Here is a 54,239-nt window from a genome sequence, read left to right on the forward strand (position 1 = left end):
AAAAACTATGGTTGTCGAAATGTTGTAGGAAAGACAGTGTAAATGTTGCGCATGTACGAATATGTTCTCGCCATTTCGCAGAAACAGATTACTTAAGGGATTTGCAGTCTGAATTGCTTAATTTGCCCCGAAAACGAATGCTCAAGCCAGATGCAGTTCCTTCGTGCAATTTGCCGTGCAATAGTGCGACTGTCAATGTGTCACCCGCAACAGAAACAGAACCAAACGGTATAAGAAACGAGAACTACATAAGAAATCTCTGGAAACTCTGGAAAAGCTGTCACCAAATAAGAAACATCATAATAAGAGCACATGTACAGATGACAGTTTTTTTTTTCAGACACAGATAAAGTTACTTTGATGAATACTATAGCGGCTTTAGAAAGAAGGAATGCTATTCTTATAAACAAGTGTGTGCAACTTCGAGCTCTTAAGTAAATTCATTTCAATGCGGTTCAATGAATAGTTTCTGATATATTTGAGCCGAGGTTTCGAATTTCAAGTGTGTGACAGTGTGGTTGTGATCTGATATTTTTCCGATGTGTGAGGCATAAGCTGAGAAAGAATATAACTCATCAGTTTTAACTGTAATATTTTAGCAGCAGAAAAGCAGTTTAGACATCTCAATTCTGGTTTAAACAAAATCTTCCGCCAAAAACTTGACGTCAACGCGCATGCCGTGTCGTCTGCTTGTGAGCGCTTGCTTCCACGCTGACGTCACTAGGCCAGCCAATGGCAGAGCAGAGCGCTTACTGCCCAACCTTATTATTTAGTAACCTTATTATTTAGTAACCTTGAGAGTTAATATACATGCTGAATGTATGCTGCATTTTTTCCCCCCCACACTATTGTTTTTTACGCAAAATTTTATTTCATTTCGCACCCGGTTTAAGGTTTTTAAGCCGTTATTCAGTGAGTTCTATACAAGTAATCGCTGGACAGTGGCTTAAGAAGACGAAATCTGGTGTGAAACCAAAGTATACGTTAAATAAATAACGACTCAATGGTAAAACAAAGTCTCTCATTCATATTCTGTTGGGCTACATCGTCAAGCGATATTTTCGATTAGAAATGGATCGCGCTAATTTGATGTACCTTTTTTCCTGCATCTTTGGTACTAACCGTTGCAGTTGTGTTCCTTCGGTTATTTAGGTTCATATATTTTAGTCTTTTCTTGATTTTGTGGTTGTTTAAGAGGTCAATTTTTCTCCGCCAATAACTTCCAATTTCCCGCGGTTTCGTTCTAGGTTCAATATTTATTATTTAAAATTGTACGAATTTATAATTGATTTTTATGCTCTTGTACCCTGGGAATGGGTGGTTATGATGTCCTGAGCGTCATTTTTAAATCAAATTTGTGCTGCATTTTGGGCATCGTGTTTATGTCTTTGGTCAAAGCGGACGCATGTCCGTCGAATCCACTCCGTTTATCCGAATCATCCACCGTGGTTCAGACACCCTGCTGTACATCACTCCAGAGAGTGCAAGCATATGTGGCACTAGGGGTTCCATTAATACATTAGAAAGGTAAATGTAGGCCTATACCAGTGTAGTCAACGAAACCCATTAAAAGTTTTTCAATATAAGAATAGTTATTCAATATAAGAATAAATAAACTCAAGAGTCTTACTTTTTATAAATGTCCATACGAGGTAGTTTATCAGCATAAGACATAGTGTCATTTGAGGTGGAGAAAAAAGAAAGAAAGAAAGAAAGAAAAAGTATCTAACAGATCAGAGAAAGTCTGTGTTCTGCAATAGATGATTTTGCTATCGCATAATTCTGGAATAAAGTATTCCCATTTGGCATATCCTAAGCACAGCGTAGCCATGAATATTTTGAAAGCTACTTACAAAAATATATTCAATGCAGTTCCCACTAGAATTCCAGTGTCATGTTTGAAAATTCTTACCGCACTTTAGGAAGAAGAATTAATGTGTTGCTGCTTATATTTTTTCTGTACTTGTAAAATATCAGCTGAAGTACTGAATCACCTAATAATTATACGTTTTACCTCGTAATTCTCGTGCTGTGGGTTGTAGGATGGCAGTTATTAACCGCCATTTAGATTCTTTACGATTCCTTCTACCTACTCTGTCAACATATTGCTTTATACATTAAGTGTAACTGAGCTCAAACAGTTTTCATCTGTATGATAAAGCATAAGTGAGGCAGCAACTGAGGAGAAATGGCTGAAATTATTAGCTGTATTACCTGATATCGTCCTATTTTCTATGCAACGTAGCTCCACTTTACCATATTTTCTTATTTAATGTCTGCGATATCATTTCACATTAAGTCCTTCGGTATACACAAAGTAAGTTATCTGTCACAATAACTTAACGCAGTAGCTTAAAGTAGCCGAATTAACGTTTTTCTTATTTTATTTTTGGGACATAATTCCCTCTTTAAATTTTTACGGGTGGTAATTGCTTGTACAGTCACGCACGTTACGGAATAGTACGGAAAGCGACAAAATGTTAACCTGATAAGATGATCCAGATACGTATGCTACGCGATGACTATTTCGTTTACTTCTTTGGGGTTGTGACGGGATTCTAATCAATCGCTATTCGGACAATGGAGTTCTATGAAATGGGGCATCATTTTGAGTACACAAAGAAAGGTTTAATTTATGTTTCCTACGCGCAAAGACACTCGTCAAGCTTCTATAAAGACCAGTTGCTGTGTATATCAACATACCTAATATTTCACATCCAAATAGTTTTCTATTTACGAGTAAAGGTAGTCACCAATGAGTAAAGACTAACCAAGTGCGGTGAACATGTATGCAGAGGGCATCAGATGTTAATTTCGGTTTAGTTTCTGCAAACTTTAGGGCTATGATACATGTGGCTCACTGAGGTTTATACGAACTAGTTTTCTGTCCCTAGATGGAGTGATTTCTCAGCCACACTACTCTTTTAAGTGTTATCGCTAGTGTCAGTGATTTTGCGGTCAAAATATCATATTTTAAAAAGTTAGTGGCGTGACCTCTGAATGCTTGTTTCGTATATCATTGGCACGTATTTTCCTGTTTTTCAATATTGCTCAAAACACTTTCTTACTCAAGTTAAAAACAAAGAAGTCCAAATATTCGTATCTAACGACAAATCGACGTTTATGTAATGACAGACGAAGCTCGTATTGGAGAAGGAGGAAATCGCAAGATGATACTCTGAAGGAACCATTAATCCGTTTGCCTTAATGTATTTAGAGCAACCACCGAAAACCTATAGGTCTATCTTGATGGTCGACAGCAGTTCTGAATTACCGACAGTCCGAATGGGAGTTCCGTGTGTTACCACAACGCCACATTGCTCGAACTAAAATAAAAAACGAGACTATGGTATCACAGTAATCCGATTTTTTTATTGAATCGGTAGATGCGGCTTCAAGTGGAACTGGCCGCAGTGACACAGTCGCACAGTCTGGCAGCCTGGCGGTCTTCCACAGGCGCCGAGTTGACGGCGACGCCCTCTCATACGCAGCGTCTGACGCGGCGGCTCTGAAGCGCTGCGGGGTGTGAAGTGCGCAGCCTCCGTGGTGGGCGCGGAGGTGGCTGGTGTGACCTGCGACAAATTTAAATTTATAAATATGGTGGGCTGATAGCACACACGTAGATATGAATTTAAACGTGAAAACTACAAGTAGTGACGATTTGCCTCCATCCTGCTCTGTTGAAATAGACTATAAAATCATTGTGTCATGGTGGCAGATAGTTGCAATAAGTATCAGAATAAATCGGATATAGTAGAAACCTCACAGAAAATTATGCTCTATCCCGAATTAAGTTCTATGCACGATGAAACCGAGACAGCTGTGAGTAATGGTATGCATACCCGTAACAGAATCATAGAATATCTAAAAATACAGTTCACAAATGTTCAGTTAAAGTTCGAAGGGCTTCACTGACAATCGTATGTCAGAAAAATAAACGTTGACCCAGCATAAAAGAACGGAACCAGAAGACAAAGTAAAAGGTGGGACACGGAAGGTGAAACTATACTGAAACATCGATAACAGTTTTATTGGAAGGAGGACGTACGGCAGAATAGTTTCTGATTAACCCTCGTTATTGTAAAAGTGTAGGTAACCATGGTGAACCTTTGATTATTGAGTTTGAATAGATTCTACCAAGGTATCACTGAAATAACTGTATTGTTGCAAAAGGACTTAGTATCTACTCTCATATTCACAACTATTATAGAAGAAGAGTAGAATATGTATTTCGACAGTGCTCTCCTATCGGTACGTTCCATTCCAGTGTCCGCCGATTGAGGTTTGTATTCATCCGAACTCAGTACTATATTGCATGTATTTGAAATATTAAATGATACTGTAAATACGGTAAGGACTAAATTGCAAGTAAACACTTTGTGACGTATCTTGGCCATAACTTTACTGTTCCAATACCCCTTAAGCATTAAGACATTACGTCACTACCAAAGGCTAGCAAAATAAAAAGCACCACTAGAAATACAAGATGTGTTACGTTTTCACAAATTAAAAGTATGCCACACTATAGAAAGAATAAATATGGTTTTAAGCTAACCGAATGCTTAATGTCATTCCTGTAACTAATTGCAAACGTACAAGAACAGACATATAGCATCTAGTCAACATTCCTTCATAAGAGAATAGCGCAAACTAGCTTCAAGGATCAAGGTTGATACTAAGTGCAATATATTGAGGCATTTGTTTGTAAACAAGAATACGTGCTTAACCTATTACATCGCTAACTAATTTCATCCGAAAGGAATACATGAAATGTATAATGTAGTTTACAAGAAGTTTTCTTAAAACGCGTGTCGTGGAATACATTAATTATATCGAAGATCGGGTGGCGCTTATGTACAGCTATATGTGCTATTAAGAGTAAAATTTCATAACAGGGAACAAATGAATGAGCGCTATAAAGGAAAGGAACGAATCAAACTAAAATTGTTCTCCAAGACGTAAACTTTGAAAATGACATACTATAGTTAACCAATAATAAAATAGCAACAACCCAGATTACCCTGCATAAAACTGTTGCGAAATTAACAAACAACAATAACGGCACAGTCATATTTATACAATCTGTCGTAACTGGTTTACATTTCAAAGTTACATTTTTTGAAATTCATGGAATACAGGCGAATTCTTGAAGACTAAAATCAACATATAATGAAACATAGCTTGGATTCATAGGCATTGTATCCTTAAGTGTGATAAAAGAAGTCGGGGTTGCTGGGGAAGGGACGAAGGAGAGGGGAGTGAAATAAGAGGCGAAAGGGGAAATATATCAACAGGCCTAAGGTTGGCATATGCTTCAAGTAACCTTTTTTTATAAAACTGGCTGTAGCTCTTTGCCTACAAAAATCTTTATTTTTATTATAAAAACAACGCTGTTTATCATGATTAAATTATATCTTGAAAGCACTTAAAAGTGCATTTAATTGTAAATAAGAGCTTTCAACTTATTCCATACAGCAAAACAAGCGCTAAGTAGTATCTTACAAGTATTTATCAGTTGATGACTACGATGGGTGTGAAACGGAAGAAAAGTAACGACATAATTAAACAATAATTTTGGTTTGTGACATTTCTTACCAGAATAAATGTTATTCATTTTCACCCCAGCATTTTAGTAGCTGATATTGTGTTTCATAAGCGCCACCTGTACTTTAGTATAACCTTATTTTAAAAATACTTCAGACAATTATTTATGGGATGTAATGGGTTAAACACTTCTTGTTCACAAACAGTTCTCTCCGTACATCACTACTTTGCCTCACTTAGCGATTTATTCAACTTTGTATTCATCTTGATCCGTGAATTCATTCTGTACTTACTTGCTGTGAAGGATACCAGTTTTCTCTTTTCTTACATAGATAACGATAGAACGTTGAAACACGTAAGGCGTATTGGATTAATAAAAGTGAGTATAAGACATTTCACAGTGCTTTTAACGGGCGATTTGTCTCACAGAGTTTTAAGCACTTAAGTTTGTTAAGATAGTCGACGTATCCAAACTTGTAGCGTTTTAGTAACATCCGGAGGCAGAATATTAACTAGTTTCACGTCCTCAGTTGAGTAATGATGTGTTCACGAAACGAAAAATACACTTTGAAACACAAATGTATTGCTCCCGATACTGATGGAATCTCCACTCACCTATAGCAGTACGGTTTTCTTCTTAGACCTGCAGTCGTTTCTGCAGTCACTCCATAAGCACGCGCCAAAGGTGAACGGACACTCCTGTTGGAAAATAACTTATTAGTATTACTACAAATAACATGTGGAGTATTTTAGGAAATATTCTGGTCCTACCATGTACAAATTTTGCAATGTGTTTCATTTATCGATTATTTTGCAGGCTATGATTACCGACCTTATGTATACACTGACTGATTTTCATATTTAAACAGTATCACTGATCAGTCAGTGCCTCAGTAACTAGCGATACTAACAAATAACTAATATCCCTTGATCTCTGATGTTTCCTCAGTGTGACTGGTTAATGTTTTGCTTCTGTGGGTCAAGCCAGTTGTTGTACCTATCTCAGGCATAATATTTCAACGAGCTTCTGAGCCAACTTCTTCAGGAAGTGCGCCGTTCGCTGACTGGTTAGTGTCCAGGCAGAGAATACACATCTCAGCAAAACTCATGGGACCTGAAGAAGATGGCTGGGACGCTGGTCGAAGTACTGTGCACAAACTGGTAACATCGACTCCGCAAAACAACCGGACGCATAACGTTAACTAGTATCACATTCTGAAGTGTATGTGATGTGATCATGAAACTTGTAATACACATTGAAAAGAAAATCTGTTGTTCTCAATAACGATCGAGAGTACACTTACCGTAACATAATCGCTTTATTCCTCTTCCTGCAGACGTTTCTGCAGCAACTCCACGAAACACCCGTCGAGGGTGAACTGACGCTCCTGTTGGAAAAAACCTTATTAGTTTTATGGAGTAATTCAGAACATTAGCTAGTTCCTAACATGTACAATTGTTACGTATTGTTACATTTATTACGAATTTTGCAGGCTACAGTTGTCGATTTGAAATATAGAATGACCAATTTACTATTCAAGTGACATCACTGCCAAGTCCATTTCCCAGCAAACGTTAATGCTAAAAAGAACTAATATTCTGTGAACTCGTAAGTTTTCTCGAAGCGATTGGTTGATGGGGTGCTTTCGGGATTTAGGACGAGTTGTAGTTACTGTTTTATTCGCAGTATTTTAATGACAAACAGAGCCACCTTCTTCGGGTTTGGCGACGTTTGATGAGTGGTTGGAGTTTAGGCAGTAATGTACTTAACTGCAAAACTCGCAACGCCTTGGAAGTATTGTGCACAAAATGAGAAGATCATCTGGGAAAAGTATCCGGAAGTAGAGCATTATCTAGTATCACGTTATGAACTGAATGGCGATGTGTTCACGAAATAACAAATACCTTTTGAAACCAAATCTGTTGTTTCCTATATTGATCGAATTTAAACTCACCATAGCAGCACGGCTCTCTTGCTCCCCTTGAAGCCGTTTCTGCAGTACCTCCATGAAGAACGCGTCAAGCGTGAACTGACGCTCCTGTTGGAAACGAACTTATTAATTTTGAGACTTTCAACATGTGGAGTAATTCAGAAATTTTGCTAGTTCTTAACATGTACAGGTGTTAAGAATTATCACGAATTTTGCATGCTACAGTCGTCGATTTGAAGAATACGATGACTGATTTACTATCCAAGACCATCAATGCCAAATACATTTCTCAGCAAACATTAATATTAAAAACAACTAATAGCCTGTGATCTCTAAGTTACGAATTTTTACGTTTATCATAAATTTTCATGACTGCAATTAACGATAATAAGAGTGAATTGGTTGACTCGAGTATCCAATTTACACCAATCTTCTGGCCATGTTCGAGAGTTGGAGAGTGGTTCTAGGTGTACGAACGCCCAAACTTATTTCCATTAACTATTAACATTTTATTGTTGTAACACTCTGTAATTTACTGCCACGATCGGCAGAAGGAAGCGTTTACCTTGAAGGGCAGAGGGTCACATCGAAATACTTGAGGGACAGCGACTCTGCTATCTCTTCAATCGTTTTCCTGCGTGTTTTTACTCCTCAAGGCAAAGTAACAGGGACTGTAACACGTTTTACTAACAGTTGCAGTTCCTCTATTTTCTATTTTCTAACTCCTCGAATGACACAACTAGTATATCTCCGACACCCAGAATCATGGTTGTTAAGTCTCAAATCAAAGTCTACATTTTCTTTGGTCATAAGATATTCACCCAAAGCAGCTGGTAATTGGTATATCAACCAGATGATCAACAATGCCGTCACCAACCAGTCTCTCGTATTGCCGAAAATTAAGTGAATCTTATTTCTTGCAAGACGTTTCAGCATAAATCCCTACTACTTAACAGGGACACTTCCATTCTCAAGTCTAATTCGTATGATCATTATAGTTCGCGCACTCTAAACTAATGACACACAAAAACTAGTAGCATGATAACGCATTTGGTTAGTCTAAACTCTCTAAGTCCTCTGTCAGTGATAAATGTAATGTCGCTCAGTGGAGTTCACACAACCATTTCATCGGCACTAGGGCAAGACTATCAAACGATGTGAAAAGATCGGATACAATGTGCTAATAACATGAGGGAGGGAAAATAGGGCATATCGGATCTGGAGAGAGGAGCTGACAATTTTTGCGGCCAAGGAGGCCTGTAGGTAACACACCGTGACAAAACGAGCCATTAATCTGCGAATCAGAGAGACAAACTTCTGTGAGAGAAGGTGTGACTAGCCCATCATCCGGACAAGTCCCACCTCATACCAATTATTTCGATGCGGTGAAGTCGACCTGACTTCCCCGCAAAAAGGAGTAAGTCCCAACTAAAGGGTTCACAGTCTCAGGAGAGGGCCACTAAATTTGTGATGCCGGTGGCATAAAAATTCCTCTACGGCACAATTTAAGCTTACGTTGTCTTTTGATCAAAAGGATAGAAGGCCTGCTTAAATTTTAGCTAAAGTCGGAAAGAGCAAGGGAAAGTTTGAAAATTTTGTACTGGACGTGAACATTAGTCTAAGTTTTAGATTTTAGGCTCTTGTGTTCTACTGAGCTTCCGGCACATCCCGTTTTCCTCCAGTATTTAATAAATCGATCCACGCACCAGCGACATTCACCTGTTGTGGTATTTTGGATACTTCCAAAGAACTAATGAATCGCTATCAATTTTATCATCAGTTTTAGGAATGGTTTTGAATATGATTTTGGTAGTTCTGTGTGTCTGTATATGTGTGTGTATATGTGTGTGTTTTGTGTGTGTGTGAACAAGGTTTCACAGAAATTTTAATTTTTATTTTGTTTAGTATTTTTACTGTTTTACCACTTTCAACCAACCTCGTTTCAAACGCCCTGGGTTTCTTGCGCCGAATCCAACGTATAACCCTCGAAACTGACACTCGTTGGGAGATGCGTGTCTATGGCGTATTATTTGTAATGTCTCCCCACATAGTATGTTTAACAATAAATGTATTTACAGTAAATCGTGGTACTCTGAAATAGCTATTGGCTATGCTATGGGCAAGGAGATAGGTCTCAAACGTCACTGCTTGTATATAACGTTATCAGTAATGCAGAATGACATGGCTCACCTCCAAAGTACCTCGAACAGCAACTAAGTTCCTCTGCAGTCGCGGAACTTCGGCTCTCTCCCCTCCTACGCACCGGGAGAAAAACCTCCTTATGCGCCGGAACATCGCTGCAATCATAACGGGCAGCATCTTAGATATGGGCAGATCGTCTCCATGAGTAAATCTTATAGCACTGTTTCACAAACTGATCGCAATAAAAACTTGGGACTCTGACAGCACGTCTGTACATTTAGCTTTTGTAATAAAATAGGTGTCAGTGTCACAAACGGCCTCCAGATCGATGAAATATTGTTTTATTTGAATATGCTTATCCATTTGTGACTAGTCAACTGTTTATTACTTTAATCCGTTCTTAGTAATTACTAATGGATGAACCTCATTAACAGTATTTCTAGGAAGACAGGCGAAGGTGTTCTCAAAATGTGATACATTTATTCATCAAAGAATAATTTTGTTTTTGTAGCCGTTATCTGAAACCTTCCCTGGTAGACTGACTGTGCTAGTAGTATAGCTGAGCTGGCCAGACGTTACAGCGTGATTTACTGACTACATTACGTTCGCGTTCACTCACTATCGCGCTGTGAGGCAGGATCCGCACTTTCATTTGTATGTGCGAATGGCAATATGTTAGTGGTACGCAATTTCCAACATGAGGTGGCTTAAATCCTAAATCTCTCCGCAGTGTCTGACGAGATTAAGATTTGCACTAGACCCATTCGGCTTAGTCAGTTTGTTCTCCCGGGGATTAGCTCTTACTACCAGATGTCATAGTTATCTACATCTACATCTACATTTATACTCCGCAAGCCACCCAACGGTGTGTGGCGAAGGACACTTTACGTGCCACTGTCATTACCTCCCTTTTCTGTTCCAGTCGCGTATGGTTCGCGGGAAGAACGACTGTCTGAAAGCCTCCGTGCGCGCTCTAATCTCTCTAATTTTACATTCGTGATCTCCTCGGGAGGTATAAGTAGGGGGAAGCAATATATTTGATACCTCATCCAGAAACGCACCCACGACGTAAGTGCGATCCTGAACCTAAAAGTACTCTTTACCGCCATGAAAGCTAAGCAATTACATGTACGACGCAATTGCCATAATTGCGATTAAAATATACCCAGCGGTATCTAAATGAACAAAATCCCCGATATCTTACAAATATCCAATGCATTTAACAGCTAACGTTGCTTCGACATATTAATTCAATTGCGTTAAACAACAGCAAGAGAAAGCACTTTCTCTCAGTGGCGGATACAGAAAAGCCTCACGGAGGGGGAACTCCAGATATTCTGAGCGACCTTCACTTTTACCACAATTAAAAAAATAGTCTATTAAGTCATATGCAAAGTCTAAGAAAGTTTTGTTTAAACTGATTATATACATATGCAAGATAATGCCATCTTATTATATAAAAAAGTTACAATTGTGGTTCTCTTCCTTAAATGATGAATTCTATGCACCTATTGTTCCTGGCAGATTGATAATTACATCCATAGGGCAATCAATGTCAGGGTGAGTGTTCATCAGAACTAAGCCATTACTTTCTAATACCTTTGACAGAAAGCGCCTATATAGTAACCATACGGTTTTAAGAATCTTCTCGAAAGTCACTCTTACCGGTGATATACGCATCAATGGTTTTCCATAGCTAATTCGCATACAAATTAGGTATGTGAAACTATTGTTACGTTATTAGTAAAAATATTGTTACGAGTCTCGTAACAATACTTTTACAGAGAAATTACTAAGAATTACTATCCGGCCGCGGTGGTCTAGCGGTTCTGGCGCTGCAGTCCGGAACCGCGGGACTGCTGCGGTCACAGGTTCGAATCCTGCCTCGGGCATGGGTGTGTGTGATGTCCTTAGGTTAGTTAGGTTCAAGTAGTTCAAAGTTCTAGGGGACTTATGACCTAAGATGTTGAGTCCCATAGTGCGCAGAGCCATTTGAACCATTTTGAACTAAGAATTACTATTATTAATACTACACAGTCAACTGATCACTCTCACTCTTGACTAATCTTCACACTAGCAGTTGCTGCAACTAGGACTTTTTACTTATTCATTTTTCAGTCTTAATATTTCTGCTTCGGAATGCAAACTAGCTTCGTATTTGGTGAACAGTCTGTATTTATAACGCTACATATCTCAGGTCCTATGACACAAGAAAACAGCAGAATATTCGCAACTTTTCTCGAACAAATGCCAGACAGATTAACGTATCGAGATCACTAGAATGGCCGCGACTTTTCTCATGGGCATGTGTTAACTACTGTATCTATGTGCCAGACAGAAACGTATAAAATACGATGACGGGAGCGCGCGTTCTACACGGGAAAGTACAACTACTCGATAACTCGATTCAGCCGAGTCGACTGACAAAAGAAACGAACGAATATCGTGCAGGCTGATTGGCGGGGGCGGTGCGGTAGCCAATGCATGCGGCCCCGCAAGGGGGGCGGCGGGGGGGGGGGGTGGGGGGGAGTGGATGGGAGGCCAACAAGTGTCTTTCTTCACAGACGGCATAAAATAACAACTATACGGACCTGCAATGTTCACAGACAATATGTATGTTTAATTAAGAGAGAAAGATCGGTGGCACCGTTGTAACTGTGAAACGAAGCAATCAATTTGATAATACGCGATGGAAGCACATGAATAGCGTCAAAACCTACATAAACATATGTGCCTCTACAAGTGAAGCTCATAATCATTGAAATCATATGGGAAGAGAAAACGATGCACGTGGCATCCTGTAACTAACTACATGTCTCCAAAATTACATCACGCTCTGTCGCAACGCTTATACGTGCCAGTCATTTAAAATCTTGTAACCACGTGTGATTCGTTATGGTAAATGAATTAGTGAAAGTTTAGGCAGCGTGGTTCATGCCTGTTTCGGGTACGTTGCACTTCGCCTTGAAACTGGGTGTTAGCTTCTTTCAAAGCTTTTAAAGCTCCCCAAGAACTTTAGAATGTTTCGTTAGTTGTAGAAAAATACAAAATCCAACACTGCGATACTTCGATCAAAAGTGAACTTCCTTTTACTCAGAATGTATTCGTAACGATACTTCAAGAGCACGAGAGAATTCGGAAGTAATTGCTAGGCAACAAAGCACAAGGCGACATGGCATTGTTGTTAGCGTTGCTGGAAATCGACATTAAACAGCAACGCGAATAATTGTTGCGTCCCTAACTATTTAACACGACGATAGTAAAGCTTAACTGAGCACTGAAGTAAAATTTAAATAATTGAAATGTTTGTACGACGAAATATACATGTTTCGTGACTGAAAGATGTGGAGCAGTATCTAAATGACGAAAACAATCGAGTACCCAATAAAACCGACTATTTTTAACAGCTGACGGTACTACAGGATATTAATTCAATTCACTTAAGCAATAGGATAGAAACAATTTCTTTATTACGGTGCCAGCGCTGCTAAACATGATTCTACGCAGATTGCACCAATTTTCAAAGTGTTTTCTCTTTCACAGACGGAAGATGAACCAGCCGTAGGACTTCACTGTGGTGTCGTACAGTATCTATACCACACCAGGCAGAACGCATCCTAAGGTTGGCAGTGGGCCATGTGACAGCCTCGACAGTCTATGGCCGTCTTGAAGCTCCACCTGCGGCTGTAGGCGCACGTGGCTTACGAAGACTCCGCAACGAGGCCATCCAGTCTACTAGCGGTCTGCGAACGAAGTTAGCCGAAGCTTCAGCAATTTATAGTAGTGTTTCTGTGTCGCGTTCCGTTACAACGACTAAGCTCCAATTAACGGACTCTCTCTCGAATCTGCAGTTCAAGTCATGTGCCATTCAAATTACATGTGCTGCTAATGATTTTTGCATTCTCTCTAAGCATCCACATATTTGTCGTTTCACACTTCTGGAGGAGCTAACACTACAATGATCGCAGATAGTATGTAACTTTAGTCGACAAGCGAGATAGGTCGGGTGACATCGCAGACAATGTAATTGTGAAACTAAGCAATTAAATCAGAATATACTACGAAAGGATGTGATCATCGTCAAAAACTAAGTAAAGAGGTCTGCCTCTACAAGTCAAGCAGCTAACTTTGGAAACTATACGAAAAATGAAGACAATGCCCTGTTTCACGTGTCATGCTGTTACTAAGTACATCTTCCAAAATTGCGTCACACGTATCAGTTTGAAAATACTTCTCCACTAAACACGAAGTCACTTAAAATGCTCTACGATATCCTTAATGCAGATTAATCTATATGGTAAATGAATGTAGCTCGTACTTCTTGCAGGTATGATGTACCTCGTTGTGTAGCTCCGTGTCCGTTTCGTTCAAAGATTTTAAAGCTCCGCAAGAACATTTGAATGTCCCGTTAGCTGTACTCTAAGCACAAAATCCAATAATACAAAACCTGAATGAAAACTGAAGTTTCTCTTAGTCTACGACACAAAGAAAGTATTCGTATCGATACTTCGAGCAGTCTAGAGAATGCAGAAGTAATTGTGAGCCAACGGAGCAGAAGAATTTAGACGAAGTACATTGTCGTTAGCATGGCCTGGGATCTACGATAAACAGCAACAACAGTAACAACACTCTTTCACAGTTTAGCAACGTCGACAGCAATGTTTAAACCAGAACTTCAACAAAATAAATGTATGTACGACGATATAGTCTTGTTCTCAAATGAAAGATATGCACCAGTATCTAAATGTCAAAAACACAGGAGCGGTTAGTACAGTACCAATGGATTTAACAGCTAACGATGCTCCAATATATTAATTTAATTTCATTAACCATCAGGAGAGGAAAATTGTTTTGTTACGGTGCCTCCTCGACTCAACAAGACTCTATTGAGTTGGCTCTAGTTTCCAAAGAGTCTTCTCCTTCACAGACGAAAGAAAATTCGAAAAGCACAACCCTACAATGATTACAGACAATATTTGTGTGTAATCGACATGCAAGGAAGGTCGTTGACTCCGTTGTCGCCGTGAGACTAAGTAATTAATCTCAGAATACACGCTAAAAGCACCCTAACATCTTCAATAATTAAGTAAAGGAGTGCGCCTCTGCAAGTCAACCATGTAATCTTTGAAGCTACACGAAAAATTAAAGCAGACTATTCTTTCACGCGGCATGTTGTTACTAACTACATGTTCTAAATTCACGTCACAATCCACCACACGCATTGTTTTGGAAATACTCACCACTAAATGTACAGTCATTTAAAATCTTATACGATATTATAGCTGCATATGATGCTACATGGTAAATAAATAAATAAATGACAGTTAAGTCAATGGCTCGTACCTCGAGCGGGTACAACGCACTCCCCTGTGAAGTCGGATGACCGCTTCTTTCAAAGCTTAAGGAAGCTAAGGTCTTTAGAATGTCTCGTAAGTTGTACCGGAAATACAAAACAAGCACTACAATAATTGAACCAAAACTGAAGTTTCTTTTACTCAATAACACAAAGCACGTATTCGTATGGATACTTCAAGTACTCGAGAGAATACAGAAGTAATTGCTAAGCAACGGAGAACGGTGCTTTACGTGATGTAGCATTGTTGGCAACGTTGCGTTAGATAAATGTTCTGTAGCATCGCCTGCAACTATAGAGTCAATCACAGTTTAGCAACGTCGTTTAACCACTTAATGAAATCCACCCATGTAATCGAGTCGATATTCGTATATATTATTGTGTATATGTATATTTCTATATTCCACATCTCCTTCTAACGCACTGGAACGACTTCAACCAAACTTGGTAAACATGTTACTCGTTTGGAAAGAATTACTGTGGGGATAAGAACCACGAACCATCTACATGCCAAAGGTATGTGGATAGAAGTGAAGAAGTACACCAACTCAAGAAGCGAAAATAGCCAGATTACATCCATCAATTATTTCAGACTCATTGCACCTAGTGAACTGCAGCAAACATTCTCACTTCGAACACTTCGGAAACTTTTTCTCGCTGACAACCACACAAAATTATCAAACGAAAAAAATTTAATGTTTACTAAATTATTGCTGTTCATTTAGTAAAAACCTGCATCATGAAGCATGACGTTTTATTACTTCGTTACTACTAGTTTTGTTCCCGAGACGTTTGTCGATAGTATTCACATATACGATTAAGGTTACCAAAAAATTATATCATTGGATCGTACATATCGCAGGGGATATGATGCCATAAACACTAAGATGCGTGATAAACTGCCGCATCAGGTATGACATATTAATTTATTTCTTCAGCTCTTATGACTCTATCCGCGACACATTTCGCTGATAGTGTCCACGTATGTCGCTAATTGTAGCTGAAAAAAAATATCGTTGTATGATACATAGGTTATGAAACATGACGTCAAACACTGAGATGCACGAAAAGCAGCGGCATCTTGCATGACGTTTAATTCAGTACCTCTATACTTATAACTTTATTCACAATACTTTTCGCTTACAGTTACCACATATACCACTGGATGGTCCTGAAAAATTATATCATTCTGCAGCACATAGTTCAGGACATACGTCGTGATAGACATAGCTCTGCATGGTGTAATTCGATAGAGATATAAGTGAAAATACAGTTCATTTAGGTATTCCGGTCGTCCTTCTCTTTTGGTGGATGATTTCATGGATTTCAATAATCGCGCGATATTGTGTGTGTGCACGGACATATACTCAAAAGACACGAATTCGACAGCATGGTTTACAGACTCCTAGTGAAGTGCCTCTTACTTCGTAGTGTATGGCGATTTCCATCCATCTGTAATGACTTTGGAGCCGTGCAAGATGAAGTTCTTAATAAGAGACGCTTTTGTTTCTTTAGTCCTGGAATACACCTTCGCAAAGAAACATTCTCTTGGGTCCCTTACTGTGCCTCCGAATACTCAAATCCGTTCAGTTTCGTTCTTGAGTAGTCGTCGTTTCTCATATTTTCGAGTGGTTACGTACGACCCGTGTATTAACACAACCTTATTGACACATTGGTCGAGCATCATTTGTCACAATTATGTAACACACTTCTCTATGGAAACCGTAGTAGTCACAAACAGTCCACTTTCCAACGCTGTGTTTTCCAATACGTAATCTCTAATCCAGCAGGAAATGAAGAATATGTTCTGCTGTATTGTCTGTATAGAATTATCAAACCGTGTGTTTTTCATCATATTTGTTCTTTACCGGCATTTACTACAATATCGCTGAATGGAAACTCACAATCTTTACTTTTTTAATCAAGTTTGACGCAGTTCTCTCCATAACAATTCACGCAGTTTCTAGAATCGTGACTCGGCAGCTGATGGTACTTCCAACAGAAGTCTATAAACAATTTTTAACGGCAATCAACCAGGGGTTATTTCCAAGGATGATTGCTTATCAAAGTCGCGGGGTCAAAACGATACATAATGAACGTGCGATCATAAATCGAGCATGCGACTGTGGTGGCGGGTGTTATGAATATGTTTACGGGATCACTATAGCAATGACAAAAGAAGAGCGTTGCAAAAATACTTGCAATTGCAAAGGAGACGACTTACCTTACTCGTCGTCGGTGTTGTCGTCCTGTTATTCCATTACGGTGGTCTGGATGGATAGTTTGGAAGAATCGAACCATGTATTCTTCCTGATACTCGTTCGTTTTCCACACTGTCCGCAATGAAACTGTAACGGTATTTCAGCATCGAAACTGTTCTTACGAAGTTTTACACACTTCGCACAACCACAGTCTGCACAGTCCCTTCTTCCCTCGACCGGTAGTACTCCATATTTGCGACAAAAAGTCAAACAATCTTCTACGCTGGATAAACATGGAATCAGATTTCTCCATGTGAGGTAATCCGCCCGAAAAAACATCAAAAACACCAGACACCCCACTCACTACCGACACAAATCGTCTGGATTTCCCTAGCATCTCACAAATAATTCGCGGAGGTATGTAATTTAGAGCAACTACGGGAACAACGAGAAACAGATAGAAATGACGATCACAACTAATTGATCACAACGCTCACCACCGGATTCGCATGATTGATTTAAGGTCGCACGTTCGATATGTATCGTTTGGACCCCGCATCGTCGATAGGCAATCATTCTTGCAAATTACCCAACCCGGGACTCAAATCACGCCACGTGAGACTAACACTACAGGTAACTGTAGCTGCTTCGGTCATCTCTACCAGACTACTGAAAACAAAGTTCTTTAACACTTGTTATGTGTCAATGATATGGCTCGAAGTGAGATTCTCCGCCGCAGATTACGTGTCATCGCTGTAAACGCAGTTGATGTATTGCTCCGTGTCAGTTGCGCATTTGATACATATCGCTTGCAACCATTCTAGTAAATTACCTAAATTTGAGAAACACGATGAAGGTGCATGAACATCGTCAAAAACTAATTACGGTAGTCTACCTCTACAACTCAGGCACCTAACCACTGATACTGCGCGAAAAACGAAAACAATGCCCTATTTCATAGAGGATGCTGTTACTAATTACATGAGCTACACCACGCCACACTCCACCATACGTATCAATATGAACAAAAATTCTCCACTACACACCCAATTATTTAAAATTTTACACGTCATTTTAACTACAGATGATTCTCTATGGTAAATAAACAGATGACAGTCAATGTGGCTCATACCTCTTGAGGTTGCGATGCACCTACTCTGAAGCTGGGTGTCCGCTTCTTTCAAAGTTTTTAAATCTCACCAAGAGCTTTAGATTGTTTCGCTGGTTGTGCTCGAGACACAAAATCCAACAAAAAATACTTAAAGCAGAACTGAAGCTTCTTTCAACTGTAACACAGAGAGCGTATTCGTAACGATACTTCAAGTAATCGAGAGAATACGGAAGTAATTGCTGGGCAACGGAGCACGACACTTCAGTCGATTGTTGTAAGTGCGGCCAGAGATCGTCATTAAACAAAACAGCAACGCCATTAACTGCAGAGCTGTACGCTGTTTTGCTACTACGTAATTTCTCCGCTGGGGCACCCCTTCTAATATCGAAGCCTTTCCGTTTCCCAAAATTTTTACTCCCACGTGATCGCCTCTAACTGGAAGAGATAACGGACACTCTATTAAATGTAGGAAAATACGGTGTAGAAAGTAATGTAAACTGAAGAAAGGTTCAAAGAGTCAGTATGAGCGGTCGTCCACACGGCAGGAGCAGAGAAGGAAGTCTCCGTGTCGCGGTGCTCTGCCCTCCCCGTCGCCTTCCCAGGGCACCAGTTTCAAATGGAGCGCTACAACACAGCCGGAGCCTGTTGCAGCAGCTTACGTCATATCAAGAGCGGAAAGACTGCATTTTTGCGCTGGTATTCCTCACGTATCATGATTCCCATACGAGATGGATAGTTGGGTTACTAGGATGAAGTGTTCTGAAACGTGTGCACTGTGGCCTAAGCTAAGAATTTTTACATGTTTCTTGAGGGAATCCTGAATTCACGTAGCAGCCATTCAGTGAGAGTGCAGTTTTACGAAAGTGAAAAGTCTGTCACTTCGAAGACCACGGTGTCTTCAACATCCTTTTTACTGACATTTGTACAAGTAAATGCAAGTTTACAGTGCCTTACGACGCTTTTGGATTGGATAGCTGACTTAAAAATCAGATATTGAGAAATGTCAGACCTATAAGAATATTTTTGGGGGTTACATTAGTCTTGTCAAGTAAGTGAGTGCTTCTCTGGCAGTTTACTACTCTACGTACGATATCCTTTGAATAGGAGACGCAACGGGCAGTACGATCTTCCGTCGGTGCCAGGTATATGAAGAACAGCCAAGCCTGGCGCCGACACGCCATAGAGGTATTGTTGCGTCTTTTCCAGTTTCTCGATGACACAGCATCATTGTGCCCAAAAATCTTAACAGCGGTGTCTAAATTGGCGAGGACATCAGAGAAATATCTACGTCAACTGCTGCAGCAAATTCTATGCAACCGATAAATGTAGATAATATTTATATAGACGTATTGAGATTTCAATAGCACGGAGACGCCTGGAAAAGACAACGACAGGACTCTAGAAAAATGAACTAAAAAAAGAGCAGTGAATACTTTGTAACGCCCCATTAGAAATTTTAATGAAGTACTGTGCTGATAAACCTCTTACATTATTTGATTTGCAAACAGCTGAGGAAAACTGAAAGTACTCAGACATTACTCTCTTTACTTATTCTGATCAACACTAAACTGACACACAATATTTTTTAGCGCAACGCAATCTGACTATCAACAATCCCTACAAAAGAATGGCCCTGACTAACATTAACCTATACCTTTCACAAATCACTTACCTCACAAAACTCTTCGTTACTCGAACTACTGCAATACAGCGTGCGCCACTACTGCCAGCTAAATAAAAAGATTCAAACTACTGAAGGCACTAACTACTGATAGGCATAGTTAGCAAATGAAAGATTTTGATAGAGAACAAACAATGTATTTACCTTAATAGTGTTCAAAAGTCATTATACATATATATATATATATATATATATATATATATATATATATATATGTATATATATATATATATATATAAATAATCAGTTCATGACATCCAGTCTTAAAAATTTACTGTCTCTGATGGACACACGTCCAGATCATCCGCTGTCAAAACTCCGCCATTTCTCTCCCCACCTCCACCACTGCTGGCGGCTCACCTCCAACTGCGCAACGCTACGCGCTGCTAACAGCTAACTCCTCAACACTACAATAGCATATACTCCGACAATGCAAACCAACCACAGCCTTCACACAGCACAGTCAGTGATTTTCATATAGAGCGCTACGTGGCGTTACCAACAAAAAACCTAACCAGCCTACTTAGAACTTTTTCATGTGGAATACTCTATACAGTGATTATAATTCCAAAGCGAAGGCAGTTGTGTAAGGAAAATTAGGAGTAACTTAACGTAAGTCTGCTCTTTATAGGGCCGATGATAAAGGCTTCTTTATAAATGACATCGAAATTGCGAAAAACAAATCATTACCCATATTGATCCAATGTCTCTGGAAATATAGCTGCACTACGGAACTCCTAAAATAAGACGACGAATTGTGAACCTTTCTTCCTAAGACATTACTAAAAACACGGGTTGTTAAGCCCTAATTTTCCTACTCCATTGCCACCTTACGCCTATTATCCTGTCAGCAGCTTACACTTTCAACGGGGACATTCTGCGATTAGGTGTCGTAAAGCGAAGTGCTTCACTGCCATTGTAAAAGCACCAACAATATTTAATCTTATAATTGTGTATAAGTGTTAACACCACAGAAAGTTAATAAAGTTATTTGTGAAAGACGGTCTGTTTCACGAATTAATAGAAGTGTAAATTTATTATTATTTCACAGTGATCGTCGGTTCAATGGGTAAGTGTCAGACAACATACACAAAGGTCCAAGCTTCAATCTGGTATTGGTGGAAAGAGTTTTTCTTTACTTATCGCTGCCGGCCGGAGTGGCCGTGTGGTTCCAGGCGCTACAGTCTGGAACCGCTTGACCGCTACGGTCGCAGGTTCGAATCCTGCCTCAGGCATGGATGTGTGTGATGTCCTTAGGTTAGTTAGGTTTAAGTAGTTCTAAGTTCTAGGGGACTGATGACCACAGCAGTTAAGTCCCATAGTGCTCAGAGCCATTTGAACCATTTTACGTATCGCTTTTACTTCCGGTAATAATTCGTTAATGTGAGCAATGCGAAGTCAAGGCATGGCTCGTATTCCTTGTTAATCGGACTAATAAATCAGTTAAAATGTTGGGGTAAGCAGTAGGAAAATGCCTACTAAACTACCAAGGTACTCGGACCAGCTTCCGGAGTGATGACTCCTTTTTCGTTACAGCTACGGACACTTCCCCTGTATCCTCAAGTAATATTTTTAAATAATTTCTAATATAGCTCTCGTTAATGTTAACAAGATTCTCGTGGAATGTTAATTGTTCTGCTGTAGAGGGAGGGAAGTGAAGCTTTTTAATTTTGAATTAAACATGTTTTGAACAAAATTCCCACTACAACTGACATTATGATGTTACCGTTTTTTGGTCCTATTCTGAATAATTTTGACTCACATATCGTTGTTCGATAGTGATAAATTGGGCGATGAGTGACTGTGTGAAAATGTAGCACGAAATATGTCCCTGTACAGGGCATGTATAATTGGACTTGGTATTTGAAACAAATACGACTGAAAGTTCTAAAACACATGATGTCATTAAGCAAGTGGTACGACGCAGATGGCGCGCAATCATCACATCACGTCACTGAACTTATGTTACACAGCGGAAATAAATAGGTGAAACATAGAAAGTACTTATACAGATAATTAACGATACATGATGGTTCAAATGGTTCAAATGGCTCTGAGCACTATGGGACTTAACATCTGAGGTCATCAGTCCCCTAGACCTTAGAACTACTTAAACCTAACTAACCTAAGGACATGACACACATCTATGCCCGAGGCAGGATTCGAACCTGTGACCGTAGCAGTCCCGCCCATCCGGACTGAAGCACCTACAACCGCTCGGCCACAGCAGTCTGCAACAATACATGACGGGTATACACTGATCAGCCAGAACAGTATGACAACCGACCTGCTATCGATATAAACTAGTCCAGTCGATAGCAGCGTCACCTGACGAGGAATGACTGCTAGTCAGACCCACGCACGGTGTATGTAGTGTCAGTGAGCGTGATGTCCGTGTGTAGAATGCGGCAGGCGCGCGTTCTTTCTGCGTTTGACCGAGGGCAGACTGTGTGGCAGCGAGGCTCGACACGAGCATTTCGGGAACTGCACAACTCGTCGGATGCTCGAGGAGTGCTGTGGTGAGGGTTCAGTATGTGTCGAAACCAAGGTGAAACCATGTCCAGACGTCGTGGGGATGGGCAGACACTCCTCTTCACAGATGTCAATATGTAGGCTGGGCAGATTGGTAAAACAGGACAGGTGGCGACCTGTAGCGCAGCTAACTTCAGATTTGCCCGCCCAGCCAGCCACGCGGTCTAACGCGCTGATTCCCGAGCGGGAGGGCGTGCCCCTCCACGGCACGAATCCGCCCGGTGGATTAGTGGCGAGGTCCGGTGTGCCGGCCAGCCTGTGGATGGTTTTTAAGGCGGCTTTCCATGTGCCTCGGCGAATGCGGACTGATTCCCCTTATTCCGCCTCTGTTACACTATGTCGGCAATTGCTGTGCAAACACTGACTACACGCACACGTACACCATCATTACTCTACCTCGCACACATTGGGGTTACACTCGTCTGGTATGAGAAGTTCCCAGGGGGTCCAATGGGGACCGAACTGCACAATAACACTGGGTTCCAGAACGAAGCCTCTCCGTCTTTTCTAGGTCCCCGGTTCAATACACACACAATACACAACTTCAGATTTTAACGCCGCGAAGAGTACAAGTGTGTCTGAACACACAGTGCACCGTACTCTCTTAACAATGGGCCTCCACATATGACGACCCATGCATGTGCCAATGCTAACATCACATCGGCAACTACGACGGAAATGGGCACGTGACCATCGGCAGTGGCATAGCGTTGCATGGTCTGATGAATCCCGATACCTCCTTCGTCATGCCGATTGGGGGGCGCGAATCTGTTGTCTTTCAGAGGAACAGCTCCATGACACCTGTGCTGCGACACGGAAACAAGCTATCGGCGGCTGCATTATGCTCGGGGAACGTTAACGTGGACATCCGTGTGTCACGTGGAGCTCGTGCAAGGGAACATGGGGGCCAAGAAGTGCCGTACACTGGTTGCATACCTTGTATATTCATTCATAACGATCATGTTCATAGTGGCACAAGATAATGCTCCATATCATCAAGCCAGGAGTTGATGGAGTGGTTCTACGAACGTGGTTGCGAATTCCAATTGATGTGTTCGCTCTCTAATCGTCGTGTCTGAACCCAATCGAACACATTTTCAACGTTATTTAACGTGGCATCAGAGCTCTCATCCCCCCCCCCCCCCCCGGAAATGCAAGGGAATCAGGTGATTTGTGTGTGCAGATGTGGTGCCAACTCCCTCCAGCCACTTACCAATTCGTCACTGCGTCCGTGCCACGAAGCGTCGCAGAGAGGTGGGCCTACTATAAAGTAGGTGGTCATACGGTTCTGGCTGAACTGTCTATGTAATGAATGTTAACTCATTGTATCTCAAAGTATGATAGTTATTAACGATTAGCGGAAGAGTTCCAATACGGGCGTCTTACTCTTACGAAAGAAGATGAGAAAAAGTGTGCAAAGGACCCGAAAGAAGTCCGTTTGCTTTGTATAAAAGACGAACGAAAATATGATGTTCATATTATTACATCGAGATCAGATATGGTTCTTCATAATACTCAATTGAATCGATTAAAGGTAATATGTTACAAGTTCTGCGTGATAAACTGAATAGATACTCCTTCTAACACGTCCTTAAATCACACAGCAAATGAATAAGATTGCAGTGAATAAATCTTTTTTATTGTTATGGAAAGTAGAATAAACTATTAGCACGTTATTGTGAACTGAATAATACTCGAGAAAGGTAAGGAAACATTGATCCGTATATTGTTTTTCCGGAAACTAGTAAATCTGACATTTAACATACGTTCTTGTTTTTGTTGTCTCTGGACCTAAGACGGAATCGCTGCATAACGACTGCAGCCTACATCCAGAAGACCCAGTTTACTGTGGTCAAGTCTCTGTTTTCGTCTAAGCGTTCCTGCCTCCCCTTCTCCCTCCCAGTTGTTTCCACGGCCAATCTGACGATTTCTTGACATCTCAGAATGGGTTGTACCAGCCAATGCAAGAAATATTCCAGAACAAGAATGGCAATAGAAAATCCAATTGTATCACTTAAACACACAATAATGATGTCGATGTCTGATGTTTCTTGGTTGTTGTTGGGTCTATTAGCCCGACAGTCAATAGGTGCAGCAGTTAATTCTCATAAAAAAATTACGGTATTGCTCTCGTTAATAGCCAAAGAGAGCCAGAGATCTTGTAACAAATCTTTTGAATCAAGAATGTTTGGTTGGAGCCAGCTGCCGGCCGAGTGGCCGTGCGGTTAAAGGCGTTGCAGTCTGGAACCGCAAGACCGTTACGGTCGCAGGTTCGAATCCTGCCTCGGGCATGGATGTTTGTGATGTCCTTAGGTTTAACTAGTTCTAAGTTCTAGGGGACTAATGACCTCAGAAGTTGAGTCCCATAGTGCTCAGAGCCATTTGAACCATTTTTTGGAGCCAGCTACGAATCTCGGAAAATAGATGCGATTCAATGCATTCCATTCGGCTTGTTTTCACTCGTATCATACAATTTGAGCATGTCATCGTTGTGTATATGGAATACATGCTATCTGAGGACTTATTAGTGGACACTGGTATGGCGTGTGTCCACCTCTCACTTTTTTGACGAACTCTTCTGGGGACGCTTCCAGTGAGGAGTCTAAATTTTTGTGGTGGAATGGGTGCCCATCCTTCGTCAAGAGCAGAGACCAGATGTCGACGCTGGGATCTGGATCGACGTCGACGTTCTTAGCCATACCTACGGTGTTCCATTGGGCATGCCAGTTGATTTCTGAGACGTTATTCCCTCTACACTTATTTTTACATATATAATCCACGAGCCACCGTACGATGTATGGCGGAGGTACCACGTAGTACCACTACCAGTAATTTCCTTTCCATTGCGCTCGCAGGTGGAGTGAGGGACACAAGTCTGTTTAGGTACCTTCACAAGAACTCTAATTTCCCTTGTCTCTGCGATATTTACGCAAAATGTACTATCATGCTCAAAAGTATCCGTACGACCTGAATTACGTTTTGCCTGATTTGCAAACAGTCCACATAATGTAAGTGTTTTACAGTTGCTCTAATCTTGTTTGGTCCAGTTATTTAACTATACAGTATGGTTACCGCGAGTGACCACTAGAAAACACTGCTCTGTATCATGATAACTCTAGATATAAATTAATACCACGATACTAGAAATACCAGGGAACACCTGAGACATTGATCACGCCTGTGAACTCAAAATTATTACAAGAAGTGTCATTTTCAAAGCCTTATCACTCTCATTGGCGACAGGTGCCGGGTTCGAGTCCCAGGAAGGCAAAAAGTGACTGTAACCGTAACACATCAAGCATTCTTAAATTCTTGTTCTATAAAAGATTTCACAACCATCTATTAATCATCGTCCACTTGGTGAGAGCGTTACATGAACTGATTATTGAACTAACCACATACAAAACCAATGATTAACAGCGGCAAGCGCTCTGTCGAAACATCATCGTTTACAACACGTCACAAGTAATTTCACTGTATTCATGATGGCGCATTGATCTATATGCAGTTCGAAAACCACCTATCGTCCTTGTTATATAACACAAACTGACACGCCAGGAACCACCATCCCACTCCACAGACAAGTGCGGTAATGTTCCTTTGTTGCGTGATTCGTTGTGTGATGTCGTGTGAAGGATGTTATTTCAGGGACTAGAAACTGGAAATACAATGTCAACTACATGTATATTGTTTTGTTTTATAACTTCCAGCCTTCCTTTTTTATATGTAGATGTTCATGTTAAAGATATCCTGGTTCCTGTCATCATGTCATTTTGGAACAAGGTTTTTTATGTGATGCACACTATGTCACATAATCTTCGATCGCACAGGTATACTCACAAAATTTCTGTCTTTTTTGTGTACATTACATCTCCCTATCTCACTTATTGTTGATGCCTGTCAATTGTCACTACGTGTACAAATTTCTTGTGTATGTGTCAATAGTTACAAAATATTATACACAATAATATGCTATAGTCACACGAGAGTATTTTTGTTTGTGTATGTGAGCGGGATATCTGCAGTTACAATTCTGGTTAATGGTGAATGGAACATCAGTCAATCCATCACTGTAAAAAAAATGATTATCATACTTTCTGTTCAGGGAAACGGCATGAGTGTGGTTAAATGTTTCAACCATGAAGCATAGAAATATTGTTTGTCTTTTTGGCTGCATGCAGAAGTATGTGTGTGTTTGAGTTGGGCACCAGTAGATAATTCGTAAATGCTACCTTAATGAGAAGCTTTTAGATCCAATAGGTCAAATGTGTTCAACATTTGTATGACTGTGTGAGTGTGTCCATGAATGACAGTGGGCTCCCTGAGGGTGAATCTGTGTTGAGTGTGACTTATTCGTTAATGTAAGATGTCGGCAAAGTCATAAGAAAATTTGCACCTTTCATTTTATCATCAATTTCCAATTTAATCTGCCAATTTGTTGTGACATTTTGGAAACTGTTTGGACTAATTCTTTTTGAGTGATTGACACACTACCTTTGTCAAGTGAGTCAGCCACTACCAAAAATAATCAAAAGTGACTGAAGGGTAACGAGAGGTTCGATGCCCTCTTTTGCACATCACCTCTCATTTTCATCAATTTTATTAATGTTCTATGTCGTTGCACGGTGGTAACAGACCGATTACGGTTATTGTAATAAGAGTATTTGCACTGAGAGCTCAAAAATACTTTTCATTTGGTTCCTATGTATGTTCGGTTACTTCCCTGGGTGGCATCTGCGAGGTGAGCATCGGAGAACGCTGCACGCTGCACACTGCATTTCCGGTTAGGGGCTGCACTTCCCCAAATTCTGAGGGGTTCGTACAATGGGCTTAAGTGCCTGGCGGAACGACTGACGGCGGTCGAGCTTCGCCTATTGTATGCAGGGCGAACGAACTGCGAGACGTCCGAGTGTCGGCGCAGTTTATGTGTTTTTTCCGTTCCGGCGCGTCTGGAATGAAGACTCCTGGCCTGGCGCTGACTGGCTGCTTTGTGGTCTTGATTCTGAGAGTACTTGTGGACCGTGCCCTGCTGGGTTTGATTGTCTGGCGCCGGAATGCCGGTGGTCTAGGCAGGTTGTTTTTGTAGCCAGTCAAACGGCACGTTCAGTGCCCTCAGCTGAATGGCAGAGGCATGATTGGTCAACTTAAATTGAGGGTAGTTGACGTCATAATGCCCTGCTCGAAATTGGAGTGAACAGTCGCTTTTGGCACAAGTGATGTTCTGAGACAATGTGGGGGAATTCTGGAATCAGCATTGAATGCTGATTCGTGGTTTTCGAGAAGAGTAGGGAGTTGAGCAATGTTGGCTTCGCTCTTGCATTGTGCGGGCAGTGGGGATTCAGGATCTGATCTTCGTCGGAGTTGGATGGTCTTGCGACTTAGTCGCACCTTTTTTCGGCAAAACGTAGAATTCTTGGACAGTCTTTGAGGCCAGGGGTTGAAACAGAGTTGCTGCACACCAGAGGTCGGCGCCTACATCATCAGAAAGCCGCCTACCGACGACCGGCTGCAAATTTCAGGATTGGTAAAGAATTTTGCCTTCTCCAGCATTGTAGGGGGCTATTAATTTTATACTGAAGTTCTCAGCAGCACGCGCGCTCGCTTTGCTACAAGTCTCACTACTAATCACGATACTGCATTACAGTCGAGAGAGTAGTATTTGATTGATTAGGACCTCCAGTCATTATCGTCAAGCTATTGCATCACAGAGAGTAGGAGCCCTTGTTATAGAGCCAACTCTAAATCGCGTAATAGTTCAGAACACCCTATCCTTTAATTTACTGTTTGTGTCGATAATCATGTGCCTTTATGTTTTGATGTATATTAAATATCATTGTAATATTTAAGCCGCATATCATTTCGTAGATATATGGAGAATCCCATTCCCTGTTGTTTATTATGCTAAAGTTGTTTTTTCTTCTCTGAGTAAATTACGATTTTTATTAAATTATTGTGAGTGTGTAATCCCTATTTTACCAGCTAGCAGGGTCCACCATCATTTCCCTTCGTTACCGTTGTGCGCATAATTAATTAGGTGATGGTTAAGGAGGGGGTCGGGTGCATGTCTCGTTCTCATGCAAAACCCGTCAGAATAATGAGAGGTACAAACTCTTCTCCACCCCAGCACGTCGCAACCTAGCAAATATATTTCCGAAATTCCATTACTGTACATTAAATATTTATTTGTGTTGCAGTCTCTTTCTGTCGATGTATTTCCTACTTCGGCGAACATCGATTGGAGCCAATCATACATGGGGTGTCACTACTCGAGGCAATCACTAAGGCTTGCGCTCTATCTCCAGAGCTCAGTACCCGCACAGCGAGCAGCCCCGGATAAGACTTCGCCAGGACACCACTCGCTACAACGCGAAAGCCTCTCCACTCTGGACGTCACCGAGCTGGGTCGTGCTGGGAGGCTGGGAGACCTTGGTATACTCTGCTTCACTACTTCTTCACCTCTTTGATGGTATCGGACTTAGTGCTGATAGTATCTGCATAAACTTACATGATTTTTCTGGTTCTTTCGTAGGGTCTTCATCAGCGAAGAGCGACCCCTTGAAATTCCAAGTATTGTAATTCCGTTACAACTTTTGTACGTTAACGTCTGCTCAATACTCCGCACTTACCGTTTGGTTTCTATTTCAGAACTCAACATGTTCAAGTAATTCCGGAACTTTATGTAACACTTCGGCCTCTTATTTGCTCAGACTTTATAAGCTTTAACTTTGTTAAACTCCGAAACTATTTTTGTTGTTGGTCACTCACCCAAGTTCGTTTCCTTGGAAGTTATCGATTGTGTTATAATGTAGTCAGTGGGTTACGTGTGTGACACGTACTGGCACTTCGTTTACAATAAAACATTTTAATGGTGCGTATGATGTATTTTGGCGCGATATGTCCGTTGGAACAGTATATATCACATCTAAAAGGTTCTGGCGCTGATTTTATTCCTGGCATATAATCGACGTCAGAGTAATACGTACAGTAGCAACTAACAACAGAAAACAGAGATATGTATCAAACCAGTCAGTTGCGAGCAGGTAGCATTAAGTAGTGGACGTGCGGCCTTGTTGTGCCACAAATTGTAATCGAACAGAGAACTGAACGTCTCTCAATCAAGTACTCAAGAAATTATACACAATGTTTTCAAGATGAGAAAACCTTGCGCAAACCTTTTCCCGCACACTTTGACTCCTGAACAAATCCCATTAACGCTTGGACGCATGCACCAATACGGACATTTCCTTTCTGTAAAACATCATGACGGGTGAGGAGACTTTGTGTCATCAATATGAACGTGCCAAAGAACGGAAATGTACAAAAGAGGTCTCTGATGGTGTTCCAAGCACGATGAAGGCACGAGTGTGACGCACGAGCTGAGCGACATCCCAACTAAGGGCATTTCTGACAGTTTCACTTGATTATATGAGCATTCTGAGCGATCTACTCAAATGTGTGGGTGGGGGGAGGGGGGGGGGGAGAATATGTTGAACATACACTATGTGATCAAAAGTATCTGGACACGAACATACACTATGTGATCAAAAGTATCTGGACACCCGCAAAAACAACCATTTTTCTTGTTAGGTGCATTGTGCTGCCACCTACTGCCAGGTACTCCATATCAGCGACCTCAGCAGTCTTTGGACATCGTGAGAGAGCAGAATGGGTTGCTCAGCGGAAATCACGGACTTCGAGCATGGTCAAGTGATTGGGTGTCACTTGTGTCATACGTCCGTACGCGAGATTTCCACACTCCTAAACATCCCTAGGTCCACTGTTTCCGATGTGGTAGTTAAGTGGAAACGTGAAGGGACACGTACAGCACAAAAACGTAAAGGCTGACCTAGTCTGTTGACTGGCAGAGACCGCCGACAGTTGAAGTGGGTCGTAATTGGTAACAGGCAGACATCTATCCAGACCATCACACAGTAAGACCAAACTGCATCAGAATCCACTGCCAATACTATGACAGTTAGGTGGGAGGGGGGAGGGTGATAAACCTTGGATGTCATGGTCGAGAGGCTGCTCATAAATAACACATCCCGCCGGTAAATGGCAAGCGACGCCTGGCTTGGTGCAACGAGCGTAAACATTGGACGATTAAATAGTGGATAAACGTGGTGTGGAGTGACGAATCACGGTACACAATGTGGATATCTGATAGCAGTGTGTGGGTATGGCGAATGTCCGGTGAACGTCATCTGACAGCGTGTGTAGTGCCAACAGTAAAATTCGGAGGCAGTGGTGTTATGGTGTAGTAGTGTTCTTCACGGAGGCGTCTTGCACTCCTTGTTGTTTTGCGAGGCACTATCACAGCACAGGCGTACATTGATGTCTTAAGCACCTTCTTGTTGAAGAGCAATTCGGGGAGGGCGATTGCATCTTTCAACACGATCGAGTATCTGTTAATAATGCACGGTCTGTGGCGGAGTGGCTACAACGACAATAACATCCCTGTAATGGACTGGCCTGCACAGAGTCCTGACCTGAATCCTTCAGAACGCCTTTAGGATGTTTTGGAACGCCGTCTTCGTGCCAGGCCTCACCGACCAACATCGATATCTCTCCTCAGGGCAACACTCCGTGGAGAGTGGGCTGTCACTCACCAAGAAATCTTCCAGCAACTGGCTGAACGCATGCCTGCGAGAATGGATGCTATCATCAAGGATTAAGGTGTGCCACCACCATACTGAATACCAGCATTACCAATGGAGGGTGCTACGAACATGTAAGTCATTTTAGTGTGGCGTTCGCTGTTTTATTCAGTGGTTTGGTGTTTAACTAATTTGTAAATGAAAATGATAATCTTATTTTATTATATTGAGTGATTACTAAATAAATTTTCTCCCAGCTAAACATTTGGTCAAGTTCCTAAAGAACTCCAAGTAAACGTTGTGTTAAATTGTTGTCTGTAAGTTGTGTAAGTGTCACTAAATCACAGTTCATACAACAGCTTCTATACAACTATTATGATGGAAAGTTATCTTCAGCAAAATGATCATTAAAACCACCGAATATCAGCCGCGCACAACACTGACGTATGTTACCTGAAACAATATTCTTCGCAACTGGTGCGTAATTAATTTCGGCTCCATACATCAGCTAGAAAAGTTTGTTATAAGGATCGTGCTACGAGCACTGTTTTTAAAGAACAAATCTGATTCAAATTATTTTCATTAAAATGAGTTCGGAATCACCGGTGCACATTTATTTTTACACATTTGTATTACTTTCGGCATTTATGTCTGCAGAGTTGCGTAATTTGAATTTGCCGCTGAGATAATTGTTAAGATGGCGGCAGACAATTGATAGAGACTTTCTATTGTTAGAGCAAATAAGATAAGTATTTGAAATGCTTATAAAACTCTATTGTGCACTATTTAGACTTCATCAAGTAAACATTTGATATTTTTCTAAGGAAAACACAGACAAAAACTTGATACAAATCGCTATCATCAATGGCTGCGCTCCTTGAAGCGGAAAGAAATAATTAACACAGATAATGCTTACTGAGAGAGGAATTAAAGTTACAAATAATTATTCACTCATATTTACAATAATAATGAACTCTATTCTCAAGTAATAAGTAACAAATAATTACAATCTCTTAACAGACCTCAGTTTGATATGCGTCCGCAATCTACAAAAGCCAACCAACCAAAGGAAAAACAAAGGAAGACAAACGCAGATTATAAAAGGAATTTACAATTATCATTGTCTTTGTATGATACACATCTATATGTCCAATTACATCAGATAATATTATATAAATAATGAATATTTATCATCGTTTTCACTTTTTTTTCATATGATAATGTTTATAAATGTTACAGGCATAATTTCCTCTCGTCGCACTGTAGCTAAAATTTATCTCGTGGATGTTCCAATGCCCCTTGGGCTGAGAAAAAAAAAATAGTTTATCTGTTGTTTATTTTTGTTATCAGTCCACGTAATCCACGTAGATTTGCTACTCTCCAGATGAAAATGTTTAGTTTCAATGTTGTTTTAGACATGATAAAATTATAGTTGAATCGAGTACTTTAAATGACTTCAGTGACTGTATTATCTCGGAAATTGCTGCGGATACTTCCCGGATTAACTTATCCTCCCCCCCCCCCTTATTTGGGTTCACTGGACTCGGAAAACCGGGAATAAAACCGTCCAAGGGGCTTCAAGAAAATACAGACACCTACTTTTAACAGTCAGGCTTGACAGGAATGTAATAAAATATGCTGGAAAATGTAAATTTATGACTCTGTTGTAAGCATCTGAGATAATGAATGTTTTTTCATGGTGGTATATCATAACAATTTCGAAAGTTAATGCCAGAACCATTTGCCGCTGACGTCGAGTCGAGCCGTTGGAACGCGGGCAGGTAGTGGCTGCTGCTGCTGGACCGCCCCCGACCGAGTCGGTGGGGCGTCGGCTGCCGTCGGCTGTATCTTGGTTTGGATCTGCTGCTGGCTAGAAGTCGCGCTGCAGCAGGTCTTGTTTCTCCTTCCTCACGTCCCTCAGTTTAAGGCGGGTACATGAAATGTCAAAATATAAGCATCAGTGACAAGATAATTACTATTCTCATCCTGTGGAAAAGTTTATTAGTGTCCGTTTCACTCACATTCACACGGATGGAATTAGACTGTTTTTGGAGTATGTTCTGTATTTTGACACTGTTCAACACACTGTAGTGATTCACATGTAAGTTTATCACAATATACACATTTTGAACACTGCACCGTTAATCATACAAGTGTCCGTAGTGTGCTTCGTTTACTTAAGCGGAATGTAAATATTTTCGCCACGCGCTGCGTAGCCAACGTTGCATTATTGTTTTGCCCCGCGGCTGGCTGTACAGTTGTCACATTAAATTTGGCACGCGAAGACGCTTCGTATCAAACTACTAAAGGTCATCAGTTCAAGTTAATTATTAATACAGTCAACAGTACTCAACGTTCATAGCGTTGCTGCTAACTTTGACACTCCAAGAGCGTTCATAAGATTACGTGATCACAGTTTTTATCACTGATCATCATTATTCACAATATAAATCACAGTTCTTCACGCGTCCACTAGTTCCTGCGAAACACGTTTCACTGTTCTGATTGCTGTCAGTAGTTTTCCACAGTACTTAACAGAAATCTACATGCAAATGACACTTTTCAAGTAATGAGGTCTGGTACACTTGCACATAAGTTCATATTACCATGACTGAATAACAAAATTTAAAATTTTACACTGTCACATGAACATGAGACAATATAAAACTTTCAGAATCTGCTACATTATCTTGACCATGAGATCATTAATGAACTGTCCAGATAATAGTACATTTCCATTTTTATTACAGATACAATATTTATATATTTCTATTTTTTAATTTTTTTTATTGGGATTGTTATTTACCATGTTTTTGGGACAGATGTCCATGTTCGGTTTATCTAACTGGAATGTTGCTCATAAGAGCATTTTAAATGACATCGTAACGAAACCGCGTACGTAAATCAGTACACATTCAGATTTCGCTTCACTAGTGGAGAAAGCAGTTTTTTTTTTTTTTTTTTTTTTTTTTTTTTTTTTTTTTTTTTTTTCGCAGTCACACAGCTCACACAGCACCAACACTCGCTACGTGTGTGGGACTACATGACTTAATCTTATGAAAATATTTTTATTATATCCATTCTTACACACGAACAAATATATTGTTTAAGCACTTTAATCATTTCTATGCTACGTATAGAAAGGTAAAATTCCTCACATTTAATGCAACAACACTCAAGTGTTTATCAAGTTATTGATATCTTTTAGAGTAAAAAATATTTTTTATTATGAAGTTTCTCTACTCCTTGCTCAAATAATTCAAGAACATTACAGTGTAATACTTGACATAAAACCTTATATACTAATACATACATAATATTATCACATTATTACTGCTAATTATTTTAGCATAAACACTATATTTATAGTTATGGGGTAGTGCACTTGCACTTCTGATTGGTCCTTGTATATTCACTTCGTTTTTCTTAGTCCAGGAGACCGAGTAAGAAGCTCTGCAATAGGTCTTGTGCGGATATACTTTCATATTATACTGACAATCTTTTATGATTCCAGGGCGTTTAGTAGTGAATACTTCGAGGTATCCGGATAATAATTCTGTTAATTGTCTATCCTCTGAAGCATTAATGCAAGTTGCCTCCTGTGCTTTCTCTTCTATTGTTGTAACGATGTTACTCACGTTGCTGGGTGCATCGTTATTTCGATTTTTGTGACACATCTGTGGGTGCTTATGATCCAACACTAAAAGCTTCTGTTTGCTGACAGAAAGATTCATTTTTCTCATCAGCGGAAGGTTTGCACCGAAATCCCGATTCAGCATTAATGTTATGGGTCGCTGTTGGTAATTAAGTGCACAAGTCCCACGGGCGAGATCAATTACAGCTTCCCTTTCCCGAAGGAACTTAAGACCCAGAAGCACCGGTACTGACTAGTTATCCATTAGTAGGAACGTGCGTAATAAGCGATCATTTCCCAAGGAAACTTCCACCTGTGTCTGTTATTTTATACTCTGTGCCTTTTTTCCCAATGCCCCGTATAACCTTAGAATTTGCAACCGGCAAAATCGGCAATCTTCTTATCTCCGATACCTTCTTGAAAAACTGCGTGTTCATAACTGATACATTCGCACCTGTGTCAAGCAGAATAGTAGTTGTTACACCATTTACAGCTCCGGTGACACTTGCTTGGATATTTTCCCTTTGTGGCTTATCAGAGACAGCAAGTTCCTGATATAGCTCATCTTCGATCCTGTTGCCATCCTGATACCGTATCATGTTTATTTTTTTGTACCGTCGACCTATTGCCTTCATTTTTGGCCTCGGTCACTTGGCTAAGGCCTACAGGGACCGAAATTATTTTGTTGGCTTCTGAGTGTTTTGTTTTGCTTCTGAAGGTACCTCCACTATTCTAACATTTTGTGAGTTTTCAGTCGGAGGAGGCCTGCTTGGATCCCACAACGGTGGATATTGATTGCTTGGTATAGGTATAGCCTGTACATAATTTATTGGCTGGCCTGAATTGATAGAATTTTGCTGCGGCTGCCAATGACTTGGCCCTGGCTGTCGCCATTACTCACTGTCACCCCGCATATTTTTAGGCTTGTCTTTATATGGACTGTCTGACCTGTTGTCATTTCGTCGCTTTCGGTTGCTATTGTTATTGTTTGGGTTTGCATTGTGGTACTGCCTATGATTACCATTCGGTTGTTGGTGTTCTTCCGCCTTTTGATAATTACTGTAATTATTATTAGGATAACCAAAATTTTGGTTGTATGGATTCCTACTACTATTATTATTATTGTATTTTCCGTTACTATAAGCTTTATTTTTATATTTCTTTGAACTACCTTCGCCCCTATTTCCATTATTTCCATTCCATGATTTTTTTCTATTAGTACTATTATTATTGCTGATCACATCAGAATTTTTTCTGGCGTCTTCTTGCACTAGATCCAGAGAATCAATTACAGACAGAAATTCTTTCAGATCAGTGTCTGTAACATTAAATGATTTTTCTCTAATATGTATGGGTAATCTAGCTTTTAACACTCGCAATAAGACTCTGGTGGTTACTGGCTCATCCCAGTACCGTGTCATGTTAATATATTTTTCAAAGTACTTTCTTAAGGAACCTGACTTCGGATTGTACATTTCTGCATTGTAAACAACTTTACAGAGTCGCTCTTGAGTAGACGCTGACCAGAATTGATCAAGGAACGCCTTCTCAAAGTCGTGGAAAGTCTTGCAAGTTTCTGCTGCATTTAATGCCCAGAGCGACGCATCACCAGAAATATATGAAACCACAAACTGTAGTTTCTGTTCTTCCGACCATGTTTTTGGAAGAACACTTTTGAAGTTTCGAATGAAAACTATTGGATGTATGTTTTTCTTGCTTTCTTCGTTAAATATTTGAAACTGTCTATGCTTAATCAGGCTTTCTTCATCCATCAAAGTAGTTAAGTGCGTGGAATTGCTGTCATTCGCAGGTGGTGTGGTTATTTTATTACAAGTACATTCTATTCCACTATTATTGTTCCTTGGTGTCACATATTGCTCTGGTAATATCGGTTGATTACCAAAATTTGGTCTTCCTCGTGGTGCATTAAAATTCGCCGTTAGATTACCTGCGATCTTTTGCCTGTCAGTACCAGTGTTGTCATTACTGCATGCTGTCAGATTTTGAAAGTTTTGATTTACGGAGCTCAGCACCCTGGCTACTTCTGTTCGGACTTGCTTTCGGATTTCCGAGGGAATGTCCTCCTGCATTGTTTCCACAGCGGTAGCCAAGGCTTTGAATTGGTTCTCTAGTCTATCTACTTCAGTTTGAAGACTATTGACCTGAAATGGAATGTTTGTTAACGGTTGAATAGTGGTTTTTACTGCATCGATCTCCTGCTTAAAATGGGTAGTAATAGCATTACCACGATCGACCAACACTTCATTTATCCTACGGACAATCTCTTTATCTCTTTCCAGAAAAAATATTGTTTATATTTTCCATAAATTTCTTTTCCTTTTCTTGGTCCCTGAGCTCCTGTTGCCGTTTTTCTATAAGCTTTTCCTGTCTACGTTTTTCCTTTTCCTGCTGACGTTGTCTTTCACGCTCCTGCTCTTTAAGCTCGCATTGTTTTCCACGCTCCTGCTCTTTAAGCTCACGTTGTTTTTCACGCTCCTGCTCTTTAATAGTAAACTTTTCAAAAAATACTGTTAGCCTATCCCGTTTGGACATAGCTTGAGCACTGCTAACTTCTGCCCCTTGCCCAGAAGAAATATTGTCATTAATTCCTAACTGGTTAAATGCAGGAGTGTCAGTTTGTTTTGGCAACTCCTGTTTTACTATCACTCGGGACATCAGTTAATAAATTATCATTCATAATTAAATTTTCTAATAATTCGACAGAAATATGGGTAGATCGTTCTACCTGAGACTCTGATGTCATCTCTGCATCAGTATGCTCATTCGCTTTAATCGGTTTCTTTTGTTTAACCATTCTATCACCAATATAGCACAACAAATATATAAATCACTGACAAGCACCAATCGACACAACATAATTTTATAACTAACACATATACACAAATAACACTTAAAAACATTATTCTCGCAGCCAGAATATTCAATTATTACTACTTATGGCTGGAGGTACCCAAAATTCACACACAGGTTAATTGTTAATTGTGTATTGCTATGTAAGTACTGAGCAATAACATCTATTCCTACCTGAGTTGGTTGAGAGTTTTGGCCTGCACTGCATATAGGAAGTTACTCGTGTGTGTTGCACCAGCCCAGATACAGATTCGTACATGTGGTACCCCGTACCTGTAATAGATCACAATTTCAATTATTAAAATGAATAAATGTGCATTGGTGGCCCCACGTTGGGCGCCAGTGTGGCGTTCGCTGTTTTATTCAGTGGTTTGGTATTTAACTAATTTGTAAATGAAAATGATAATCTTATTTTATTACATTGAGTGATTACTAAATAAATTTTCTCCCGGCTAAACATTTGGTCAAGTTGCTAAAGAACTCCAAGTTAAAGATGTGTTAAAGTGTTGTCTGTAAGTTGTGTAAGTGTCACTAAATCACAGTTCATACAACAGCTTCTATACAACTATTGATTATGATGGAAAGTTATCTTCAGCAAAATGATCATTAAAACCACCGAATATCAGCCGCGCACAGCACTGACGTATGTTACCTGAAACAATATTCTTCGCAACTGGTGCGTAATTAATTTCGGCTCCATACATCAGCTATAAAAGATTGTAATAAGGATCGTGCTATGAGCACTGTTTTTAAAGAACGAATCTGATTCGAATTATTTTCATTAAAATGATTTCGGAACCATCGGTGCACATTTATTTTTACACATTTGTATTACTTTCGGCATTTATGTCTGCAGAGTTACGTAATTTGAATTTGCCGCTGAGATATTGTTAGAGCAATTTTCTATTGTTAGAGCAAATAAGATAAGTATTTGAAATGCTCATAAAACTCTACTTTCGTATTGTGCCTTTTAATGAATCAGACCATCTTCTTGTATATTGACAAACGTCAGTATTAGCGTCTTTGACTCAGAAAATAATAGTGAAAAGAACTAAAAAAATTTACCTAGATAAACGCATCTTAAGTGATGGCTGCTACAGAAGCTGCATATCTAATGGCTATTTCCTTTGTTGTTATTGTTTACGTCTCGCCTGAAAAGCGTACTCCTTCAACAAGTATCTCAGTAGCATGGACTCCACTACATACCTGTGATGCCAAAGACATAAAAGGAGAAAAGAAAAGTAAGCGAAAGCTTTCTTTCTTACATCTATAAATCCCTAGTCGCCCGGAGAGAGATCTGCAGTAAGTTTATTTCATGGTTCACATGACGATTTGTAATATAAGTAATTTTCGCCTCACAGACATCAATATACGCTCAATAGTAAACGCCTGATGGCCTAAAGTTATCGAACTGTAAAGTAAAAGAAATGAACCATCGCATAGCAGCGACAGAGTCTATTATTCTTTATCTTTGCCGTTCTTGCGCGGTGCCTGTAAATCTCTATGTACATGTATCGATTAATGATATAAAAAAGAATTCTGTTGTTTCAAGACAAATGAGGCAATTGGCGCCTCACCTTTTACTGTCTGTATTCCATGAAAGGTGGACGCGGACTTGCTGCATTCTGCAACTGTATTTTATATTTTATGTGATATTATTGAGTGAATATGCTAACTGTTATTTTTCCACTCAGAAAGCATGTAGTTTCTTGTAACTGATTACAAACAGACAGCATCAAGAGGACATTTTGACTGTTATGTACAAAGTATTTAACCACAATGGTCATCTATTGTAATTTAATATGGAAAGGTACATAGCATTAAAAAAAGTGTGTTAAAGATAAGTGTGCTTATTTTAGTAAATTAACATTGATGGTTTCCATCTCCTCATTTACTCAACTGATAATTATTTTGTGTTAGTTCATCACCAGAAATTACGATCACGCTGATGGGCCGAACGCAGCATGAGGCAGAAGCAACATTATCGTTTTCCTATTATTTCTGAACCAATTTGTTTTTAATTGTGTAGTGTTGCATTTCTTTTAAAGTCTATAAATCTTCTGGTCCCTTAGTGTTATTCCGGGTATGACTACATCGCGAATATAAAAATGCACAGAAATGATAATGTTTCTCTTATTCAGGTATTTAATGCTCATCGTATGTTATTATAATAGTGTAATCAATCCCTGATTCTGTTGCCAAGTGGCCCACCAAAATATTCACTTTTTCGACATTTTTCCAAAAAAAAAATTAAATAAAAAAGAAAGAGCAACGCTACAGGTCCCCAAGACGGCGTTGATGACAGACAGGTTGCCTGCCAGCCATTGAGCTTTATACTTATCCACTACATCGTTTATATGTTTTCTACATATTAAAGATCATGTACAGCTCCCTTGGGAACTCCCGAAATACCCTCTACGTGTGTCAATTTGGTCCCATGAAGTTGCATGTTTTTTTTGAAAACAGCCATTACGTCCGGTACTAGGTAAGCTAATTTTTTCACTAAACGTCAGCTTTGGACTGCATTGTAGTCAAGGAATATACCATAAACCAAGGCGCCGTTGTCTAAGGTGCTTCAGATCTCTTGGATGTTCACAGTGAGGTGAGCGTTGCAACATCTCTGTTTATGGAAACCGTATTGATTTTTATAGAAGACGTTCTTCATTTTCAAGAAGGTCATAATGTGTGAATATGAAACACGTTCCATAATTCTACAGCCGAATAACGCCAGGGTTATAGGTCTATAACCTTGAAACCAAGGTTCACTTGCTCCTTTTCCAATTACTCAGTAGGATTCGTTGCTTTAGGGACCTACGATTAACTGCCATTAGAGGAGGAGCAGTTATCCATACATTACTCGTAGCCTGAAAGTGTTCCTGTGTGTGAGTTCTGTTCTAGAAGTATTCGAAATTTACATGCTGTAAAGACAAGAAGATAATGGAAGCTTTTGAAATGTGGTGCCACGGAATAATGCCGAAGATTAGAAGGGTATATCACGTAACACATGAGGAAGTACTGAATAGAAACGAGGAAAAAACAAATTTGTGGTACAAGCCGACTAGAAGAACTGGTCGTTTGACAGAATATATTCAGACGTCAAAGATTCACCAATTTAGTACTGGAAGCAAGTATGGGGGTAAAAATCGTGGAATGAGACCAAGTATAAAATAAGCAGATTCAGAAAGATGTAGGTTGCAGAAGTTATTCGGAGATGATAGGGCTTGAAAAGGATAGAGTATCGGGGAGACATGTATCAAAACAACCTTCGGACTGAAGATCACAGCAGCAACAACAACAAAGATATTCCATTGCTCTCATAAGGAAGTTCAGCATTCATGTTGGACAGGAAAAGTTAATTTGGGTTACCGCTTCTTCAGTTCTTCTCTTGTTGGTAAATTGGTAACACCAGGAATAGTTTGAAAACAGCAGCATGCTCAACAGAAGCCACAAAAATTCGGAGTTAGGCGTTCTACGGTGACTCCAGAGACAAGATTATTCATATAGAGCCTTGGGACAACATGTAGACCACAGCCACAAATATGGAAGTGGCAAAATTGCATGAGCTAGCGTAGGAGTTTCGGCGAAACACAAATTCTCGTCGTATGCCTCCCGTACTCTTGAAACAATTAAAAGCATGGAGATATCAATCACCAGCAAGCTGAAATGGAAAACTGCATGAACTGCAAAGAATGTTTGTTGTTTTGCGAAAGATTCCGCCGGCACTAGATGGATGTCAGAAGTCATTACAATCTTGAACTAAAGATTTGTAGCGTTAGCTTGGCCACTAAAATATATTGGTGTGGAAAAGACAGGAGGCACGTAGTATGGCAGCACAGTAGTTAGCTCAACTTGAGAGTTCGATATCGCCTGTCGTGTCTGAGCTCTGACGTGCCAGTGGCATCACTGATGACGTCAGTTTGGGTGTGTTTCTTGGGTAAAAAATTTGATTAGGGCCAGTGATCTACTTATCTGTTTCGTTCACCGTTCACGAATGTTTTCAGTGCTTGCCTTTAGATATGATGGGAACAAAAGGTGTGCGAGCAATTTGTGTTACACAGCCAATGAGAGAGGTCGAGGTAGATGACTTGTTTCGGAAGCGATACATTTGGAACAAAGGGTGGGACATTGCTGAAAAGCAGGGTTGTAAACGTAATTGTTCCTTGTCTGAGTCGCAGCTGTTTTTATAGTATCTAAAAAGGAAGGACAGCGTCACAGTACATGATATATTCGAAGAAGCAGAGCATATTTCTGTGTTCTGCGTTGCTACGCAGTCGATCTGCGCGAGCACACTGAGTAAGTAGATCAATGCTTTTTTAATTGAATCATGGGAGAAGGTTGGGGGATCAATGTTTATTAACATATCGAACGTGTAACTCTCATTAATAAACTACGATCCACCTACCATCTCTCATAATTCAATTACAAAACATTGATTCACTTAGCCAAAGTGACAGCTTTTGCTGCCCTTCCAGATGATTCCATCTCCAAAAACATTTGATTCTATAAGAGTCATTTCAGCAGCCATTTGATATATTTTTGTGTCTCTGCAACTAAGCCATGAGACATGCCCCAACGGACGACTTGGCCGTACAGAACTAAATCACTTCACTCTAAATCTACATGTCTACATATACATACAAACCTTACTTATGTGCCTTTCGGAGGGTTCATCGAGCCACCTTTACAATAATTCACTGTTATTCCAATCACGAACAGCACGCGGGAAAAATGAACACATGTATACGTATTTCCGTGCGAGCTTTTATTTCCCTTATTTGATTATGATGATCGTTTTTGCCTATGCAGGCCGGAATGAAGAAAATATTTTCGCATTCTGAGGAGAAAGTTTGTGACTGAAATTTTGTGAGATCCGTCGCTACTAAAAACGCCTTAGTTTTAATGATGTCCACTTTAAATCTTCTATCATGTCAGTGACACACTCTCCGCTATTTCACGATAATACAAGACGTGCTTACCCTCTTCGGACTTACACGATGAACACCGTTAACCCTTTTGCTAAGGATCCCACACCGCGCGGTAGTATTACAAAATCCGACTGACAAGCGTAGTGTAGGCAGCCTCTGTAATATATCAGCTACATTTTCTAGGTGTTTTGCCAGTCAAACATAGTCTTTGTTTTGTCTTTCCCACAACAGTTTCTGTGTTTTCTTTCCAATTTACTTTGTTCGCAAATATAATTCTTAGGTATTTAGATGAATTTATGAACTTTATATTGGATTGATTTATCGTGTAACTGAAGTTTATCGAATTTCTTTTAACACTCATGTGGATGACCTCACACATTTTATAATTTGGGGTCAATTTCCAATTTTCGCACCATACAGATATCTTTTCTGTATAGTTTTGCAATTTGTTTTGATCTAAATCAACCCACTTTGTAGTACTCGCTGGCATAATCACAAAATATTTCTCTCTATTCTCACTAATACACCGAAAATCAGCGAACAAGACAATGCCTTCACCTCTGGCGCTTTGGTTATGTCAATGAATCATGTCACTGGCTCCGCGAAACTGAGATGTTGCCAACCTATTAGCAGCAAATAAGCACTGCTGTTGGCACGGATCAAGACTAGCCGTACTTTGTGTTAAGTTTGTAGAGGGCGCTGCTAGGTTTGAAACTGCGAACATGTTATTGATTCCACAAGTTTAGCTACTTAACAGAAAATAACGAGCGTATGCTGGACTCTGCTTACCCTCATAATCAGGCAAAGCTTAAAAATTATCCTTGGTTGTCTTAGTAACGAGAGTAACCATAGATTACAACATGTGTGACTTCGAATTTCTTGTAATTTCTTTCGACGCATATTTTTCTCAAAGGTGAGCCAACATGCAATAAAACGATAATAATTTTGTGAATAATAATATCAATGAAATAAGAAAAGCTAACACTTCGACCAACGTGAATTATGTAAGTCTGCAAAGGTTTAACTGTAAATGAGGACTGGATGTTTTAACATAAAGTGTAGAGAATGCGATGTTGATAATTGGAAGTAATGTACATACGTGTACCACAATCACCTTAGTTGAACAGCGGATAATACGTTCCAGAGCGATGAAATAAAGTAATTCACAGTCGTCAGATTCAGAATAGTGAGCACCAACTCATGCCTCAATAATACCATACATACTTAGCTCCAGTGATTTTGTAATTTTCAGCTGAGCTGTATAAGTAGAAGCCATGGGTAAAATTTCACTTACAGCAGCTGCGGTGTCGTGTGTTGATGTAGTCAAGGACCGGGGATGAAGTGAGTAATTAATGCTGTTCGTGCTCTGCGGTTGACATGTTCTTGTATGTACCCCTGTCCGCTCAATAAGTTAATTTCATAACAAAATGTTTGCGTTGGTATAAGCGTCACATAATTCCGAGCATTCAACAGTCGTTGTCAACATGAGGACACTACGCCGCCGCTGTCGTGAATGAAATTTAACCAAGCCGTGTTTTAGATACCGCATTTCTTGTTGTTGTTGTTGTGGTCTTCAGTCCTGAGACTGGTTTGATGCAGCTCTCCATGCTACTCTATCCTGTGCAAGCTTCTTCATCTCCCAGTACCTACTGCAACCTACATCCTTCTGAATCTGCTTGGTGTATTCATCTCTTGGTCTCCCTCTACGATTTCTACCCTCCACGCTGCCCTCCAATACTAATTTGGTGATCCCTTGATGCCTCAGAACATGTCCTACCAACCGATCCCTTCTTCTAGTCAAGTTGTGCCACAAACTTCTCCCCAGTCCTATTCAACACCTCCTCGTTAGTTATGTGATCCACCCATCTAATCTTCAACATTCTTCTGTAGCACCACGTTTCGAAAGCTTCTATTCTCTTCTTGTCTAAACTGTTTATCGTCCACGTTTCACTTCCATACATGGCTACACTCCATACAAATACTTTCAGAAACGACTTCCTAGTTGGCATCGCAATATTCAGTTTAGCTCTATAGCGCTTGTTACCGTGTTCCGGTAATTGTAGTGACTTTTCGTGACTTTTGAGTATCTGTATTGGTATCGCTTTTGGCTTTCCGATTTATTGCTCTCTGTGTTGCTGTTGGTTTTAAGTTATTTTTTCCACTGACTATTCAGTTGAACCACTTATTCTTGAGGGTAGCAGAGTTATAGACATATTTAATGTACAATGGCAGTTTTCTCCAACAGAATTGTTAATTACCCAAAATTTTCTTTCATTTTACGACCGGTTTAAGGTTTTTAAGCGATTATTCAGTGGTTTCTATACAGGTAACTGGTGGACAGTGGCTTAAGAAGACGAAACCTGCAGTGAAACTAAAGAATACGTTAAATAAATGACGACTCAGTGGTAAAACAAAGTCTCTCATGGATATTCTATTGGGCTACATACGTCAAGCGATATTTTCCGTTACAGTTGGATTACGCTAATTGGATGTACGTTTTTCCTGCATCTTTGGTACCAACCGCTGCAGTTGCGCTCTTCCGATTATTTAGGTACATATATTTTAGTCTTTTTTTCATTTTGTGGTTGTTGTGTAAGAGGTCGATTTTTCTCCGCCCATAACTTCCAATTTCCCGCGGTTTCGTTTTAGGTTCAATATTTATTATTTAAAATTGTGCGATTTTATAATTGATTTTTATGCTTTTGTAAGCTGGCAATTGGTGGTTACGATGCCCTGACCGTCATTTTTAAATCCAAATTTTACTGCATTTTGGGCATCGCCATAATGCCTTTTGCCGGCCGGTGTGGCCGTGCGGTTCTGGGCGATTCAGTTTGGGACCGCTACGGTCGCAGGTTCGAATCCTGCCTCGGGCATAGATGTGTGTGATGTCCTTAGGTTAGTTAGGTTTAAGTAGTTCTAAGTTCTAGGGGACTGATGACCACAGATGTTAAGCCCCATAGTGCTCCATTTGAACCATGATGTCTTTGGTCAAAGCGGACGAATGCCGTCGAAGCCACTCCGTTTATCCCAATAATCCACCGTGCTTCAGACACCCTGCTGTACATCAGTCCAGAGAGGGCCAGCATATGTGGCACTAGAGGTTACGTTAATACATTAAAAAGGTACATGTATAGCAATATAGTGGCCGAAACCCATCGAAAGTTCTTCAATATAAGAATAAATAAATTTAAGAGTTTTATATCTTACTTTTTATAAATATCCATTGGAGGTAATTTATCTGCATAAGACACAGTATCATTTAAGGTGGAAGAAAAAGAAAGAAAGAAAAAGTACATAGCGTAGGAGAGAAATCTTGTATTCTGCAATAGATGATTTTGCGATCACATAATTGTGGAAAAAGGAATTTCGATCTGGCATATCCTAAGCACAGCGTAGCCACGAATACTTTGAAAGTTATTTACAAAGACATTTTGAATACAGTTTCCACTACAATTCCAGTATTGTGTTGGATAGTTCTTACCGCACTTTAGGAAGAAGAATTAATGTGCTGCCACTTATATTTTTCAGTAGTTCTATAATGTCAGGTGAAGTACTGCATCACCTAATAATTATACATTTTACCTCTTAATTCTCGTGCTGTGGGTTGTAGGATGGCAGTTATTAACAGCCATTTAGATTCTTTATGAGCTCAGTTACCCCTATTCTGAGCTCAGTTACACTTAATCTATAATAACAATATATTGCTAAACAGTTTTTATCTATATGATAAAGCGTAAGTGAGGTAGCACCTGAGGAGAAATGGCTGAAATTATTAGCAATATTACCTGATATCGTCCTATTTTCTATGCAGCGTAGCTCCACTTTACCATATTTTCTTATTTAATGTCTACGATATCATTTCACATTAAGTCCTTCGGTACACACAAAGTAAGTTATCTGTCACAATAACTTAACGCAGTAGCTTAAAGTAGCCGAATTAACGTTTTTCTTATTTTATTTTTGGGACATAATTCTCTCTTTAAATTTTTACGGGTGGTAATTACTTGTACAGTCACGCACGTGACGGAATAGTACGGAAAGCGACAAAATGTTAACCTGATAAGATGATCCAGATACGTATGCTACGAGATGACTATTCTGTTTACTTCTTTAGGGTTGTGACGGGATTCTAATCAATCGCTATTCGGACAATGGAGTTCTATGAAATGGGGCATCATTTTGAGTACACAAAGAAAGGTTTAATTTATGTTTCCTACGCGCAAAGACACTCGTCAAGCTTCTATAAAGACCAGTTGCTGTGTATATCAACATACCTAATATTTCACACCCAAAAAATAGTTTTCTATTTACGAGTAAAGGTAGTCACCAATGAGTAAAGACTAACCAAGTGCGGTGAACATGTATGCAGAGGGCATCAGATGTTAATTTCGGTTTAGTTTCTGCAAACTTTAGGGCTATGATACATGTGGCTCACTGAGGTTTATACGAACTAGTTTTTTATCCCTAGATGGAGTGATTTCTCAGCCACACTACTCTTTTAAGTGTTATCGTTAGTGTCAGTGATTTTGCGGTCAAAATATCATATTTTAAAAAGTTAGTGGCGTGACCTCTGAATGCTTGTTTCGTATACCATTGGCACGTATTTTCCTGTTTTTCAATATTGCTCAAAACACTTTCTTACTCAAGTTAAAAACAAAGAAGTCCAAATATTCGTATCTAACGACAAATCGACGTTTATGTAATGACAGACGAAGCTCGTATTGGAGGAGGAGGAAATCGCAAGGTGATACTCTGAAGGAACCATTAATCCGTTTGCCTTAATGTATTTAGAGCAACCACCGAAAACCTATAGGTCTATCTTGATGGTCGACAGCAGTTCTGAATTACCGACAGTCCGAATGGGAGTTCCGTGTGTTACCACAACGCCACATTGCTCGAACTAAAATAAAAAACGAGACCATGGTATCACAGTAATCCGATTTCTTTATTGAATCGGTAGATGCGGCTTCGGGTGGAACTGGCCGCAGTGACAGAGTCGCACAGTCTGGCAGCCTGGCGGTCTTCCACAGGCGCCGAGTTGACGGCGACGCCCTCTCATACGCAGCGTCTGACGCGGCGGCTCTGAAGCGCTGCGGGGTGTGAAGTGCGCAGCCTCCGTGGTGGGCGCGGAGGTGGCTGGTGTGACCTGCGACAAATTTAAATTTATAAATATGGTGGGCTGATAGGACACACGTAGATATGAATTTAAACGTGAAAACTACGAGTAGTGATGATTTGCCTCTACCCTGCTCCCTGAATACAGTTTCTTCTGTTGAAATAGACTATAAAATCATTGTGTCATGGTGGCAGATAGTTGCAATAAGTATCAGAATAAATCTGATATAGTAGAAACCTCACAGAAAATTATGCTCTATCCCGAATTAAGTTCTATGCACGATGAAACCGAGACAGCTGTGAGTAATGGTATGCATACCCGTAACAGAATCATAGAATATCTAAAAATACAGTTCACAAATGTTCCGTTAAAGTTCGAAGGGCTTCACTGACAATCGTATGTCAGAAAAATAAACGTTGACCCAGCATAAAAGAACGGAACCAGAAGACAAAGTAAAAGGTGGGACACGGAAGGTGAAACTATACTGAAACATCGATAACAGTTTTATTGGAAGGAGGACGTACGGCAGAATAGTTTCTGATTAACCCTCGGTATTGTAAAAGTGAAGGTAACCATGGTGAACCTTTGATTATTGAGTTTGAATAGATTCTACCAAGGTATCAATGAAATAACTGTATTGTTGCAAAAGGACTTAGTATCTACTCTCATATTCACAACTATTATAGAAGAAGAGCAGGATATGTATTTCGACAGTGCTCTCCTATCGGTACGTTCCATTCCAGTGTCCGTCGATTGAGGGTTGTATTCATCCGAACTCAGTACTATATTGCATGTATTTGAAATCTTAAATGATACTATAAATACGGTAAGGAATAATTTGCAAGTAAACACTTTGACGTATCTTGGCCATAACTTTACTGTTCCAATACCCCTTAAGCATTAAGACATTACGTCACTACCAAAGGCTAGCAAAATAAAAAGCACCACTAGAAATACAAGATGTGTTACGTTTTCACAAATTAAAAGTATACCACACTATAGAAAGAACAAATATGGTTTTAAGCTAACCGAATGCTTAATGTCATTCCTGTAACTAATTGCAAACGTACAAGAACAGACATATAGCATCTAGTCAACATTCCTTCACAAGACAATAGCGCAAACTAGCTTCAAGGATCAAGGTTGATACTAAGTGCAATATATTGAGGCATTTGTTTGTAAACAAGAATACGTGCTTAACCTATTACATCGCTAACTAATTTCATCCGAAAGGAATACATGAAATGCATAATGTAGTTTACAAGAAGTTTTCTTAAAACGCGTGTCGTGGAATACATTAATTATATCGAAGATCGTGTGGCGCTTATGTACAGCTATATCTGCTATTAAGAGTAAAATTTCATAACAGGGAACAAATGAATGAGCGCTATAAAGGAAAGGAACGAATCAAACTAAAATTGTTCTCCAAGACGTAAACTTTGAAAATGACATACTATAGTTAACCAGTAATAAAATAGCAACAACCCAGATTACCCTGCATAAAACTGTTGCGAAATTAACAAACAACAAGAACGGCACATTGATATTTATACAATGTATTGTAATTGGTTTACATTCCAATGTTACATATTTTGAAATTCATGGAATACAGGCGAATTCTTGAAGATTATAATCAAGATATAATGAAACATATCTTTGATTCATAGTCATTGTATCCTAAATTATTAAGTGTGATAAAAGAAGTCGGGATTGCTGGGGAAGAGCGAAGGAGAGGGGGGTGAAAGAAGAGGCGAAACGGAAAACATATCAACAGGCCTAAGGTTGGCATATGCTTCAAATGCCATTTTTTTTTGTAAAACTGGCTGTGGCTCTTTGCCTACAAAATTATTTATTTTTATTATAAAAACAACACTGTTTATCGTGATTAAATTATATCTTGAAAGCACTTAAAAGTGCATTTAATTGTAAATAGGAGCTTTCAACTTATTCCATACAGGGTCAAGCGCTAAGTAGTATCTTAGAAGTATTTATCAGTTGATGACTAAGATGGGTGTGAAACGAAAGAAAAGTAACGACAAACTTAAAAAATACTGGGATTTATTTTGGTTTGTGACATTTCTTACCATAATAAATGTTATTCATTTTCACCCCAGCATGTTAGTAGCTGACATTGTGTTTTATAAGCGCCACCTGTGCTTTGGTACGACCTTATTTTAAAAATGCTTCTGACAATTATTTATACGATGTAATCGATTAAACACCTCTTCTTGTTCACAAACAATTGTCTCCTTACCTCACTACTTTGCCTCACTTAACGATTTATTCCATTTTGTATTCCTCTTGATCCGTGAAGTCAGTCTGCACTTACTATCTGTGAAGAAATGATGTCTACATGCTATGTATCCATTTGGACATTAAGCTTTTGGTAAGCTTTAAACCGTATTTGTACTTTCTATATTATGGCTTCACCTGAGCAGAGAAAATGTAACATCTTGCGGTACCAAGGATACCAGTATTGGGTTAATAAAACTGAGGATAAGACATTTCACAGTGCTTTTAACGGCGGATATGTCTCACAGAGTTTTAAGCACTTAAGTTTGTTAAGATAGTCGACGTATCCAAACTGGTAGCGTTTTAGTGTCATCCGGAGGCAGAGTATTGATTAGCTTCACGTCCTCAGTTGAATAATGATGTGTTCACGAAACGAAAAATACGCTTTGAAACACAAATACTGATGAAATTTCCACTCACCAATAGCAGCACGGTTTTCTTCTTAGACCTGCAGCCGTTCCTGCAGTCACTCCATAAGCACGCGCCACAGGTGAACGGACGCTCCTGTTGAAAAAGAACTTATCAGTATTACAATAAATAACATGTGGAGTATTTTAGGAAATGTGCTGATCCTACCATGTACAAATTTTGCAATGTATTTCATTTATCGCTTATTTTGCAGGCTACGCTTAACGATATTATGTATACACTGACTGATTTTCATATCTAAAAAGTATCACTGATCAGTCAGTGCCTCAGTAACTAGCGATACTAACAAATAACTAATATCCCTTGATCTCTGAGGTTTCCTCAGTGTGACTGGTTAATGTTTTGCTTCTGTGGGTCAAGCCAGTTGTTGTACCTATCTCAGGCATAATATTTCAACGAGCTTCTGAGCCAACTTCTTCAGGAAGTGCGCCGTTCGCTGACTGGTTAGTGTCCAGGCAGAGAATAAACATCCCAGCAAAACTCATGGGCCCTGAAGAAGATGGCTGGGACGCTCGTCGAAGTACTGTGCACAAACTGGTAACATCGACTCCCCAAAACAAACGGACGCATAACGTTAACTAGTATCACATTCTGAAGTGTGTGTGATGTGATCATGAAACTTGTAATACACATTGAAAAGAAAATCTATTGTTCTCAATAACGATCGAGAGTACACTTACCGTAACATAATCGCTTTATTCCTCTTCCTGCAGACGTTTCTGCAGCAACTCCACGAAACACCCGTCGAGGGTGAACTGGCACTCCTGTTGGAAAAAAAACTTATTAGTTTTATGGAGTAATTCAGAACATTAGCTAGTTCCTAACATGTACAATTGTATTGTTACATTTATTACGAATTTTGCAGGCTACAGTTGTCGATTTGAAATATAGAATGACCAATTTATTATTCAAGTGACATCACTGCCGAGTCCATTTCCCAGCAAACATTAATGCTAAAAAGAACTAATATTCTGTGAACTCGTAAGTTTTCTCGAAGCGATTGGTTGATGGGGTGCTTTCGGGATTTAGGACGAGTTGTAGTTACTGTTTTATTTGCAGTGTTTTAATGACAAACAGAGCCACATTCTTCGGGTTTGGCGACGTTTGATGAGTGGTTGGAGTTTAGGCAGTAATGTACTTAACTGCAAAACTCGCAACGCCTTGGAAGTATTGTGCACAAAATGAGAAAATCATCTGGGAAAAGTATCCGGAAGTAGAGCATTATCTAGTATCACGTTATGAACTGAATGGCGATGTGTTCACGAAATAACAAATACCTTTTGAAACCAAATCTGTTGTTTCCTATATTGATCGAATTTAAACTCACCATAGCAGCACGGCTCTCTTGCTCCCCTTGCAGCCGTTTCTGCAGTAACTCCATGAAGAACGCATCAAGCGTGAACTGACGCACCTGTTGGAAACGAACTTATTACTTTTGTGACTTTCAACATGTGGAGTAATTAAGAAATTTTGCTAGTTCTTAACATGTACAGGTGTTAAGAATTATCACGAATTTTGCAGGCTACAGTCGTCAATTTGAAGAATACGATGACTGATTTACTATCCAAGAACATCGCTGCCAAGTACATTTCTCAGCAAACATTGATATTAAAAACAACTGATAGCCTGTGATCTCTAAGGTACGAAATTTTACGTTTATCATAAATTTTTATGACTGCAAGTAACGATAATAAGTGTGCATTGGTTGACTCTAATATCCAAGTTACACCAGTCTTCTGGCCTTGTTCGAGAATTGGGGATTGGTTCTACGTGTATGCTCGCTCAAACGTATTTCGATTAACTACCAACATTTTATTGTTGTAACTCTCTGTAATTTACTACCACGAACGGCAGAAGGAAGCGCTCACCTCGAAGGGCAGAGGGCCACAGCGGAACTATTTGAGGGACAGCGACACTGCTATCTCTTTAATCGTTTTCCTGCGTGTTTTTACTCCTCAAAGCAAAGTAACGGTGACTGTAACACGTTTTACTAACAGTTGCAGTTCCTCTGTTTTCTGACTCCACGAATGACACAACTAGTATTCCTCCGAAACCCAACAACACGGTTGTTAAGTCTCAAACCAAAGTCTACACTTTCTTTGGTCATCAGATATTCACCCCAAGCAGCTGGTAATTGGTAGATCAACTAGATGATCAAAAATGCCGTCATCAACCAGTCGCATGTATTGCCGCATATTAAGTGAATCTTCTGTCTTACAAGACGTTTCAGCATAAATCTCTACTACTTAAAAGGATCACTTCGATTGTCAAGTCCAGTTCGCATGATCATTATAGTTCGCGCACTCACAATAAGTAGCAGCATGATAACGCATTTGGTTGGTCTAAACTCCCCATGTCCTGTGTAACTGATAAATTTAATGTCGCTCAGTGGAGTTCAAACAACCATTTTATTGGCACTAGGGCAAGACTATCAAACAATACTACCTAATGTGAAAAGATCGGATACAATGTGCTAATAACATGGAGGAGGGAAAATAGGGCATATGGGATCTGGAGAGAGGAGTGACAATTTTTGCAGCCAAGGAGGCCTGTAGGGAACACACCGTGACACAGCGAGCTATTAACCTGCGGGTCAGAGAGACAAACTACTGTGGGAGAAGGTGTGACTAGCCAATTATCCGGGCAAGTCCCATCTCATACCATCATTTCGATGCGATGAAGTCGACCTAGCTTCCCTGCAAAAAGGACAAAGCTCCAACTAATGGGTTCATAATGTCAAGAGACGGCCACTAGATTTGAGATACCTGTGGCATACAAATTCCTTTGCGCCACAATTCAAGTTTATGTTGTCTCTTGATCACAAGGCTACAAGGCCTGCTTAAATTTTAGCTGAAGTTGAAAAGAGCACGCTAAAGTTCGAAAATTTTGTACTGCACGTGGACATTAGACCAAGTTTCAGGTTGTAGGCTCTTGTGTTATACTGAGCTACCCTCATACCCTATTTTGCTCCAGTGTTTAATAAATCCATCCACACATCAGCGACATTCACCCGTTGTGGTGTTTAGGATACTTCCAATGAACCAGGGAACCGCGATCAATTTTCTCATTAGTTTTAGGAAAGGTTTTGAATATGATTTTGGTAGTTCTGTGTGTGTGTTCTGTGTTTGTTTGTGTATGTATGTGTGTGCGTGTGAATAAGGTCTTACGGAAATTTTAGATTTAAATTTTTTGTAGTATTTTTACTGTTTTACCACTTTCAACCACCCGCGTCTCAAACGCCCTGGCTTTCATGCCCCGAATCTAGCATATAACCCTCGGAACTGACACTCGTTGGGAGATGCTTGTCTAAGGCATATTATTTGTAATGTCTTCCTGCATAGTATGTTTAACCATAAATGTATTTACAGTAAATCGTGGTACTCTGAAATAGCTATTGGCTGTGCAGTGTACAATGAGATAAATCTCAAACATTACTGCTTTGTATATAACGTTATTGGTAATGCAACATGACATGGCTCACCTCCAAAGTACCTGGAACAGCAACTAAGTTCCTCTGCAGTCGCGGAACTTCGTCTCTCTCCCGTCCTACGCACCGGGAGAGAAACCTCCTTATGCGCCGGAACATCGCTGCAATAATGACAGGCATCGTGTCAGATATGGCCAGACCGTCTCGATGAGTAAATCTTACAGCAATGTCTCACAAACTGATCGTAAGAAAAACTTGGGACTGTGACGGCACGTCTGTATACTAGGCTTTTGTAATAAAATAGGTGTCAGTGTTACAAACAGGCTATTAAATCCAGATCGATGAAATATTGTTTTATTTCAATAAGCTTATCTATTTGTTACTAGTCAGCTGTTCATTATTTTAATCTGTTGTTAGTAATCCACTATACTAGTAGTATAGCTGAGTTATTAC

At 39.9% G+C, this 54,239-nt stretch overlaps 1 long non-coding RNA gene across 2 annotated transcripts; it reads right to left on the minus strand.

The window, feature by feature from the left end:
* Positions 1–3,485: 3,485 nt before the first annotated feature.
* Positions 3,486–51,124, minus strand: LOC126466738 (uncharacterized). Of its 2 annotated transcripts, none has more exons than XR_007585989.1 (3): positions 51,040–51,124; positions 50,351–50,434; positions 3,486–3,572 (listed from the first exon to the last, which is right to left on the minus strand). It is a non-coding gene; the product is annotated as an uncharacterized LOC126466738 (long non-coding RNA). The 2 variants fall into 2 exon arrangements; XR_007585988.1 differs by lacking the exon at positions 3,486–3,572 and adding an exon at positions 47,582–47,668.
* Between the last annotated feature and the right edge of the window lie 3,115 nt (positions 51,125–54,239).

This window comes from Schistocerca serialis, chromosome 1 (genome assembly GCF_023864345.2).
Source record: "Schistocerca serialis cubense isolate TAMUIC-IGC-003099 chromosome 1, iqSchSeri2.2, whole genome shotgun sequence".
NCBI classification, from domain to species: Eukaryota; Metazoa; Arthropoda; class Insecta; order Orthoptera; family Acrididae; genus Schistocerca; species Schistocerca serialis.